The 69417-nt window shown below is 47.6% G+C and overlaps 3 protein-coding genes across 7 annotated transcripts in view; 2 read left to right on the top strand and 1 right to left on the bottom strand.

Moving 5' to 3' along the window:
- The window catches only part of ZXDC (ZXD family zinc finger C), an 11538-nt gene extending 4605 nt beyond the window's left edge, over positions 1-6933 (top strand). The window contains exons 6-10 of the mRNA XM_064156833.1: positions 425-1110; positions 1974-2058; positions 3762-3934; positions 4631-4732; positions 5723-6933. Coding sequence (XP_064012903.1) covers positions 425-1110; positions 1974-2058; positions 3762-3934; positions 4631-4732; positions 5723-5809 — 1133 coding nt within the window. The 3' untranslated portion in view covers positions 5810-6933. The remainder of the gene's footprint in view (positions 1-424; positions 1111-1973; positions 2059-3761; positions 3935-4630; positions 4733-5722) is intronic.
- Positions 6934-10334: 3401 nt separating this feature from the next.
- On the bottom strand, positions 10335-24262 carry CFAP100 (cilia and flagella associated protein 100). Its single transcript, XM_064156065.1, has 14 exons — positions 24099-24262; positions 23602-23688; positions 23253-23359; positions 21553-21745; positions 20762-20829; positions 19875-20038; positions 19205-19285; positions 17802-17951; positions 16211-16259; positions 15500-15639; positions 14246-14372; positions 13635-13837; positions 11576-11665; positions 10335-10579 (listed from the first exon to the last, which is right to left on the bottom strand). The coding sequence occupies exons 1-14, from the start codon at positions 24163-24165 to the stop codon at positions 10519-10521; spliced, it is 1587 nt and encodes a 528-aa protein (XP_064012135.1). The 5' UTR covers positions 24166-24262; the 3' UTR covers positions 10335-10518.
- A 9419-nt stretch (positions 24263-33681) lies between these two features.
- Positions 33682-65790, top strand: KLF15 (KLF transcription factor 15). 5 transcript variants are annotated; one of them, XM_064156828.1, is made up of 4 exons: positions 33682-33974; positions 41325-41460; positions 56245-57352; positions 63654-65790. In XM_064156828.1, the coding sequence occupies exons 2-4, from the start codon at positions 41457-41459 to the stop codon at positions 63820-63822; spliced, it is 1281 nt and encodes a 426-aa protein (XP_064012898.1). In that variant the 5' UTR covers positions 33682-33974; positions 41325-41456; the 3' UTR covers positions 63823-65790. The 5 variants fall into 5 exon arrangements, with proteins under 5 accessions (XP_064012898.1, XP_064012902.1, XP_064012899.1 ...); XM_064156832.1 differs by lacking the exon at positions 63654-65790 and having other exon boundaries at positions 33686-33974; positions 56245-57562; XM_064156829.1 differs by lacking the exon at positions 33682-33974 and having other exon boundaries at positions 40800-41460.
- The last annotated feature ends 3627 nt before the right edge of the window (positions 65791-69417 follow it).

Raw genomic sequence — 69417 nt, 5'->3', positions numbered from 1 at the left:
ATCTCAGCAAGCTTATGAGTGAATTAGACATCAGCACTCTTTTTCTTCCATAGTCTGCAATCTTAGCTCTTCTTACCAAAACATTCTAGCTAGCTTCAGAGTAGCACAGAAATGCAGCTTCTTTTCGAAGTAGAGCTTGTCTTTCTTCTCTCTGAACTATGAGCAAGGGCTAGAAGCACTTCTGCACTCCTTTCTCCATTGCTATACTTTAGTGTTTCCTTTTGGCAAGTGCATGTGTAACTGAGATTTCTCAGTAGTGAACTTAATTCAGTAAGCCTTCTTAAGTCTGCTATGAGGGAACTTGGGAAGTGTTTTAGTAGGTTGAGAATCTAGAGTTTTAACCTTCCACCTGTGATCACTTGTATTTTTTCCTCCCCTTTATATGATGAAGCATCTGTCTTACAACCACACTCATCTCTTGCAGATCTTCTAACTCAGCTCGAAGCAACCAGCTCCCTCACACCTAGCAGTGAACTCACTAGCCCGGGACAGAGTGATCTCAGCAATATAGACCTCGTATCTCTGTTCTCCAATGTGCCCAGTCACAATTCTGGAATTGCAACAGACATGACACTGGTGAACTCTGGAATTGTCACCATCGATGTTGCTTCTGTGGGCTCAACGCTTGGAGGAAACCTGCCTGTCAGTAGCAGTTCTTTAAGTCAGGCAGTCGATCCCTTGATACTGGTGGCTAGCAGTGATATGCCGCAGAGCTTGGACAGTTCTCTCTTGCTGGGAACCAGTGCAACGGTTCTGCAGCAAAGCACTTTAAACTTGGATGATGTACAGACTGTCAGTGCAGAAGCCTTGGGTTCATTGGCGTCGCTGTCGGTGAGGAACTCCGGTCAAGACGTGCACGGTTTGATGTCCAGCAATAACTTAACAATTGACACAGCCACTTTGACTCCTTCTAGTAGCCTTGGTGCTACCAGTGTGCCTGAGTTACTAACACCAAGTAAAGTTGAACGGAATTTGCTTCCTAGCTCAGAAGTTGTTGGTCAACAAGAGGGCAGCAAAGTAGTGACGCAGTTTGTCTTCTCCAATCCTCCAGGGAGCTACAGTGCACAGAAAGAAATGGATCTTGGCACAGTGACTGGCAACTCGTTTTTGGTATGCAGTAACTATTGATTTTACCCCTAGATAACTGAAATGCCCTGACATTGAGGATATCCATTGCTGTTTATACCATCTAGAGAGACCTTTCTCTCAAATTTTGTGCATCATGCAGTCTGGCTCTTTGATGAAGTATGTAGAGTGTTACATTGCATGGTGTGTTGTCAGAAGTAGATTCAGTGGAATGGTTTCTCTTAAGTGCAACTGAGATGCCCTGACTTTGAGGTTATCCATTGCTGCTTATACCATCTAGAGAGACCTTTCTCTTGAATTTTGCACATCATGCAGTCTGGCTTCTTTTTTGATGAAATAAGTAGAATGTTCTGTTGCATGGTGTGTTGTCAGAAGTAGATTCAGTGTAATGGTTTCTCGTAAGAAGTGCTGGAAGTGTTAAGGGAGAACCTTTCAGAATAAGGGATTAAAAAACAGCCATCTATCAGGATGAAATGGAAATTACAAGAATACCCAAGATTATGTGGCATGTTTTGTGCATTTTGCTCCAGGAAAATATTTGGGCTGAGAGAATAACTGAAACATTTTAATCTCAGTCTCAGTTTGCATTTGAAGTACTCTTCCCTATCTGCTTTACTATGTTACTACTTTACAAAGGAAATATTTAAGCTGTGGAAAGCTGTAAACTTAGAAATGTGGAGCTAACTTCTTTTTGTGTTGAACTCCAGTTACTAAGTGCATACAAGACATTTGTCAAAACACCAGAAGAGCATGAGAAACTAGAGTCCTGTGTTTGCAGTGCAAAAGATAACTGCAACCAAGAACTCACTAGTCTCTGTTCATTGCCTTGCTTTGTTGTTGTTGCATTCAAAACACTTTGCATCTCTTGGCTGTTTTTAATATACCAGGAGAGCAGTGGGTCTGCGAGAACAGATTACAGAGCCATTCAGCTAGCCAAGAAAAGAAAACAAAAAGGGAATGGGAGCAGCACAGGTGAGAAGCCATTCACTTTGTTTAATTTATTAACTACAGTTATGCAGGGGGATTGACAATGCCATAGGAGCAGGTATCCAAGTACATTCTTCAACATCCCATCTGGTTTATTGCTAGTTAAAACACTTTTGCATGTGGTGTACCATCTGTTACTTGGGACAATCATATTCTGTGGAATATCAGATTCACAGTAAGTTTACATAGGAATCAGCACCATGCATTGCATGTTTTTTAACAAGACACTGGCCCTTACATCTCTTCTGCTTTTTATTTTCTTATTAAACAACAAAATGTGAGGTCACTTTGCTTTTGTTGGTTTTATTGCTTTTGATCTTGTCTTTCACTCTGTACAGATGATGAAAACATGGTTGGTTTTGCTTTAGTGTTTCATTTGCTAACAGTGTTAAGAAATAAGTTTATGTCATAGTTACCTGGAAATTCTCAAGTCTCTCTCTTAGTTCGTAGCTTTGTAGTGAGTTCTTGTGTAGGGTGAGTTGTAGGCTGTGGTTTGAGGTGTGTCCTAAAAACTGTAGCTTGACCCAAAGCTCTCTGATGTGAATTACACAGTCTGTCAGATCAAACGTCCATGGCTCACTAGACTTGCATGAGCTCAGGCAGCTGAGTTGTGTCTACTCTTGGGACTGGGGTGGAGTATAAAATACACATACAGCACAGAACTAAAATATGTATGTGTACATGCACGTGTATATATATCTATCTTAAACCTTCTGCCTCTGAAAATGAAGCTGTCTTGTTTCTGTATCTGTGAAAGGCACACCTGCATAAACTGTCTGGTTTGATATCACATGGAAGGGTAGCTGCTCAATGAAGCTAGTTTAGCGTGTGCTTCTGTTGCCAAACATATGCATACATCAACAAACAGGTCTTTTTGACATCAGTTTAAAAAGACAGTTGCACTTAATCTGCACATCACCTAAAATGACCTTGGAAAATTCCTTTTTCTGTTCCCACTCAAGGCTCTTAGTAGTCTGCCTTTCACCACCTTTGGCCTTAGTGCTAATTTGTGCTTTCAAAGTGATCTGTACAGTCTTGTATTTCTAATTGGCTTAACTACTTGACTGAAAGCTTTAGAGGGAGGTTCAGTGTTTACAAACAAGTTATCCAAGCCTTTTATGTGCTGTAGATGTAAAAAGCCTCCACAACACAGAAAAACCCCAAACCAAATCTGAAACATCTGTGACAAGATTGTATCCTTACATTTATTCTGTTTAGATTCTTTTCGAGCTAAAGTTCTGGTAGTGACACTTCCATAGCTTCTTCTAACAGTCCTCAAAACCTTTCTGGGAATAGCTGAGCATCACTGTGCTCCTTTCATAATTTGGGAAAAGGATGTAGGTGATTTCTCAGGAAATGGGTTGCAAAATTGAAACAAGAAAATGCATTTCTACTTTCTAATTCTTTTCTGTAACTCCACAAATATGCTGATATTTCTCTGCTACCCTAAGCTAAGCAGTTTGTGATGTGGTTTTAATGACATTCTTCTAAAATGATGCTCAGTCAGCAGTTGGAGCTCATCAGCTGATTGCTGTCTGGTATTTTAGCAGTTATCAGATGGTGCTTAATTATATTGCACTGTTCCAGGCTTTTGCTGTATAAATAGCTGCATAAAATTGAAAAATATTAGTGGCAAACTTTGCAAACTGCTTCTGACCACCTAAGTATTAAAATGATTCTTTTTTTAGGGGCATCTGGCTCTGGTCAGAGGAAAAGCAAAGGTGGTAAGGTAAGCCCTACCACCTTTTCATCATCTGCTCCTGGCAGTCGACTTGGTGGCAACATAGTTCTGCCAAATGGAGGGCTGACAATAAGGGACCCTGCCACTGGAGCCCAGTATGTGCAAATTCAGCTTCTTCAGGTAAGAGCTGAGGAGAGACAAACATGCTCATCTCCTCTGTTACACATACTCAGCTTTGTTAACAGAGTTCTTGCATTAGCCCACATCTCTCACGTTTACATGGTCAGTAAGAGTAACGTGAAAAGATGAGCTGCAAAATGAGTTTTCAGCTTAAACTCTGGTTTTTCAGAATTGTTGGAATAAAGCTTCATGGTTTTTTCCTAACGCCTGTTAACCAGTGTGGGCTGGTGAGTGGAGCATGGCAGGTGTTAGGTTTTTGCCCAGGTGTGTATCTGTATAGGATTCAGAGCAAGGGTAATCTCCTTCTGCTTTATTGCTAATGGGATATGGTGTGGCAGAAGCTGTGGGCAGAGTTCTCCCTCTATCAGGTTTTCTGATGGGTGTGAATGTTTTGTACCTTTCATGTTCAGACCACATGATGAGAATCCTTGCATCTTTCTGAGTGTTAGGTTTATTGGAAGAGGAACCATTCCTTCCTTTGCAGGTCTTGCCAATTTTTCCAAGTTGATTGTGATAAGTAATAAGTTATACACTAGCCCCAGTTCAGATTTAAGTGGTAGTTACCTTTCCATCTACCTTTGTGGATCTACATAGCTTTATCAGATGTTTTTGAGATGGTGAAGCCTAGAGAAATTGGCCAGGTTGTGCTGAGTTGTTTGTGGGTCTCATAATTGCATCTTGCTTCTGCATTCACAGGATGATTCCCCAGGAGAGGGAGATTTGCCCTTTCAGCTGAGCTCTCAGTCCTCCTCGTCACACTCTCAGCTTACAGTGGATTTACCTGTTCACATACTTCAGGTATGGCATGACACAGACATTGGCCTTTATTGCACTGACTTCATTTAAAGCTTCTATTGCTTTGAAAGTGAAGAGAGTTTACTGTGAACACTGTGGTGTTCTGCCATGTTTTCCATTGGGAGTTTGAGTTCACTTGCAAGAAGTAGTAAGCAGAGAGGTGCACTGCCAGATCTCCTCTGTGTGTTTCCAGCTTTGACATGTGGTTGTTTTTCCTTCCTGTTAGTGAGTAATGAATAACCATGCATTACTCATTGATTACATGAGTGCTTCATCCTTGTTTACCTCACCCCCTGCTGCAGATAGCGAGTGGGTCAAGAAAGAGAATCAGAATTGTACGTAACTGGCTACAGGAAGGATGGAAGTGGGAAATAGGATCAACCCTGGATCTCAGAGCCATGTCTGTGTGGAAATGGCAGATTAAAAAGCCTGCTCACCTCTGCAGTCTGAGGTTTCACTGCTTACCCTTGCTGCCTACGGAGTGTCAGTGTTACGTGGAGCTTTCTGTGTTCAAACAGCTTGCATAAATGCTTTTATCTACTGTGCTGGAGAACTGCATGCTAGTGAGTAGGAGCAACTGACAGCTGAGCAGCAGTGAATGATTGGCATGTGGATAGATCACATTTTCTACCTGACCATTTGGGATTTTGATAGTGGTGAGCTCTGCAGTGTAGTTGTTCTTACTAAGAGAGCTTCAAATACAGCTTTTGTATTTAGCAGGACCACTTAACTGTGATAAACCTAGAAATACCTGACTTGTCAGTCAGTAAGAGAGGAAAAAGCAGTCAGTCACTGATTATCTCCATTAGTAAGGCTCATCTGAAGTGTTCCAAGAAAAACTGTACTAGCACTGAGAGAGTCTCCAAAGTAGGAGGGCTTTGGGTTTCTGTTAAACCATTCAAAGCATTTCTCTGGTGTTGGGTAAATGTCAAGGTAAGCTTACTGATAAGCATTAAAGAGATTCTGAACTCTCTGGGCTGTTTGCTTTGACAGGAAGCACACAACTCCACTGAAGATGATGCAGGTTCTGATAACTCTCAGTTCACTGGAAGCACAATCAACTTGCAGGATCTGGAGTGACCTGTACTAAGAACAGTTACTTGAAAGCAAACTGGGCAATCGTGTCTTGACAGAGTGAGATCACTGCCTGGGCCTTTTTCCAAGGAAAATAGGAAAACTGAGAGTGCCAGGTCGTGGCATGCAGTTTGCTAAGGACAGTTGCAACTGAAAGGCTTCCTTCAAAAGTGTAAATCCCACTTGACGTGCCTGTGTAAGATGCCCTGTCTGCCTGTCTGGTTGAAGAGACCCGAGGCAGACTGCTGTACAGTGTTGTTTCAGGGAGAAGTACTGTATGAAACTTCAAACTGAGGTAATAGTTCCTGTTTTCACAGAAAGCAAGTATTCTACAGCTAACGACTACAGATTGACAGTCCTGCCTCTGAAAGTCAAAACTCCCCTCTGTTGCTCTGCTGCCAGAGCCAGTAACACCGAGGAATTAACAGCTAAAGTTTGCAAGTGCTTTCCACACACAGAGAGAATGATTTTGGTCCCCTGGTTTTGGCAGACATTTGGAATGAAGTGTCCCATGGAACGAGATGAATTTCCTATGCCATGAAAATGAGATGCTCTAGAATCTTTGTTTTAGGAAGCTAGATTCTAAATGTTAACTTAGCTGTGAATCAGTTTGTAGCTCATGTTGAGTTTCTCCCGTCCCTCGCTCCTGCATCCCAAATACTTTGCTGAATTCTTCCAGCAAAACTTGAAAACTGCAATACTCACTGTAAGTGATTAGCTGAGAGTCCAACAGCATCTGAGAGAGGTTTGTTTTATTCTTTGTGCTCCCTGTTTTGGGAGCAATGTTGAGTGTCACGTAAATTTTAAGCACCTTGATTTTGGTTGGTTGTTTTTTTTAATCTCATCTATAAACTGCTGCCAAGTTAGCTGTAAACTGGCCACTACTTGTTCATTTTTGGGTTGGTTTGGGTGTTTGGTTCAAATGGACACTGTTACCACTTGTTCTTTAGTGCTGTCCAAGAGTGGACACTGCTACCACTTGTCCAAGAGTGTCACATGCTCGTGGAGCTTCCAGCTGGTTTACAGAAGCTGCAGTTGTGAGATTAGTTTGTGGGGAGATAAGAAAATTGTTACCTAGGAAGATTTGCCCCACTGAAAAAAACAAACCCCACAGTTTCTCCTGGGGGTGGGGAAGGGGTAGGGGGTGGGGGAGAAGTTGTATGTACTGTATTTAACCTGGATTGCAGACACCTAAATAAGTATAGGGTTGTATAGGGGAAAGAAAAAGCCCCAACGAAACCAACAAAACCCCTTTGGTTACATTTTAAAGTAGTAATTTAAATGTTTCTTATGGTGATGTACTGAATGCCTATAAAAAATGATGTATAGGAGTTTGATAAAAGGGTGTATGTACTGGTTTTTATTCTCCATGAGGTATGTCTGTATGCACCTATGTGTATTTTTGTTGTGGGTTTGTTTTTGTTACAGAGTAAGGTTTGTCACACAGGAGAACATTGTGATCTTTCTGATCTTGCACATACTTATTTATTTCACAGTTTCACTGATGTTGAATTCACACGAGGTCATTCAGAAAGGCTTTTACTTCCTGTGCCTTTTGAACTATGTATGTGTCCAGGCAAATGCTTTCTTTGCTTAATGACTTAGGGAGGAAGAGCGAGTCTGCAGGCTATCTGCAAACCAGGTCCTGATTTGTAGGCAGCATTATATCCTCTGGTTGAGCCAGGTTTGTTTTTCTATCTTCAGTTAACCTGAGCACTGAGGTCTCTTGGTTTGTGTCATCCTGAGTTTACAGCACGCATCCAGGGAATCTTCTTAACCCACTCAGGTTGGGTTTTCAAACCAAACTAATTGGTGACATCTTCTGCCTGGTGGCTGTGACTGCAGCATGGAGCCACTCCTGAGAGATGGAATGGCTGGGGAGGAATTGTGCAGAAGAGGCTACTGGGTCTTGCTCTAGTGGTCACCATAGTCTCCCTGGAAGCTAGGACACCTCAAGCTCCAAATGCCTGCATTTTTCTGTCTTCAAGGACCATACCAGTTCTTAAATCTATTAAAATGGCCAAGGAACACTCCATCTTTTTATGGGACTTGCAACCAAATCTTTCTACTTCTGAAAATGTACCTCACTCAGCTTTGTAAGTGAATGTAAAGTGCTAACCTCTTGGGGCCGAAAATTGGATCACTTGGCTTGAACTCCATTGCTGGCAATGGATACCTGAAGAACTTCTGGTGCAAAAGGGTTAATAAAGCTTTTTTTTTTTTATGGTCACTTTGTCACTGAGTATTGTTCTTTGGATGGATGCATCTGGCATAAAGCTAATCGTTGCCAGCTCGATTTCTACAGAGCTTATGTTTAACTTTGCTTGTGTCTTCACAGTAGCAGGACAGGCTCTATAATGAGAGCCATCCTATGAATTAAGTCGTAGAATCAACCAGATTGGAAGAGACCTCCAAGATCATCCAGGCCAACCTAGCACCCAGCCCTAGCCAGTCAACTAGACCATGGCACTAAGTGCCTCAGCCAGGCTTTTCTTGAACACCTCCAGGGATGGTGACTCCACCACCTCCCTGGGAAGCCCATTCCAATGCCAATCACTCTCTCTGCCAACAACTTCCTCCTAACATCCAGCCTAGACCTCCCCTGGCACAACTTGAGACTGTGTCCCCTTCTTCTGCTGCTGGTTGCTGGGGAGAAGACACCAACCCCCACCTGGCTACAACCTCCCTTCAGGTAGTTGTAGACAGCAATGAGGTTCAGATGCAAAACAGGCACTCCTTCAGTTCTATCTAGGCCTGCTTGGCTCTCTGCTCCTAACTTTTCTGTGCAGAAGGGAGGCCAAACAAACTCCTCTATATCTATTTTACTCTCTAATCAACTTGTGTGTGAAGGAAGCCTACACTGTCCTGTCCTCCGTGCTTCAGTTTGTCTCACATAAGTGTGTTTTATTTCAGGAGGAAAATCCACACCCCATGCTTACTTTGTTACAGTGCATTACTGCTGGCACCATTCACATCCAAATGGGTAAGTAGTTCATGCTTTTCCCTTAAACAGCAGCAACTAACACTAAAGATTTAGATTTTCTGGAGGTTTCCATCCATGTATCACAGTATCACAGTATCACAGTATCACCAAGGTTGGAAGAGACCTCACAGATCATCAAGTCCAACCCTTTACCACAGTGCCCAAGGCTAGACCATGGCACCATGTAGAAGTTGATCAAGTGCAAAAACAAGCATCATGAAGAGGCAAAGCAGCACACAAATTAGATTGAGCAGAATTTGGCTCACAGAAGTTGTTCCATACTTTCTACTCTTTCTGTAAGATGTTTGGAGATGGTCTAATACTGCCCCCAAGGTTTTCCACCCCCTTACCTGGCACTGCATTCCGTTCCTGACTGTGGTGCAAGTTTTGGGTGAACATTTCAGCCCATGCAGTCTGTGCCTTACCATTCACAGTTTTTTTGTCGCTTTCTACTGCCATCAGCAAAGGCTTTTATGGCAATATAGAAAAGCTTGAGTTTAGCACATGTGCTATCAGTACATCCACCACTAAGTGAAGAATAAGTTTGGCATCTACATGTTTGGCTACTGGGTTTCATGGCTGTTTGCTGATAGCAGCAGACTGAATTAGGATGAAGAGTTCCAATCTCCATTTCACATTTGATCTACCAGACTTCAGAATCTCCTTGGTATATGAATTGTCAGGAATAAGTTTACATTCACTTCTCATGGACAAAATTCCATATCACAGGCTCTCAGGATATTAGGGGTTGGAAGAAACCCTCAAGGAGATCATCCAGTCCAACCCCCCTGCCAGAGCAGGACAAAACTATCTAACACAGATCACAGAGGAACACATCCAGACAGGCCTGGAAAGTCTCCAAAGAAGGAGACCCCACAGCCTCTCTGGGGAGCCTGTGCCAGTGCTCTGTGACCCTTACAGTAAAGTAGTTCCCCCTTGTGTGAGGCAGAACCTCTTTTACTGCAATTTACACTCATTGCTCCTTGTCCTATCCCAGGGCACAAGTGAGCAGAGCCTGTCCCCCCTTCCTGATCAGCCCTCAGGTGTTAATAAACATTTATTAAATCCCCTCCAAGTCTTTTCCAGCCTAAACAGCCCCAGGTCCCTCAGCCTCTCCTCATAAGCCATGCCCTCCAGTCCTCTAATCATCCTTGTAGCCCTCCACTGGACCCACTCTGGCAGATCCCTGTTTCTCTTAAACTAGGGACCCCAAAACTGAATGCAGTTGTCAAGATGAGGTCTCACCAGAGCAAAGTAGAGAGGAAGAAGAACCTCCCTTGATCTGCTGGACACACTCTTCCTAATACACCCCAGGATCCCATTGGCCTTCTTGGCCACAAGGGCACATTGCTATCCCATCGTTAGCTTATTATCCACTAGCACTCCCAGGTCCCTCTCCACAGATGCCTCCACATCCTTGCCTTATAATGAATAGCTCCTCACTGTGAATGTTGTTAGTGAAAAGATTATTCCTACCACACATCCACCCAGCTCCAGTTTTGCCCCACTAACAAGCCAGAGGGAAAAACCACAGCTCACAGGGACCAGACATTTGCAAGGCATTTATCATCTGAGCAGACAGCAAAATAGGATATTCAAGGAAGCAACTTTAAAATGCATCTGCAAGGACAACATTGCACTTCGGAATACCACTACTGCTTCACAGCTTGTTCTAAGATGCTCTCGTCCACCACCTTGTGCGGGAGGGTCACCTTCAACGCCTCATTCTCTTTCATTGCTCGGCAGATCGTTTCGTAAGCATAGTCGTTCCCCGACCAGCAGCGTCTGGCGACCTGTCAGGCAAGACAATCGAGGGGTGTGAAAATGCCACCTTTCTCTTGCCACATCCATCTTACACAACATCTGTGCAAGCACTGGCACGCAGTTTCCTGGCCATAAATCTTTCAGCCCTCTGCCAGTTGTTATAGTGCTTCATTTCTATGCAGAGCATTTGCATGGACTTGCTAGATTGCCATGCAGAGACAGAACCCTGGGCAGCGAACATTGGTGGAGCCAGGCACCTTATAGGAGTTACCAATCCCTCACTAACAATGCTTGTGCTTTCTACCCCAGCTGTGTAAAGCCAGCACTTGCTTTAGAGAACAGCATCCTTTCAGTGCTTTTTGTACTGGGATGAACACTTAAAAGCTAAAATGCCACTCAATGCATTTTAAACTATGAAACCAGAGAATCAACCAGGTTGGAAGAGACCTCCAAGATCATCCAGACCAACCTAGCACCCAGCCCTGGCCAATCAAATAGACCATGGCACTAAGTGCCTCACCCAGTCTTTCCTTGAACACCTCTTTATAGTCCTGAAGGAGACTTGTGATCATACTAAACACCTGGCAGGTGTCTGTCTTAGTGCCTTAGGTGCCTTAACAGTGCTTATTTTACTCTTGCTAGTCAGGTGTGTGGGGGTGGTGCTCTTGGCTGTTTTTAATATACCAGGAGAGCAGTGGGTCTGCGAGAACAGATTACAGAGCCATTCAGCTAGCCAAGAAAAGAAAACAAAAAGGGAATGGGAGCAGCACAGGTGAGAAGCCATTCACTTTGTTTAATTTATTAACTACAGTTATGCAGGGGGATTGACAGTGCCATAGGAGCAGGTATCCAAGTACATTCTTCAACATCCCATCTGGTTTATTGCTAGTTAAAACACTTTTGCATGTGGTGTACCATCTGTTACTCAGGACAATCATATCCTGTGGAATATCAGATTCACAGTAAGTTTACATAGGAATCAGCACCATGCATTGCATGTTTTTTAAGAAGACACTGGTCCTTACATTTTTGCATCTGACAGTGGTTTTTTCAGCATCCTTTTCAGTCTTTCCTCCTCCTGCTGCTTCTCTTGTCTTCGCTTTTCCTCTCTGAGCCTTTTGAAGGGAGTAAATAAAGGATGGGTTAAAGGCAGTGTGCAGCTATGCCAAGTATGCATCAACATCTAACACCTACCCAGTGACAGAACAAGAGGACACAGTCTCAAACTGTGCCAGGGCACGTTTAGGCTGGATGTTAGGAAGAAATTCTTCAGGGAAAGAGTGATTGGCATTGGAATGGGCTGCCCAGGGAGGTGGTGGAGTCACCGTCCCTGGTGGTATTCAAGAGGAGACTGGATGGGGCACTTAGTGCCATGGGTTAGTTGATTGGACAGGGCTGAGTGCTAGGTTGGACTCGGTGGTGCTAGAGGTCTTTTCCAATGCGGTTACTTCTGTGAGGCTTGACAGGGCTCTGGCAAGCTGGTCCAAGCGGAGGATGCCCCTGCTTGCTGCAGGAGGGGTTGGACTAGATGACTTATGGAGGTTCCTTCCAACCCAAACCATGCTATGATTCCTCCATCCCCAGAGTGGAATGAACCTGTGTCTTTCCTCTTTTGCTAGGAGTGCAAAACCATTCACAGGCCACCAGGGAGAAGCATCCAACTCTTTCTGCTATGAAAGTGAAGAAAGATGCAGAGAAGGAGAGCAAGTATGGGGGACATGCCACAGTTCTGCCTTTAAATCCTTTTTATCTGCTGGATCTGATCTGAGGATGGCCAGATACAATCAGCTGCCCTGTCACAGCTGTGTCATTTTAGGGGAGATTTCATGTGTATAACTGAGTCAAAAGTAGGTGCCTTCTCTTAGCACCCAAATTTAATGTGTTGATTAGCTGCTATTTAGTGATACAAGTTAAACTTAGGAGTCCTGTGGAAGTAACATGTGAAAGCTGGCACTGCTGACAAGTGCCCTTGTGCACCTGTTGAAACCTGGCAAAATATCAAGGGCACATCAGACTTTGAGTGTGTTAAAATATTACTCCCCTGTAGTTATCTATTTAATCAGCTGAAGTATTGTTACACAATCACAGAATTTGTCGGGTTGGAGAAGACCTCCAAGCTCACAGAGTCCAATCATTAGTTTCACACTGACAGGTCCTTGGCTAAACCAAATCCCTCAGCACAATATCTAAACACTGTGAATCACTATGGTTGGAAAGGACTACCAGGATCATCCAGTCCAACCTTCATCCCAGCATCCTTCATCACTAGACCATAGCCTCAAGCACCACAGCCACTCTCCTTTTAAACACCTCCAGGGATGGTGAGTCCACCACCTCCCTGGGCAGCCTGTTCCAGTGCCTGACCACCTGCTCAGTAAAGAACTTCCTCCCAACATCCAACCTAAACCTCCCCTGATGCAACTTGAGTCTGTTTCGTCTTGTCCTACCCTTAGTAATTCAGGGGAAGAGACCAGCTCCAGCCTCACTGCAACCTCCTTTTAGGTAGTTGTAGAGGGCAATAAGGTCCCCTCTCAGCCTCCTCTTCTCCAGACTAAACACCCCCAGCTCCCTCAGCTGCTCCTCACAGGTCAGGTTTGCCAGACCTCTCCCCAGCCTCTTTGCCCTTCTCTGCACCTGCTCCAGCACCTCAATGTCCCTCCTGTACTGTGGTGACCAAAACTGGACACAGCACTCGAGCTGTGGTCTCATGAGTGCTGAGCACAGGGGCATGATCAGCTCCCTACTCCTGCAACTTGCCTACTTAAAATGCTGATTCCATTAAGTAAATCTGGGTTGGTTTGTTTGCTGCTTTGTTTTTTTGATGCTTCCAGATTTTGCCCTTTTCTGATGTAGCTTCCATCTGTTTCCTAAGGTAGCTGTGGGCTGCTGCTCCCTAAATGGGAGGTAGAAGCACTATGACTGTGAAGCCCTTACAGAAGTAAAATGGTCACATGGGTTTTCAGATTGCTGATAGAGTTTCCTGGGCTGAGCTGACAAATTTGGCTTTACCAGTGGCTTTGATTTTGGGCTCTCAACATTCAAAACCAGCAGGCCCCTTTCCAGAAGAGAGTTCTTTTGTCTTACCTTAACCTCCATTCCTTCTGCTTGGCTTTCACAATCGGATTTAATGTTTCTGGTGGAATTGTCTCCAGTTCATCCAGTAAATCATGGACCTGTTTTTCTATCCTTATTAGCATCTGCTCTGTCTGCAGGTTTGCTCCACTTTCTCCTGTGTAGTGTCTATAAACCTCCTGCACCTTCTTCTTCAGGCTTTCCAGCATTTTGTCCTAGAGAGGAACTATGATGAGAGCCACAGCTGTGCCTGCCCAGTAACCACTTGTTTCCCAGTTTGCTCAGCACCAGTGTCTGGGGTAGATGGCTGAGACGGACAGAACTGAGCCATTTTTCTCTTGGTCTCCACAGCTTTGCTGTGGCAGGAGACAGTTTGCAGCTACCTGGTTGCCTCTGCAAGCCCTGCTCCCAGCCTGCAGAAGCTGCATGGAGCAGACACATTTGTCCCAGTTCACTGCCCCAGCTGTGGCTGCCTTGCTGGAAAACGATGCTGATCCCTCCCCAGTGCCACCCACTGCCTACCTCTTTTTTTTATTTATTTTTTTTTTTTTTTTTCCAGATGGATGTGCCTGGAGGACACATTTATGTGTGCTAAACCCCCTTGCCTTCATCTCAGCATGTACCTGCTCCTCAGCTTCAGAGAAGCAGAGGTGAACTTTAAGCTTCAGATCTGCTTTTTTCTCTTCTTCCTTGGCAGTGGCGGATTTGAGGGTGGCTACCTGCTGTTTCAGCTCTGCTAACTTCTTCTCCCTAAGCCAGAAGAGAATGGAGATGTTTAGAAAGGGCACCTCTGAAAGCCAGGACTCCACTGCTTGCTCTCCGGGCTGGGACCGTCTCTGCTGCTGCCGGCAGATGGAGGTAACACTTCATGCCATTCCTGGGGAACTTGGCCCCGCAGCTCTGAGAGCAGAGGGAACTTGGGGTTCTTCTGGAATAACAGTTGTTATGCTGCCGTGGGGGAGGGAGAAAGTAGCACAGCTAAACCTGCAAGGCTTTTTAATGAGTCAACGAGGGAGGTGGGCTACCTCTGAAAACTTTCATAAGGGGCTAAGCTACCCTACAAATGGGAACGTGTTGTCTACCTGCCATGGAAACACACTGCACTTACACTTGGAGTCCCTGCTGGCTGCTTCTAGAGGTTGCAGTGAGTCTGCACTTGGTGCTGGTTTGGATCACTTCAGCACATGCCTTGTTTCTTCCTTTGGTCTTTCTTGATGAGAATTACACAATACTTCTGCTTTATGTCCACTCCAACAAGTTAAATGAACCAGTTCCTCAGCCTGTGCCTGGAGGACTAAGGAGCTAGTCCCAAACTCCAGCCTGACCTCCCAAATGATAGATGGGTTTCTTTCCTAGCAGCTCACAAACTGGTGAGCTGAATGCACTGTAGCTGGGCTCTGAGGCATGAGAAAGAGACTCTTTCTGTGTGCTGCATGACAAGCATCACAAGTGAACTGTAGCATGCAGCCTGATGTTGAGGTGCTAGTAGGAGGAAGAGAATCATAGAATCAACCAGGCTGGAAGAGACCTCCAAGATCATCCAGTCCAACCTAGCACCCATCCCTAGCCAGTCAACTAGACCATGGCACTAAGTGCCCCATCCAGTCTTTTCTTGAACACCTTCAGGGACAGTGACTCCAGCACCTCCCTGGGCAGCCCATTCCAATGGCAATCACTCTCTCTGCCAACAACTTCCTCCTAACATCCAGCCTAGACCTGCCCTGGCACAACTTGAGACTGTGTCCCCTTGTTCTCTTGCTGGTTGCCTGGCAGGAGAGACCAACCCCACCTGGCTACAACCTCCCTTCAGGTAGTCACCCGTGTTTGAAAGCTGGCCCACAGGGACCCCTTCCCAGGATTTCCAGGGTCATACTTACTTGCTTACACATTCGGTGATGAGCTTGTCCACTGTTGTGTTGGTATCCTTGGGATTCTGGATGAGGGACAAGATATCTTCCTCCATCTTTGTTAAAACAGACAGCACTTGTTGGGGATCAGTAAAATACAACTCAGGCTCCTGGAGTGGGGAAACAGATGGCAATGAGCTTTTGCTCTCCTCTGGCTTGCTTTCTGTTGCACTACATGGAGGCTGGTCTGCACCAGCCCTGGCTGCTCAAGTACTCTCCCACTCAGAGAGGTCTGTGCCTGCCCCAGGTATATTATGCCTCCTATTTTCCTGCTTAGTGCATGGCTATATGCTGCCCCAGCAGCTCATCCCCAAACCAAGCTGCATTTTGAGGAGTAAAAAGTGTTGCAAACATCTGTGAATGGGAAAATTTCCATTTTAGACAGAAACCAATGGCTTCACTCATTTCAGAATCTCTCATTACATGATGTGAGGGCATGTGGAGGGGCTGGCAGGCTTTGAGATGAGGGGTTTTGGAAAGTGGAGGCTGAAAATGGCACTGAGGTGTTTATCATATGTGTTGCTGAAAGATGAACACTTAGGGGTGTATAAATACATAGTTACAGTAGCTCCTCAATACCATAGTGGATGGTTAGAAGGTGAGAGAACTGAGTGAATACAAAGTCAACAAGTTGCATAGGACAAACAGAAAGTGCAAATATTTCAATACAAGGCTTCTGACCTCATCCTCATCCGAGCTGGTTTCGCTTTCTACATCCGCCAGTGAAGAGCTGTAAAAAAAACCCAGTTTGCATATCAAGCCCTTAAAGAAACAACAGCTGGAAGGAGGCCTTGCTAGTGAGTCCCAAACACAGTTGTTTGCTGGTGCTCTTTGCTCCTGAACAGTCCTTTCTTTGCACAGCCGCACGTTTGGTCCCCTGTGGCTGCGAGCTGTGTGGGGGTCATAGGAGCCAGAGGTCGCACAAACAGGCGGCGCAGGAGCTGCGTCTGTCCCAAGCAAGCTGCCGTTTGAGCTGCTGCAGGCACTGCTGGCCAGCAGGGTCGGGACGTGACGCATGAGCCTGAACTTGGAGCGTTGATCCAAATGCCTTTAAACTCGACGGGAGGCTTTGGCTCTTGGGCAATGAGAAAGCTTAGGTAAGAGCCTTACTGAAAAGGCTCAGGAGGCAGCACAGTGAGCGCAGAGGATGCCTTGCGCTTGGCGCCGGCTGCGGTACCGCTCCCGAGCTACATGCTGTAGCCGCCACGGGACGCTAGAGGGCGACTCTGAGTCGCTCCCTTTGCGCAGCTGAGCGCCGCTGACCAGCAGCGCAGCCTCTCGCTTCTCTGCTCAGCCCCGGGATCGAGCAGCGCAGAGAGCGAGGCAAAAGGTGCCTGACTGCTCTTGGCAGCAGTCTGCTCATCACCTTTACTTGTACTTGTCATGCTGTGCCGTGGAAGGGTGAAAAACCTTCATTTGTGTTCCCCTTGTACCAGCCTCACCTGCGTCTTCATCACCACTGTCATGTGGCAGCAGCTCAGCAATTGCAGAGGCTTCACAACGTGTGGCGTGTGGCAGCCCTGGCACTTACAGCGTTCTGAATAGAGGCAGAGGAAATGGCCCTGCAAGCAGTGACTTCAGTCTCTACTGCTAGGCAGGGGTTTGGCCTTAGGAGAGCCACTGGCTGCTCACACTTTGCTTTCCAAGGCAATTGCTTGCTTTGCCTCAAGAAGCCTGGCCCTGCCTATTACTGCAGTTACTCTGCCTGCATCCCACCACACACTGTCTGAAAGCTCTTACTAAAAGTAGACAGTCAATGCAATGTGGATCTACAGTGATGTTGGACCTGCATTAGAGAACCACAGAATCAGTCAGGGTTGGAAGGGACCACAAGGATCATCTAGTTCCAACCTCCCTGCCATGGGCAGGAGCACTCTACACTAAATCAGGCTGGCCACAGCCTCATCCAGCCTGGCCTTAACTCCCATGCTGGCTGTGATCAACAGTGGGAACCAGTAACAGCCACAAAGCCACAGAGAAGCTTTGCTCCAGGACAAATGCCTGAGGTAACCCTCCTGGGGTTACCTCCACACCCAAATTCTTTTGTTAAGGTTCTCAGCCGTGGGCTGGAGGAGGGAGCCCTGTTGGAGTAGGTACATAGGTACTGAATTGCACACCTGATGCCTTTCTAGTGTTGATTTGTTCCAAAGAGACCCAGATGTCAGCCAGCTCACAGCGAAGGTGAGGAGCGTGTTCCCTTTGTGCTGACTCCCAGTCAGTTGAGTGTTCTGTACAGCACTGAGGTCTGCTGTTTGCTTTGGCTAATACTTACAGTTCTCCTGTTGATAGAAATGCTTTCAAGTATTTCCCCTTCGTGCCCTTTTTCCCATGTTTCTCCTGCCACTCTTTCGGAGATAGTTTGTAGAAGAAGTCCCTGTAGAGCTTGTACTCCTGCAGGGTGTTCTTCATTTTCACTATATCACTGCGTTAAGAGAGGTGGACAGGGTTTGCTGGGGGCAGGAAAGGCCCTGCTTGAATAGGTTTTCTAACTCCTGATGCTCAGCTTCACCCAGAGAAAGGACACGAGGCCACACATCTTCACGTGTGTGCAGGGGCAAGGGGAGCCTGCCCTGACTGCTGTGCTTCCTCATCTGGAAGACATCTGGTCACATAGAATCATGGAATGTCAGGGGCTGGAAGGAATCTCAAATGATCATCTTGTGCAGCCCCCCTGCCAGAGCAAGATCACCTAGAGCAGATCACACAGGAATGCATCCAGATGGTTCTTGAATATCTCCAGAGAGGGAGACTCCACAACCCCCCTGGGCAGCCTGTTCCAGTGCTCTGTCACTCTCACAGGGCAAAAATCCTCCTCAGGTTCACATGGTTCAACTTCCACCCATTGCCCCTTGTCCTGTCCCTGGGCATCACCCAGCAGATCCTGGCTCCTGCCTCCTGGCACTCACCCCTTACATATTTATAAGCATGAATGAGGTCACCCCTTAGTCTCCTCCTCTCCAAGCTCAGAAGCCCCAGCTCCCTCAGGCTCTCCTTGCAAGGAAGATGTTCAACTTCCTTAATCATCTTTGTGGCTCTGTGCTGGACTCTCTCAAGCAGTTCTATGTCCTTCTTGAGCTGGGGGGCCCAGAACTGGACACAATACTGCAGATGAATCCTCACCAGGGCAGAGTAGAGGGGAAGGAGAACCTCCCTTGACCCACCAACCACAGCCCTTCTGATACACCCCAGAATGGCATTGGCCTTCCTGGCCACAAGAGCACACTGCTGGCTCACAGCCATCCTTCCATCCACCAGGACTCCCAAGTCTTTCTCTTTGCTGCTCTCACATCTTTGTGGTCAGATTCTTGCTGTGGCACTGGGCTTGCTAATTTCTACTTTAAATGAATGAGAACTCTTGCCAGCTCACCTCATACTGGCAATTCTAATTGATTTAGTTTGCCCTTTCCCCAGGTCACCACTGAAATGCTTGGCTTAGTGTTGGCTGGGTTTTAATCTGAGGCTAGGCATTTAGTTTTGAGTTTGGAATACTTATACTTAAAAATCATTAAAGTACTAGCTGAGGTGTTCCAGAAACAAAGCCAGCATCTGGAAAATCAGAGCTGAAACCTTCTGAGTCTTAACATTGACCATGCCTGCCTTTTATCCTGAGGGCTGTGAGGGTACAAGGCTGCAGGAGCTGTTGAAAGCTGGGCAGGAGTAGTGAGCAGCTCTTACCTTTTGACATCCTCTATTTGGGAGTTGATTTCCTGGATCTCTCTTGTTTTCTCTTCCTGTGCTGCAACTTCTTTTCTGACACTAGGAAAGAATACATAAACATAAGCAAACAGTAAGTGGGTAGTGAGTCAAAGTGTGCCTAAAACAGAGAAGATGATGTGGGGAGAGCGCTAGAAATCTCTCACAGGTGTATTCCAGGTGGTGCTTGCCTCCTGCCCGAAGGCCCTGCTTGTCTTGGCAAAGAGAGCACAGGGTCCCAGTGAAGCTGCCAAGTGAAGACCTTCTTAATTTGGCTGCTGCTGAGCATCAGTTGCTGCTCTGCCTTTGCAATGGGACAAAGTGCTCAGTTTGCTTCAGGTAGGGAACTGTTCCTGCTCTGAAGGGCTGGGCAGAAGCATGTCCTGCTGGTAAGGAGGTGTGGGAAGAATGGAAGAGGGAAGGTCAGCAGTTCCCTGCTGCAGGCAAATCAGGGGCATTTGCAATGAGGGCGTTTCTCAGCTATTGTCTCCTTCCTTGTTTTCATTGAAAGCGTGGAGAGGAAGTGCCACCAAGACTGTAACTCTGAGCAAAATCAGACCCTTTGCTAGCCAAACCCTGCAGGAAGGCCGAGCAAAGATCTCTCCTGCCCGCCACAAAAGAGCCCACGAATAGCTCCCTCTACTTCCATCACCTTTCTAAGGCTTGAGAGTACTGTTTCTGCCTCTCCTTCTGGGCCTCATAAAACGCGGCAGCATCCTTCTTCATCTTTCTTTCTGCCTCTTCCAGCTTTCTTTCCTCTCTCTCTGCTGTGCTGTCCATCTTTTGCATCTCCTCTCGCATTACTGCCATGGCATACTGAAACGAGCCCCAGAACAACACAGTCACGTTGCCTGGTTGCTTTTAAATGATGCATCTGTTTAGCTTTGTTCTTGGTTACTTTACTACCATAAGAGAAGGAGGAGGAGAGGGCAAGGATTTCAAACAACAGTGTGTGTCTTGGTGCAAAATAGGCACATCTTTTCCAGGAGACCTTTCAGAAGTAACATACAAAGTGAAATGAAAAGCAGACTCCAGAAGTCCCCACACTGTATGAACTCCTGGCTGACAGAGACTGATTCAGTTGTGCTACAGCACAGTTACAGAGGTGAATAATCATAGAGCCATGAATAATATAGTTGCACTGGATGTGTATTGTTTGGACTGGATGAGCTGGGAGGTTTCTTCCAACCTGGTTGATTCTATGATTCACAACTGCCTTATTTTGTGTTCAGAATGGTCCTGGCTATGGTCTGTGTGTAGGACAGCAGGAGCAAGGTGGTTGGTGTGTCTGTGCAGCTCAGCTTACAAATGGAATAGCTGCATGGATGCTGCAAATCACCTGTGTTCCTTTCTTTCTTGCTTGGGCTGTGGACTCTGAGTGTTTTTAACACAGGACTTGGACAGTTAGTTCATGATGTGTGCCTCCTTGGGATGGTCTCTAAGCAATGGATCTTGGGGCTGGGAGGGGAAATACAAACCAAAACAACACAGGGAGGAATAATTAAATGAACAGAAAGTAACACTCTTAAAGCCAAGCACCTCGAGGTAGAATATCTCTCTTAGGTCATTTATCTCGTCATGGAGGCTCCTCTTTTGTAATGGGTAATCTGAAATTAGGATAGAAAGATGATCAGAGTAGAGGGGAAATATGGGCAGGGGAAAACACAGTAGATATGTAGGCTGCTGTGAGCATGTGCTTGGCATTAGAGGCAGCTATACTGATTACTGCAGCTCAGACCTCGATTAGGATCAGTTTTGTGTGGGCTTTCATTGAGCAAAACTAAACAACATGGAGTGGTCTTTACAGTGGTTGATGTCCTCTAGACAGAAATGGCAAAGTTACTTCTTCAAGCAAAGCCTGGATGAGGCACTTAGTGCCATGGTCTGGTTGACTGGATAGGGCTGGGGGATAGGTTTGACTGGATGATCTTGGAGGTCTCTTCCAACCTGGTTGATTCTATGATTCTCCTGCCAGAGGCAGAAGATTTATGTCCACAGCCACTAAAACATACTTTCAAGTCAGTTTAGTAGTAGTGTCTCTGTGACACAAAATCTTGCAACCTCTCAGCTGGTTCCCAGATGATTCCAAGAGCTCCCAGCTCTTGTGAAGGCCACTTGGGACGATGGAACCCAGGCTGCTGCAGCGAGGGTGAGCCATGCCTCATCCATGAGTGCACACAGAGGCTGGCAAAAGGCAGACTATAACTTCTGTGACTACCAGAGCACAGCAAAGATAGAGCTAACTGCTATTCCCATTCCCTCTCTGATTCCTGCTGTAGGCTGTTACTCAGCTGAGCAGCACCACTACACAGATAGTCACTGTTTCCTACCGGTTTTAATGGGTAGCTTCCCTGAAAGAGTCTTTTGAAGTGTTTTCAGACTTTCATTGTTTGTTTCCTGTTTTCTGGCCTCCTCTTCCTCCTCCTTTTGCAGACCCTTCATCAACTCAGTTTGCTTTGCTTTTGCTTTAGTGCAGTAAGTCATTTTCTCATGGATTTTCATGGTCTTCATTCTTTCACGTTCCTATGAGAAGAAATCAGTTATGGGGAGAGTTTGATAAGTTGCTTTGTTTGCTGTGGCTTTTAAAGACATGAGTGCTTATCAGCAGGCTTGAAATTTGCAGGCTGCTAACACTGATGGATGTCTGCCTTGTTTACCTGATCCCAATGATATTCTGCCTTAAGGCAACTGAAACAATTGCTGAGCTTTTCTTCTCATTAATTTCATAGAATGGTTTGGGTTGAGAGGGACCTCTAAAGCTCATCTGGTCTAACCCCCTCTGCAGTAAGCAGGGGCATCCTCAGCTAGATCGTGTTGCCCAGAGCCTTGTCAAGCCTCACCCTGAATATGTCCAAGGATGGGGCCTCAGGTACCCCCCTGGGTAATCTGTTCCAGTGTTCCACTGCCCTCATGGTGAAGAACTTGTTCCTAACACGATTTGTATTCTGCATCCAGCCACCAGCTGTACCAGCTTGTACCTACTCAGTGTCCTAATTTTTCCTTCCTGGATTATTCCTGGGAGAGAATGGAAATTTTCAGAACTTCATCCTTCAAGTCTCCTAGTGAAAGGAAACAACAGGGCAGCCCACGCTCGATGCCAGCTCAGTCCAGCCTTCACAAAGCCATGGGAAACATTCAAGGGCACATTGAGAGGATCTATTCAAACCTACTCCAGAACTTGCTGGGGGAGAAAAGGTAGTTCATGCTCAGTGCTTTCACACCAGCTGAAGTGTAGCTCAGTGCTGTCTGCACAGTCTGGGCACGAGTTAGGCTGAGGGCATCTCTCAGCAGATATCCTTAATGCACTTCTTCCTAAGCTCTTCCCTATATGTATGTGTGTGTATGTACCAGGTTCCAACCAGGTTGGAAGAGACCTCCAAGATCATCCAGGCCAACCTAGCACCCAGCCCTAGGCAGTCAACTAGACCATGGCACCAAGTGCCTCATCCTGACTTTTCTTCAACACCTCCATGGACAGTGACTCCACCACCTCCCTGGGCAGCCCATTCCAATGCCAATCACTCTCTCTGACAACAACTTCCTCCTAACATCCAGCCTAGACCTGCCCTGGCACAACCTGAGACTGTGTCCCCTTGTTCTGTTGCTGGTTGTCTGGGAGAAGAGACCAACTCCACCTGGCTGCAGCCTCCCTTTAGGTAATTGTAGACAGCAATGAGGTCCCCCCTGAGCCTCCTCTTCTGCAGGCTGCACACCCCCAGCTCCCTCAACCTCTCCTCATTGATTTGGAAAGCAAAATGTCTTCCACCAAAGCTTCATGCAGAAATCAGTGCTAACAGCACTGGCAGTCGTCTTCTCCAGGAAGGGGGATGAGTGGTAAATCTACCTTGTTGTAAGCAGCAAAGTGCCAATATCCAGATCTTTCAGTGGCAACCAACTGCCTGTGCTCAGATCTACTGCTGTAATTTCACTGTGGACTTCAGTGGTTCTTGAAGTTGACCTGGGAGAATTCTCCACTGAATTTGGCAGCTATTATTTCTCTTGGGCACTAAGTGTTTGCATGTATACATACCATCTTAGCCTTTCTTCTCTCCTTGTCCCTCATTGAGAAAATATTGGCATCTGGAGGAATTGTAAATGGATTTTCCTCTGGCTTTTCTTCATCCTCTTTTGGGCTTTCTGCAAGAAGTGAAGGAAGGTGTAGAAGATATGTGGTGGTATATCCAGATCCAGTGCAAAGGGATCGGTGATATAAAACTGAGACCTCTGTATTGATTATGTCACTTGACCATATCTGCTGATTAACTCAGGGTTTTGGATAGGGAGTTTTGTAAGCATGGGGCTATTTTACCCCTCTCATCTATTCAGGGGCAGAAGAGTATTGAATGCAGACCTCTCCTGCAAGAGCATCATGAGCTTACCTGACAGTGAAAGCTGAGTTTCCATCCCAGATTTGGAAGAGAACCCTTCAGATGCTGGTTCTGTATGTAGAGATGGCATCTTTGACCCTGGCCCAAGAAGAATCATAAACAAGTCAATCAGCTGCCCTGCCCTAACTGGTGTAGTAGAGTTTTACAGCAGTGCTGGGCTTAGGGGCTCTCTGCATCTGAACCACTGAGCTTTTTGTGTCTGCAGGAATTAAAGCTTCCCTAAACTGGAAAGTATTTGTGTTCTGACCCTTCCACACCCCCCTCCCCTGAAAATGTTCATCCCTTGCTTATACACAAGCTGTGTAAAGCACAGTCCTCCTTACACACACACTGATGGTAAAGCAAAGACAAAACAATTTGGAGATAAGAAGCCCCTCAAATCCCTTGCCTGCTGTTCCACCAGCATCTGAGCTGCGATCCACACCCTTAGGTTTTCACCCTCCTATCACAGGCTCACAAGCAACATTTTAACTCCCTAAAGCTCTTACCACTAATTGCTTTGGCATCGTGGGTTTCTTGAGATAAGGCTGAACGATTGTTGGGCAGCACAGACATGCTGCTGAGAACTCTGTTGTGTTTAATTTTAGGCTGGCAAAATGTTGAAGGTTACTTGGTGGTTGTTCTGTTCAGTTTTTTTTCCTTCTCCTGAATCCAGTCTTTGCTGTAGGTCCTAGGGGAAGAGGCATAATTGTAACGATCTCACTTACAAAGAACAGATAGACCATTGTTAAAGCTATCCTTTAATCAACAAAGGCAGCACCTCCAGTGAGGTAGTAGTTCAATTGATGCCATTCTGCTGCTGGGACCATTCCTGATCTGCGCTGCTATAATCAGCAGAAAATATCCCCTTCCGCTTGCACTACTTTTAAGGCTATTTTAGAGCATCATTTTTTTTTTGCTCTGAATTGCCTCCAGTTTTTATGCATTTTTGAGCTAAAGTCATCTGGCCTCATTTCCATCGACGTCCTTGGTGCGTTGTGTTTCCTATTGGCTGCGTTTCTGCAGCTGCCCAATTAGTATCTTATTCTTTGGAGGTGTCAGAGTTTTACTGTTGCTGAGACAGAGAGGCTGAGGTAGAATTCAGGCTGTTTGAATTCACCCCAGATGCTTTCCTTCTTCTTTTCGAAGCCCCTCTTCTAAAAACCTCCTTGGCCGACTGCTTAGGTTTTAACTCTCTCCAAGCTGTGCATAACTTCTGTATCAAGTATTGGAATCTGTTTCTAGGACTAACTTATAAACACTAATTTTATCAAGGTATTTTAATCAATTTTATCAATACAAATACTAATTTTGTCTGGTTTTGTTTTTGTGGTTGTTGTTGTTGAGTTTCTTAGGGGTTTGTTGTTTGTTTTGGGCACGATGCTAAAAGCTCCAGAAGTGCTACTTGTGCTAGCTGCAATGATTAGCTCCATAATGCAAATGAATTACTTTGCTGCTGGAATCATTTGGCAATATATATTTCACTGCCTCTGACGTTTTTATGTTTCAGTAGCTACACACCAAGGGCCAGCAGTGTGTGAACCGACAGATAAGGCGTTCATGGGTCTACTTTACTGAAGCGTTTATGTGGTGTTTTCCCCTAGCATCAAGCACTCAAGTGATTTGGATGATCCCAGCGCCTTCAGGGAACGCTTGTTGCGCTCGCCTGGGGGAACCAGGCTAAGTTCTGAGCTACAGAGCAACTCTGTGTCCCATTTCCCACTGCAGCCTCCCCACCACTCACCCTCAGCGCAGGAGATGCTTAGCGTGTGCGACACATGCCAGCATCCCCCTTGAGCCGGACGCTGTCTCCGATGTCGCAAACAGAAAACAAACTGCAGCGCTTGCCCTCACCTCTTTGGGTTTGGCTTTCTCGACGAAAAGAAAGCTACTCCGGGCTCCTCTGCACGGCGGGGCCCTGATCTGAAGCGGATCTGGATGTGGACGTGGCTGCCCTGCAGCTCGGCTCCGCACTGGGCTTTCGGCTGCCTCTTGTTTGCGTTGCCATGGGAACCAGTTGCCAGGCAGCACCCGAGCGGCACCCCTTGGAGCCTTGCCCGGCCGTTGCCCCTGGGTCTGCTGCAGCCGGGACAAGTGTCCCTACCCCAGCGGAGCGGGGCTGAGCCTGCTGGGTCCTCTGGGAGCCCAGCAGCCACGGCAGGCTTTGCAAACCCACCTGCCTGCCCGGCTGCCGCAGAGGCACGTTGGTAGCTACTTAAATCCCCATTTTCGCTGCATTCTCTTTCTGAAAAGACCAAACCGGTTTCGAGTGGATCGTGTTCTTCTCTAGGCTCTTTAAATGCAATTTCAGCTTTCTGGAACAGCATTTCCTTTCCTTTACCAAGAGGTTTCCAAAGTCCTTTCTCCATTTGAGTAACCCGTGCAATAAATAGCACAATTTTCTCTAAGTGCAAGCTCCCATTTGATTGTTACAGCTCTTTTCTGTAGTTGCTGATTATCAAGAGCCTGGATTCAGGCAACAGAAGGAAAATGCTTATACAGGAAGAAATTTCTCTTTATTCTGCACATGAATGCTTTGATTTTTAGCAGTGATGCAGAAAACCACAGTGCTATCTTTAGTACGTTTTGGGATGTTTCCCAAATGGATTGGGGAGTGTGTATGAAAAATAGGACTGCAGAATGATTTCCATTAGCCCCCCTCCCCCCCAAAAAAATACCACTCAAGAATAAATTGCCCTTCAGATGCATTTTTCTAAAGGCATGCTATCAGAGGTTATGTTGTCCAGGAAGACCAGTGCCTTACAGAACTGGGAGTTTGCTGCAGCAGTAACACCACAGAAATGGAGGGCAAAAAGAATGCAATTGAACAATTTTGGCTCTGTCTGGAATCATCTCTATACCAGTGAATGCTGCATTTATACAGCCACTGATCTGCTCCGTGCTGTCGTAGAATCATAGGATCAACCAGGTTGGAAGAGACCTCCAAGATCATAGAATCATAGAATCAACCAGGTTGGAAGAGACCTCCAAGATCATCCAGTCCAACCTAGCACCCAGCCCTGTCCAGTCAACTAGACCATGGCACTAAGTGCCTCATTCAGTCTTTTCTTGAAGACCCCCAGGGATGGTGACTCCACCACCTCCCTGGGCAGCCCATTCCAATGGGAAAAGGTCATCCAGTTCAACCTAGCACCCAGCCCTATCCAGTCAACTAGACCATGCTAAATGCTTATTACCCCAAAATGGAACAGAGATGATTTCAAAGCAGGGATGTGTTTTGTGAATTCTGGCAGCTGTCAAGCTCTTCATAGCTCTGGTTCATTGTTTATGTCCCACACATGCCATAAGCCACTTAAGCTTTGCCTTCTCTTTAAGGCAAAGAAGTTTTTTTCAGGCCAGAAGGACATCTGGGGTCTATTCTTAGCCACCATTAACTTGGTTAATGATGGGAATAAATAGCATGTGCAACATCATGGGGAAATCTGCCTGGTGGCAGAGGCTGTGCAGATCATTTGGGGTTTCTGAGTTCTGCCATGCCACATGAAGGAGCCACATTTGGGGAGATTATTAGATGTCTGGACAGTGCTTCCTTGATGCACAGCTGAGAAGGACAGGCAGTTGGCATGGTGAGAATTGCAGGTTGCTGCTTCTGTTTCCTACAGGACATCTGCGATTTGAGGGCTGGAGTCTTCTTGAGGGGGCTCATTTAAGTGTTTAACTTTGGTTTCTGCAACATGAGCCACAAAATGCACCATGCAAAGGAAAAAGCCTGTAAAGAGCCAGCAAACATCACCAAAAGACCAAATGGGTTGGCAGCTGCTTCTTTCTTCTGAACTCTTGATCCTGTATCTCCCGGTGAATTGTGTCTGCAGAACCCGGAGCATCCCAGGAGGGAGAAAGAGACGTTAGAGCCTGTTCCCAGGGTTAGACACAAGGAAGGAGGAGACATCCTCAAGTGTTAGCAGGACATTGCCTGCAAGAGCTCTGCTCCTTCAGTGTGGTCTCTGGTGAACTGTCAAAGAGAACTTTTTCTGCTGATGGGTCTCTCTGGGACACTGTTCTCCTGCCTTTCTTCCGTACGGTGGGGAAGCAGCTGCAAGATGTTTATGGAGATCCCATGGAGAAAATGTCTCTGCTTGTATATTTCTTGCAAAGTCTGTGCATGCTTCCAAGCTCCCTGGAAAGGCTGAAATCACAAGAAAATGACCACGTGGTTCTCCATTTGGGCTTTATTCACAGTACAAAACCCCTGGATCATCACCACAGCTCAGTGAAAGATGCCAAAAGAGACACTACCGGAGACCTATATCCATCCCACCTGAGCCCAGTGTGTCTGTTTCCCTGCACATCTTCTCTCTTTCCAGCACCAGGGGCTGAGTGGCCACACACATTGACTGCTGCACAGCAAATACAGGGCCTCTTGACAGCAGCTGGGATGTCTCCTGTCTTCTTAGGTTAAAGGGCACAAGGAAGCAATGGCACGACAGGAAAGAGATTATTATGTCTTGGAGTGGAGCCATCCCAAACAAGGGTGAGCAGATAGTGCAGGTGGCAATCAGGAGAGCTCCTGTGAACAGCAAAGCTGTGCTACTCAAGTGCTGTGGCCTCATGGGTTCTAACCACTGGCACGGCTATTCCCCCCTGCTGCATCCAGCTGAAGCCCACTCCCAGGAAAGGTCTTCAATGCAACATCTCCACGCAGGAAAAGAACGTCCTGTAACCTTCTCATGAGCAGAGCCGACCACGAGATGGCAGCAACCTTGTACTGACTGGGCTGAGGAGCTGGCTCACTGACCCGCAGCTTCCACTCCTGCTTCTCCACGCCCCTTTCACCTTACAGATGAGGTCTCCAGGCTTGATGAGCACCGAGAAACCATGGCCCATCCCGTGGGTTGAAGGAAAAGTGTCCTCGGCAAGAAAACCTGTGGTCTCTCATCTTTGCAAACAGGCTGATGGAAGAGATTTCACTCAAGTTTTGTGTCCTCCCATTGATCCACAGCCCCCAGTGTATCCCTGAGCTGACTCATCCAAAATGAGTTTGCGGTGCTCTTCCGACTGATGTGATTTCAATCTCGTGGATGAAAGCTGCTAAAGTCTCTGAAGTGCCACGTGGAAATGAGAAGACAGCTCCTGTCATCTGCCCTTTCACAGTGGGTGCACATGGCTGCTGCGTAATGACTTGGACAGAAAGCAGCAAGTGCTCAGTAATGTGGATTTCACAATCGTTCTTGCTGAGAATGCAGGCTCCTTCCTGCTGAAGAGAAAATGTTCTGCAATCTTCACCCCGGGATCCTTGCCAGATCTGGGCGAGTTTCTTCTGCAGTGCAAAGCTTACTCCAGCGTGCGCCGTGGTGGCAAAGAGTCCTTCTTGTAGTGGCTGTCAGAGGTGCACTCCTCAGACAACTGCACACAGACAAGCATTGTGCTCTGCTCTGGCTCTGAGCTAATGCAGCCAACGCCTTGAAGAGTCAGGCTCCCTGACTTCTGGATCACACTTTGGCTACAACAAGCCCAAGCAGTGCTACAGGTTGGGGACAGAGTGGCTGGAGAGCAGCCAGGAAGAAAGGGACCTGGGGGTACTGGTAGATAGTAGCTGAAGATGAGGCAGCAGTGTGCCCAGGTGGCCAAAAGAGCCAATGGCATCCTGGCCTGAATCAGGAACAGTGTGGCCAACAGGGAAAGGGAGCTTGTTCTGCCCCTGTACTCAGCACTGGTCAGGCCACACCTTGAGTCCTGTGTCCAGTGCTGGGCTCCTCAATTCAAGAGAGATGTTGAGGTGCTGGAAGGTGTCCAGAGAAGGGCAACAAAGCTGGTGAGGGGCCTGGAGCACAGCCCTGTGAGGAGAGGCTGAGGGAGCTGGGGGTGTGCAGCCTGCAGAAGAGGAGGCTCAGGGTAGACCTCATTGCTGTCTACAATTACCTGAAGGGAGGCTGTAGCCAGGTGGGGTTGGTCTCTTCTCCCAGGCAAGCAGCAACAGAACAAGGGGACACAGTCTCAAGTTGTGCCAGGGCAGGTCTAGGCTGGATGTTAGGAGGAAGTTGTTGGCAGAGAGAGTGATTGGCATTGGAATGGGCTGCCCAGGGAGGTGGTGGAGGCACCATCCCTAGAGGTGTCCAAGAAGAGCCTGGCTGAGGCACTTAGTGCCATGGTCTGGTTGATTGGCTAGGGCTGGGTGCTAGGTTGGACTGGTTGAGCTTGGAGGTCTCTTCCAACCTGCTTGGTTTTATGATTCTATGATGAGTCAGTGCAGGGACTGCTCGTTGATCACTGAAGTGGTGGTGGTGGAGCAGCAGACCCTGACACAAATACAGCAGAAGATGGTGGAGTCACAGAATAGTACCATTTGGGAGGGACATGTGGAGGGCTGTAGCCCAACCTCCTGCTCTAAACAGACCTAACTTCAAAATCACATCAGGCTGGTATGATTTTACTTTCTCCTTTTTTTTTTTTCCAGCCTTGCTTGGCTGTTTTGAAAATCCCCAAGGAGGGAGGTTTCACAAACTCTCCAGGCAATGGAGAGTGAGATCTGGGAGGCTGATCTTGGGCTTGGTGGGCTGGCCCCACTGATTTTCTCTGGTAAAGATGTAGACAAATTATATGGTTGCAATTTCAATGCCAGTTCTGAATAACCATTTAGACCTGATCCCAAAGTGAAAACTGTAACTGGTTCCAGATTCCTCTCAGAGCTCAGCACTTCTGGGACCTAGAAGTTTGCATTTTGCCCATTGTAAAGAAAGTCACAAAGCTGCAGCCAAGGAGACTTTCCTAACCAGGGCTATAAATCCAGGCTATTTGCAGGGACAAATGTCCCAGGAACCTGAGGTTGCAACTTTATGATTGTGCATTAAGCTCTTAGGGCACAGTTCCAGCCTTTTCCTGGCCCTTGCTTTGTGGCAAAGCTACAGCTGCTGTGACTGTATGGGAACTGATCCAGCTGAAAAATGCTCTGCCTGAAGGAAAAGAGCCTTTGTTTTTATGATGCCTGTGATGGCTTGAGGAAGCAGGACATATGAGCTAGGGGAAGGTGGAATTGCCCCTTTCAGTGACAGCTTGTGCTTTGGTTGGCTTCAGGTGATAACAAAACTGCAGCTTTGTGGTGGTAGAACAGGCTGATCCTGCAAGTCCTGCGCAGGAATTGCCTGCAATAAGCATGTATGGAGCAGACCAGAAAGGATTCATAAAGGTATGGGTCATGCTGGTTTCTAAGTGCTGCAAAAGGGAGCCTGTGACTCCAAACTCTTTCTGCTCATGCAGAATGGATTAAAGATGAAAACAACTCTGTTATTCACTTTGTTCCTGAGCTGCCTCAGTCCTGTCTATCTTCTGCTCCAAAGAGGCTTGTACAGAAACTATTATCTACGAGCCAAAAGTGTGGCTCATATCCCCAGGGTAGCTCATGGGATCCAGCTCCCCTTGCCAGAGAATGAGGCATCACTGAGTACCAGCTGCAATGGGTCAGGAATGTTTGGTGCCAGCCTGGCTGTTTCCTTGCAAGTCCCACCTCTCCATCTCTATTTTAAGCGCTGAGCACTGAGGCATTCTGGTGATGCTGCACCGTGGGTCTTTGGTAAGGCAACCCACAGCTTCTCCTGCCTGTCTAGCTGGAACCACAGGCTGCACGGGCATGCTCCTCATGCAACCACAGCTTTATTACTTGGAAATGCTCTGAAGTTTCCACATCCTGTCCCTATTCCTTTGCCTGCACCTGTGTGAATGCCCACTGTTGTCCCCATCAGCATATCAGCAGATCCTGTAGCTTGTTTTCCATGGAAATATCTCCTCTTAGGTAAACATTACATCTGAGATTGCTTTGCCTGTGGCTTTCCTACCTGGAGTTTGTACAACAGGTCAATGCCCCGCTGGAGATAAGAGAAATACTTGCTGTGAGTGCTGTTTGCTGCTGTGATATGTTACCTTGCTCTTCCCCCAGCAGCTCCTCCTTTAGAGGGGGTTGGGGGTTTTTTGAATGCTGCTTAAGTTGTGGAGTTTTTAGCAAAGTGAGGGAAATTTAAGCCAAGCCATCGAGTGCTTGGACAGAGCAGGACTTGTTGATTGCAACAGCCGAGGCTTGTAAATTATTCATCTGTGTGTAATCGAAACAGATCCTTAAAGGTCTTGTTACAGAGGGTGAGGTGAAGGATCAGCGAGCTTCGAGCAAAACAGGAAGGGTAACAGGTTCTGGGGAACTCTTCTCCATCCACCTGCATCTGCTCTGCGATGAGAGCTCCTTGCAGAGCAAAACCGAGTTGCTGACTAAGCGAAGCAGTGCACAGATCTGTGTCTGTGGAGGGAGAGGACATCTGTAGCACAGCTTTGCGTCGGGTTCCCCTGCGGCAGGGAGCACACATTTGCAGCCATTCGTAGCTAAAAGTGCACACAGCCTGTGGGCACAATCCGGGTATCAATGCACAACAGGCTGTGGCCTCTGGGAAATGGAGAAGATGTTCCTAAAGGCCAGGAGAGATCAGAGGAGCCAGCTAAGCAGAAAAGAAGCCAGCACACTTCTGCTCAGCAGTTCTGTCTCCAGACAACAAAAAAAACCCAAACCAGACTTCGACTAATTAAAAAGAGCAGATGCTAGCTGGAACATTAATTGGAACACTATCCTCCTTTGTGCTTAAATCTGTATTCTAGGCCTAGTGTAGCAGGTTTGAAGAGATAAAGAGCTAACCCTGTAGATGACTCAACTGTTTTTCTGGATGCAGCATGCTCTAAGAAGAGAGCCTAATGAAATGTCTGTGAATAGGTTTGGATCCTTTTCTTTTAGGTGCAAACAACACTCTGTCTAATAATGCAGGGACGTCATCACAGCCAGCATTCTCAATCCTTCCTTCTCATGCTGCTGTTAGTAAAGTGATCTTGCTCAGCTTTCAGAGATCTTGTAAGCAGTGCCGGGCACAGGGCCAGCTGCTGTTCTTCCCCATGTGTATTGTATGCAGAGGACTCATCCTTGTTAACCTGTGCTCACCCATTCCCCCCAGCCTGTGTGTGCCTTCTCATTAGACTTGATGTATGATCTATAGAGAGTGCAAAGAGCTCAGCTGACATCTGATATGCTTATAAATAGCCTGTCTGCCCTGCTAGGGTTCTCTAGCTGTGCTAACATGAGCAAACACTTGACGTGGTGCACTCTTCCTGGAACTGGGATGCTATCGAAGATTTTCCTCTAAAGCATCCAAATTCGGCCTCTGCTGGAAGCCAGGTACTTGACTGCAGGCACCACTGGTCTGTTCCAGATTGGCAGTTCCTCAGTCTTGTCCCAGTCTCCAAACCCTCCCTAAGAGATGAGGCAAAGGCATCATCAGAGCAATGAGGCTCTTCTACTGTTCCCTGCTCTCCCTGCTCCAGTTCCCTGTCTTAGGCAGTCTCCCACTACAAGCCCTGGTCTTTTCCTGCTGCTTCACTCACACACCACCCCCAGGCTCCTGTTACTTCATTCCAGCATCCTCGGTTTCCTCACTCTCCACCAGGTCCAGGTCCTGCTTCCTCAGTGGGTTCACCAAGTCCATCATAAGTCTCATCACTGAGGTTTGTCCTGTGATGCTTTCCTGCCCACCTAAACAAAACATCCTCTGGCTTCTAGTCTACCAGCAGCCCATGGAGTTAACTCCTCTCCATTTCCTTCATACACATCCCTCAACCTCTCTTGCATTTTCTGACCTCCTTGAGTGTAATTACCGTCAGTTCTCACCCCCTGCTTGCACTGAATGAGCCTCACATTTGGTTTCTAAAGAGACTGCCAGAGAGAGAGAGAGGTGAATTTAGGCAGTAGATCTACAGAGGTTTAAGGGGCAGATTTGGATATTTAAGACTTTCCCTGACTCATTTTCTTTCGAATCAGATGCAAGAAGTGAGTCAGATCCCTTCGACACAGTTTGACCTGATGGGTGCAGGCAGCAGACAGCTGAGCAGCAGCATGTGGAGCTCATGTTGTTTTGCAAATGGAATAAAGTTCACTTAACACAGCAGGCAGCTGCCTATACCTGCTGTTAACCCAAAGGCCTCTCACCTGAAGACAACCTGCAGCTCACTTATCCCATCACTGCTTGCAGGTGGGATTAGCTCCTAAGAGCTCTGGATAGTGAAGAAGTTGGGTATTTCTGAAGGTGACCTTCTTTCCCAAGAGAGGGTGAAGTTCCTCCTCCTGGGATGCTGAATTCATCCTGTTTAAAGTGCTCCCAGTCCCTAGCACCTTCTGGGCATCCAGGACCCTGTCCAAAATACTCCCTGGGCTTGCTCTCTCACTGATGCTAATAGTAGTCTTAATAGGATTTTGCTTCTTTTGGCTGCTTTCTCTGCTCAGGTGTGAATGCTGTCATCACCATATGACACCCATTTCCCATGAGTCACTTCAGCCTGCAGGAAAAGCCTTCTTTTCTCTCAGCTGAGTCACAGACAAGTGTCTCCTGAGGTTCATGGCTTAGGTAAGTAGCTCTTTCCAACTTGGTTCTCCTTGCACTAAGCTCTCAATGACTGTCTTCAGTTTGGGTGAGTCTTCTTGGCTACTGACAGCCACCAGGGAATGGCTCACACACTAGGAGAGGTCTGAAATTCAGACATGTAGAGGTTAGGAGATGAAGTTCATGGAAATTTGCCTTCTAATATTTACCCTACATGTTCTACTAGAATCTCCCCTTGCCAGCACCCACCCTAGTTTTGTTGCCCTCCAAGTCTCCATGGTGCTTTGTTTTCCTCTCGTTCAGGTTCTGGTTCAGACTCTACCCATTTTCTTCCAACAGTAGATCAAGCCCTTCTGCAGCCTGCATCTCCAGCTCTGCAGGGCAGCTCTCCCATCTTGGGAAAGGCACTCCTCTGGGACAGCCATTCCTTTGCAATCCCTCAAGAATGGGCTTTGCAGCTGAGATGCCTGAAGAGAGCATCACTGTTGCTGCATTTGGACTGGAGGCAGATTTTATGACTGCTTCTTGGGTTGTTTTCTGTGGTTGCTAACTTTGCCTGTGTGTCTCAGAGATGTAAGGTGTGCCCCAGTCCCAGGCTTCTCCCTGTGGAAAATGGGGGCTGCAGTGCTCAGAGTCTCAGCGAAGTTCCTCTTGGGCACGGCAGCAATCTCACTCTGCTGAGTGCATGTTTGTGCCAGGTTAAGCCATCACCCTTGAATACCTTCTCTGTTCTTGTTCCAGCACAGATTCTAAATTAGAAACCCTCCCACCTGCATATGATACGAGCAGGGCTTTTGCAATACTGGGAAGCTGAGTCAGGCACAGGGACAAGAGCCATGTCTGCTGCTGAAAGGCTCAGTTGCCTTCAGATACCCACTGCAATGGTTTGCCTTCTCACCCCATCTCCCCATGGCTTGTGCAATACTGGCAAAGGCACTGGTCAGTCCAGTGCTGGAGGAGCAGCCTTCCCAGCACTGGCAGTTCTGTGGGGCTCTTGGCATTAAACTGGCTTGGCAGGGACTCTGCTTGCTGCCTGACCATGGCTTTTTCCCCTGTAAGCAACAGCATGTCCCAGGTAAATTACCTTGGTTTGGAATGTCTTTAGTGTGAGCTCAGCTTGGCAGCTTCTGTCTCTCGCTGTGAACCTTCCTGATACAGCAGCAGGACACCCTCTGGGTATGGAAGAGACTGAAAGTGCTTGCTGTGCTGTCCCCCTCTCCAATGGCCCAACACATTTGTGTGTTTTATGCCCAAAAAATTACTGCTCCAAATGTCCTTAGACAGTACACCCTGCAGGGGAAACAATCCAGTGCCTGTCCTTCGGGTCCAGGCCCTTTTGCCTGTTTCCACTTTTTAATCTCCCTAGATAAAATCAACTGGAGCTTGTTAAAGCTGTTCAGAGCAGCAGTGACTTTGGGAAAAAGGAGTGTTTGGTTGTCTGTTATCCACATCTTTAGTTTCCTGTACACCTTTCAGTATTTTCTGAGTCTGGCTGATGGATAAGCCACTCTCAAGGACTGGTTAAAGACTCTTACTGATTTTCTCAATGCTTCTTCTAGCATCCTGTAGGACATCTTCTGCCTTTGGCACTGTTAAATGGTGAATCAAGGAGTTTTACCACTGCAATATATCCATGTCTTGGTACAGCAGAGGAAACAGCACCTAGTTCCTGACTAAAGGTCTCTTAAATTGCTCTCAATTAAACATGTAATGTATGTATTCTAAGTTGGATATACAGTAACCCTTTGAGATAAGCCCAGTGAAACCTCCACCATTTGCCTGATTTACCTTGCACTCCCTGTACAGTTAGATCCAGGATCCTGTGCTGTGCTTATCCTGGGTCACAGCTTGATCTTTTCCCAGAAGGTGAGCCCTGCAGCTCCATTAGTGTGTGGCTGCTCAAGACAGCCCCTTGAAGCAGCCTGTGTAGCTCCTCAGCAGGCACACGGACTTGATGGCAGCCAAAGGCAGCTCCTGGCACATTTTCATCTTGAAAGTGGGGACGAGGGAGGAGGAGGCTTGCAATAACTGAGCTGACAACATTTTTAATCTCCTGTCTGGGTTCTAGTGGGCTCTGAAGAGAGTTGAGAAGTGCCAAGTCCTTGAGCTGGCCCTGTCCCATGCAAAGGCTGCCTTTCAGTGTAGCTCAGGAGCCTCTGTTGAAGGTGATTTTTTGGCATTTCTATTCCATTCTGCACCTCTTTCTCTGTGTTGCTGAAGCTTTTCTGCTGGCTTATATTTTTATGGGGACTTGTCTCACCAATTGAGCTCTGATGACTGGGCCATCTTCCCACCCCTGTTTCCAGAAAAGTTGTGAAGCAGCTGAGCCTCACCCAGGATGCCTGGACATGGTCTGGGCTCTGCCCCAGCAGAGTGAAGCTCCACCAGCAGCTCAGCTCAGGCCTTCTGGGAAACCTTTCAGAGGCTCTCATTCCCTTCTTTCCAAAGCCTTCATCTCTCTCAATTCTTTGGTTTGCTTTTGAGCACAGTTGCTCCCTCTGTAGCTCATTTCCTCTTGACAAATGCTAGCCCTTAGTCTTCTCCTTGGAGGTGACAGCTCATGTGAGTCCAGCATTGAACCATTTGCCCCAGACAGCCAGTGGAGCTGCTGAGATGCTCTCAGAGTTTTCTCTGCTCCTTGATCTGACTGTGTCCAGCTTCTTTGGCTGCTTCAGAGTCTTTTTGCTTCATATGCTCTGATTTATTTCCCTCTCTATCACACTAAAACCCATCAATCTTTAGACTTCCCCATGAACCTCCCTTGATTCTCTTACCCTAGGTAAGACCTAAGCCTCTCCACATATTCTGGCTGACCAAAGGGTCCCTGGCAGTTTTGTAGCCTTTCTTTCTCTTGTCCAAGCCCCTTTGCATTAGGCAGTGCCCAATCAAAACGAAGAAACCCAAATATTATTCAACCTCTCTCCTCTACCCCGTGCAAAGGGCTCTGCTACTGAGGGCAAACTGATGTCTTTTGCCCATCATTTTGCTGCCGTGCAGCGATGTCTCCTCTATCCTAAAACGTCTTTGCCCAAAAGCAAATCATTAAACAGCTTTCAGAGCAGGATTGCAGCAATCTCATTGCCAGACTCTTGCCATTGCTGCAGACTGAAGGCCTGCTGCTGAGCTTGTTTGCTGCAGGGCACGGCTGTACCCGATTCCTCAGTAAACTCTGTGTCGGCATTGCGCAAGCTGTCTGTTCTCTGGGGGGGGGACGACCCTGCGCAATCCCTGATCCGGACAGACGTCTGAGCTTGATCCTGCTGGAATGACGTCAAAGGCTGCAATATCTTGTCTCTTCCCAGTGCTGGCAGAGCCCGGCCTGGCCACGTGCCGCTGCAGAGGCTGCGGCTGCGCTTGAAGCCTTGCGGCTGCTGCTGCTGCTGCTGCTGCTTCCACCTGCGCGGCGCAGTTAATGCGTTACCAATGGCAGCACGGGTGGCCCCGCGTTGCTCTGTGCCGTGGGTGTCTGCTTACATGCCTGGCTCTGCTCTGCAAGGTCCTGCTAGTCCAGAAAGCTCTGACTGAACACAAACAGAAGTTACTTTTAAAGGCAGCATCCTCCAATGTCGACCTGTGGGCAGATGGAACTCCAGCAAAGCCGCAGCCTCTCTTGTGCTCGAGGCTCAGCGTGGCGCAGCCAAATGCCATTTATGGTGAAGCTGCAGCAGGCAGCACAGCAGGGAGTGCCAGTAAACCCCTGGCTGCGATTTGGTGCTCAACTCCATGACAGGCTAGGGTTGGAGTGGCTGGAGAGCAGCCAAACAGAAAGGGATCTGGGGGTGCTGATTGATACCCACCTGAACATGAGCCAGCAGTGTGCCCAGGTGGCCAAGAGAGCCAGTGGCATCCTGGCCTGCATCAGGAATGGTGTGGTCAGCAGGAGCAGGGAGGTCATTCTGCCCCTGTACTCTGCACTGGTTAGACCACACCTTGAGTACTGTGTTCAGTTCTGGGCCCCCCAGTTTAGGAGGGACATTGAGATGCTTGAGTGTGTCCAGAGAAGGGCAATGAGGCTGGGGAGAGGCCTTGAGCACAGCCCTACGAGGAGAGGCTGAGGGAGCTGGGATTGGTTAGCCTGGAGAAGAGGAGGCTCAGGGGTGACCTTATTGCTGTCTACAACTACCTGAAGGGTGGTTGTGGACAGGAGGAGGTTGCTCTCTTCTCACAGGTGGCCAGCACCAGAACGAGAGGACACAGCCTCAGGCTGCACCAGGGGAAATTTAGGCTGGAGGTGAGGAGAAAGTTCTTCACAGAGAGAGTCATTGGACACTGGAATGGGCTGCCCGGGGAGGTGGTGGAGTCGCCGTCCCTGGAGCTGTTCAAGGCAAGGTTGGACGTGGCACTTGGTGCCATGGTCTAGCCTTGAGCTCTGTGGTAAAGGGTTGGACTTGATGATCTGTGAGGTCTCTCCCAACCTTGGTGATACTGTGAAAAGGAGTAGACGATCTGTAAGGTGGCGTGTGCAAGCTGAGGTCTGCTGAAGGAAACAGCCGTGGTTAAAACAGCAGCCTCGGCTTGCACCCAAGCAGCCGCGGTGAAGGCAGGGTGACAGAGGCGCTGCTACACTCGACTGACTGCAACAGGGAAGGTTTGCCGGTGCTGCGGGGAAGGAGCGGAGCGGCACATCCCTGGAGCAGGACAGGCTGATTTCCCCGCACCCGAGACTCCCCAGCCTGCTGCATCCCCAGCGGCTGGAGCAGGGCAGGACTGCTGTGACATGCCCCTGTGCTGCTCAGCAGGACGTGATGCATTGAGCCGCGCTGCCTGCGCCTCACCGGCCCTCTGCCGGACCCACTCGCGGGTAAGGCAGCTGCTGACATTTCACAGCTGCCAGATCCAGCCTGAAGTGGGCTGACTCCGGCCCTAGCTCGGTGAAATGATGTTTCTGGTTCAGTCGGCTGCGTGCTGGACCAGGCTATGGTACATTCTGACAGCTCTGCACATAGTTCAGGGGAAGGAAGGAGTGATTGACGATTCCAGTTTTTCATACGAGTGCCCAAGCAGCTCTGAGTTCTTCTTAAAAAGGTGCTGACAGATTAAGAACAGCTCCCAAGTTTTGATTTTGGAAATACTGGGATTTTCCAAGTCGTAAATCCAAGAGGAGGAGCTCCAGCGTGCCTGTGGCTGTGCACAGCATCCCCTCCTTGAGGCAGCTCAGCGCTGTTTGGTGGTAGCTGCTCCCTGGGCGCTGCCACATGTGGTGGATGCTCAGAGGGCAGTGTGTGTGGGATGAAAAGGCAGTATGTTAAAAGAACATTCTTTTATGCCTTGTCAAGTGGAGAAATTATGAGATGTTAAAATGTGTTTAAAAGTAAATCCTTAGATGTACAGAAATGGGAGAGATTGGGTTTTAACTTGTAGGAGCACTGCTAAAGAATTTGCTACTTGGAGCTGGAAATAGAACTGAGACAAGGCTTTAGAGTAAATATTTAATTACTGGATCGATGTTGAAAAAGAGCTGGAGCCTGCAATTGATTTAGTTTTCTTTTTAAGCCTCAGCTGAGCCCACCAGCACATTCTTGGTTAGTACCAGTGTCAACTGTGGGTCCTAGCAGCAAAGTTCCACTTGTGATTTTTCATTTTTGCCTGCTAAAAGGGCCAAAAAAAAAAAAAAATCACATTGTGGAACCAACAGCTTCTCTAATGGTGCTAACTGCCTAATTTCTGAGTGTAAAAGCAAAATTAGTTTTCTCAGCTGGTTGTGCTAATGAGGTTGTGAGAAGAAGGGCTGGCACGACAATGCTTTGCTCTGTGTGAGGCAGAAATTAGCCAGTATTTACCTTAGGGGCTGTGATACTTAGACAAAAATTCCAAAGAGAATTACAACAGCAAATGTCAGTTAACTGCGTGGGCAATGCTTAGTTGCAATGCTGGAGTTGATACCTGCTGGTGGACAGGAGCTGTAGTGCTACCTGCAAAAGCCCTACAGCCTGCAGGAGTTCACAGTATGACCAAAACCAAAAGCTTAAGCAAAAATAATCTTAATAGAAAGAAAGAGGGAAAGAGAGAGAGAGAGAGAGAGAGAGAGAGAGAGAGAGAGAGAGAGAGAGAGAGAAAGAAAGAAAGATGGAAAGGAGAAAGAAAGAAGGAAGGAAAGAAAGAAAGACAGGGAAAGAAGGAAAGAAAGAACAAAAAGAGGGAAAGAAGGAAAGACAGAAGGAAAGAAAGAAAGAGGGAAAGAAGGAAAGACAGAGGAAAAGAAGGGAAGAAAGAGAAAGAGGGAAAGAAAGAGGGAAAGAAGGAGAGAAGGAGAGAAAGAGAGAAGGAAAGAAGGAAAGAGAAAAGGAAAGAAGGAAGGAAAGAAGGAAAGAAAGAGGGACAGAAGGAAAGAAAAAAGAGAAGGAAATAAAGGGAAGGAAGGAAGGAAGGAAGGAAGGAAGGAAGGAAGGAAGGAAGGAAGGAAGGAAGGAAGGAAGGAAGGAAGGAAGGAAGGAAGGAAGGAAGGAAGGAAGGAAGGAAGGAAGGACAGGGTTTTCTCTCAAGCAGTGTTTTTGGTGGAAAAAATACACCAGCAATCAGAATTCAGCTTCCCATTACTTCTTTTGACACCAATAGGGGTGAATGGTGCTCAGGAGAGTACAATGTCAAGATCATAGAACCACAGAATCAAGCAGGTTGGAGGAGACCTCCAAGCTCATCCAGTCCAACCTAGCACCCAGCCCTATCCACTCAACCAGACCATGGCACTAAGTGCCTCATCCAGTCCATGAGCTCTGTGGTAAAGGGTTGGACTTGATGATCTGTGAGGTATCTTCCAACCCTGATGATACTGTGATACTGTGTGATACCTCCAGGGACAGTGACTCCACCACCTCCCTGGGCAGCCCATTCCAATGCCAATCGCTCTCTCAAATGATTGTCTCTCAGATTATTGTCCTTAGGGAAGTGATGTTAACAATTAAGAGCAAGGAGATGAGGAAAGTCTGTTCTGGCTGTATAGCCAGTTCAATAGAACTGGGAAATGACAGGGTTTCCTCTCAGGCAGTGTTTTTGGTGGGGAAAAAATAGACCAGCAATCAGAATTTAGCTTCCCGTTACTTCTTTTGACACCAATAGGGGTGAATGGTGCTCAGGAGTGCCCGGTGTCAAGATTATTGTCCTTAGGGAAGAGGTGTTAAAAATTAAGAGCAAGGAGGTGAGCTGAGTCTGTTCTGGCTATATAGACAGTTGAATAGAACTGGGAAAAGACAGGGTTTCCTCTCAGGCAGTGTTTTTGGTGGGAAAAAAAATACACCAGCAATCAGAATTTAGCTTCCCATTACTTCTTTGACAGCAATAGGGGTGAATGGTTTGCTCCTAAACACCTACAGAATAAGGAAATGTGCATCTAGCTCACAGGATGGATGACTAAATTTCCCCAAAACTTCTTGACAGGTCCAAGGTTGGTGTGAAAGAAAACACTTACTATGATCACATCTGTCTCTGGAGCAAGAGTAATCCAGGTCTGAATCAGTGTTTTCTTCACTGCTACTAGGGATTCATCAAGTGAGAGAGGATTACATCACAATGGGTAATTTATAAATAAGCAACCCACTTGAGGGTGTGTGTTGGGGGGGGGGGAATTGTTTGTTTATTTGCTTTTAATTGTTCTGCTGAGAATATCTGCCCCTCGACAAGCAAAGCAGTCAGCACTCAACAGCGGCGCAATAAATCTCCATCCAGGGCGAAGCAAATGGGGAAGAAGCTCCAGAGAGTGGTGCTATTTGAAATAAATGGAGGGATTCTTTTGAAAGCTTGTGTGGAAGGACAGAGTTTTGCCAACTATTACAATTAGACTTCAGAGTAACTGCTGAGTGGGTAATTAGTCCCTCAGGAACACAGGAGTCTGGACAAATGTAAGATGGAACAAGGAGGGGGAGGGGGGGGGGGAAGAAATGTGTATGAAGAATTAACTTTAGAAAACAAGCTAGAACATTAGTCACAGGAGGGATATAACTCAGCTTTCACTTATTTCTGTGATGAACAGAAACGTTGTTCTTAACCCCTGCATCACAGCAGGACAAAGCAATCTCTTTTTAAAGCAGCTGGAACTGCTTTATTAAAGTTCATCTCCTTGATAAGAGGGTAAAGGGGAGCATAAAAGAATGCACTGAACCCACTGCAAACCCACCAAATGAGGCTTACAATCAGATGGGGGAGGGAAATAAACCAGTTGTGGGACTGGTCAAGATATTCTGTAGCATCTGTGGTCTTCAGTGATTTCTCTGTCATGAAGACAGAGAAATTAGGCAAGGTTCAAAAGATCACAGAGTCACAGACTTAACCAGATTGGAAAAAACCTCTAGGATCCAGTCCAACCTATCACCTAACCCTTCTAATTAACCAAACCATGGCACTGAGTGCCTCATCCAGCCTCCTTTTAAACACCTCCAGGGATGGTGACTCCACCACCTCACCAGCCAGCCCATTCCAATGCCAATCACTCTTTCCATGAAGAATTTCTTCCTAATGTCCAACCTAAACCTGCCCTGGCACAGTTTGAGACTGTATCCTCTTATTCCATCACCGAGTGCCTGGGAGAAGAGATCAAGCCCTGCCTGGCTACCACCTCCTTTCAGGTAGTTCTAGACAGCAATGAGGTCTCCCCTGAACCTCCTCTTCTGCAGGCTGCACACCCCCAGCTCCCTCAGCTTCTCCTTATAGCCCCCTCACCAGCCTTGTTGCCCTTCTCTGGACACGTTCAAGCACCTCCCTCAAGATAAGACCTCCCCAACATTTGCTCACAGCCTGTCTAGAACTGGCTTCATCTCATTTTCCCATGTGCTGAGCAGCACCTCAACCACAAGGAAGTGATTCACCTACCCATCGTGTTGGAGGATCTTGGCATACCTCTTTGTTGGATTTACCACGACCTGATGAAATACAGCCCCAAACAAAACTCAAAGCATCTGAGATACTTTTGAGGTTATGCAGTGCATATGTGGTTGGTCCTGTCCTTCCAGAGCTCCTGATTCATAGTCCTGCACTGTAAGTATTGAACTGTAGACTTATTTGTAGTTTCTGCACTTGGTTTTGTTTGTTGGTTGGTTTTAGGCTTTTTTTTTTTGTTGTTTGGATTTTTTTGGGTTTTTGCTCTCATAATTATCTTAACAGCAGTAATTTGCTAATCAGTCCTCTTTGTGGAAGAGGGTTAGTGTTGCTTTGGACATTTAGTGCTTAGGAAAGGAAAGGAGGCTGCAATTCACATGGCTCTGGAGAAGAAGGAAGCTTTGCAGAGACACTGAACATATTCAGTTGCATTTTTTTGTGCCTGGGTTGTATTCACTGCACTGTGTCTCTGGAGGTTTAACAGCATCACAGCTGGAAGTTCAGGACCAGACTCCCCCCACACCTGGGTCTGCCCACTTTGGTGTGGTCTCTATTCCATAACCTTCAAAAAAGACTGAACCAGCCTCCTTTCTGAGCTCTCACCATATAATTGGCCAAGTAATGGGGTCTCACTTGCCCATTCTGCACTGCTAGCCCCAGCCTCACTGACTGTCTGTTGGTGCCATTACAGTTGTTGGTTACATTTCTGGCCTGGCAGTTCTCCTCTGTGACCTGAGCGAAGGTTACCAGTGTTTTCGTGCAGGCTTTGTGTTTACTATTAGCAGTTAAGTGAGAAGCTCCAGATTCCATCAGTTGGGTCACCCTCTCTGTTTCCCAATTCAATGCAGATGGCCAGACAGGCAGGCAGCTCTTCCTTGAAAACATTGCAATTCTCTTGAAAGGTGTGCCAGTTTCTGGCAGAGCTGGTGTTAGCAACAACACAGTCATTGTTCATGCATGTTTAAATATTGTCTTCAGAGCCACCATCTCTTCTCACCTCCTTCAGCCACTTTCCCTGGAGTGCTCAGCACAAGGATCCTGCACAAACACACCCAGCTCTGGCATATTCCTTCCAGGAGAGGGCAGGGGAACACAGTTTATTGCAGATCCACTTCTGAACTGGAGCCAACTTTCATCACGTCCCAAATCTTCCAGTCTGTATGTCTTCCAGTCTACTTTGCTTTCTTAAACTTGAATGAACAGAGGTAGGTGCTGAATCTTCTTGAAGTGAGTCAGTGAGTTTTGCCAGATTAACAGACCTGCCTGTCCCTGAGTCATCTTCAGGAGGGATAGCTTGGACTAGGCTGTTCCGTTTGCTCTTGAACCTCTCGCAATGAGCCTCGTGTCGTGCTGAAGGTGTTGGGTTTTGTGCAGCTTCAGGAGCAGAGTTTAAACAGCTGAACCCCAGTTCTTCTGCTTCATCTCACCATGAAGCCAGACGAGGCAGTGATGGGGCAGCTCATCTGTCACACACTCGTATCCCTCCTGAAAGTGTTCTGATTCCCTTGGATGTTCGTAGTGTTAGCAGGTGCAGGACTGCTCGGTAGATTAAAATGCAGGGTCTGTGCATGGCAACCTGAGGTTTCATCTGGACCTGGTTAAAGATGGCCTCAAGGATTATCAGCCAGAAAGTCAGCTGACATTTTCTCTCTCAGTATCTTAATGAACAGAAAGTTCAGGAGAAAATCAAGAAGTCTCCCTAGTTCTTTGCTGTCTTTGTTGGTCCAAAGGCTATTAATGTGAAAAAACTCCTGAAATCAGTTTATCTCAGCTTATCTCCCCCTAGCCCTGTGACTCTGACTTGAAAAGACAACATAATTTCCAAATTAGTGGAGGCAAGAAAAAAACATAACATCAATAACCTGTGGACCCTGCAGCACAGATGCCCTTGCAAAGCCAAAGAAATTAATTTCTGAGACTGCCGTTGCTGTTTCCACCTTGTTCTGCAGAACCACAATCAGGGATAAACACATTCTTTGAGTCAATATTTCTGTAGCACCGAGAGAACCTGCAGTCCTTATCTGCAAGTGTCAAGGACTGCTAAGTTAAAGTGATAATAACATTATTGGACAGTCTGGCAGACTTTTTTGTTCCCTTTGTGTCCCTGCAACTGTTCCGGTGCTGAAAGCTGCAGTCCAGAGAAGCTCAGCCAGACATGGCCATTGGCTTTGTGGCACTGGGAAGGGATCTGTCTGTCTGGAGGCTAATTTAAAAGCAAATAAAACCCAAACCAGAATTTTAACTTCCTTTTCATTTTTTCTTTGCCTGATTATTTTTGCTTCTTTCACCGAAAAAGAGCAGTCTTGGGTTGCAAGTCACAGTAATGTGCAAGTAATCAATTCAGCCTGACTGAGCCTTGTTGCGCCAAGGGGCAGGTCGGCTCCTCGCATTACGGAGAGTTTGCTGCTGCAGTAAACGGGAAACAGCAAGGGCTGGGGCAGAACCACCACGAGTGATCTCTGAAGATAGCAAAACACTTCCCCTGTGCAGCACAGTCTTTTCCTTGGCCCATCCATGACGTTCAAACACTTTCCCTTCCAGTCCCCTGAAAGGCAAGAAGTCATTTGCGGCACAAAGCCGCACAACCAGCGCAGAGCAGGTGGGAGACCCGGGGGCACGCGTGGGAAGACTGAGACAATTCTTAGGTGTACACTGCCTTTTGCTGCCTTTCTCACCTTCCGTGGGGCTGTGCTACGTGGCATAACAACTCGGGAGCAACTTCAGCCCATGGTTTCTTTTTAACTTTCTAATGCAGGGCTATTATTATCTCCAGGGCACTTTGAAAAGGCTTGAACGCTGACGTTTGTTTGCCTTTCCTGACTGGGTCTTTAACACACAGCTATCAGACAAAAGCCAGTGAAAAGGACCTTAACTTTATGTTAACCTCAGTGTTTGACTGGGCTGTGGGAATGCTAGAAAGGTTGCCTGAGCAGGGGAACCAGTTTGACTGAAGTCCTCTCCTGAAAAAGGGGGGAAAGAGAGAATGGAAATTCCCCAGGCAGGATCACAGGACAAAGGTAATGATAGATTTTGAAAGGACTTGGTGAAGAAATGAGCGAAGGGATGGAGGTCTCTGAGGGAAACGAGGATGGGACAGGGGAAAAGATAAATGTATTTTAAGAGCAGAGAGCAGAGGCTCAGCTCTGCTGCAGTACCAGATGAAGGATGCCAGTGTTAGACATTGGTCACAACTGCGCAGAAACTCAGCACCAAAAGGCTATCCCAGCCCAACAGTCATCCCTGGTTCTCACAAAAGGTTGGTAGCCAAATGCCATCAGAAGTCATTATGTTTGGCTGGATCTATGCATTTCTGTTCTTACCAGTGTTTCCAAAGCCTTGAACAAAACTTAGGTGTGTGACTATTTGCTTTTGCTATCATGAGGCTCTGAAGAATTATGTTTCCAAAACCTTGAACAAAACTTAGGTGTACGTCTATTTGCTTTTGCTGTCATGAGGCTCTGAAGAGTTAATCTAAATCAGTTCACAGCTTGAGAAATGCATTCAGATGTCACAGAGGGATAGACAAGTGACTGCATCTCAGCCCTGAAGTTGGTCCCTGCACTGTATCTTGTCATTCTTAGACTCAGGTTTAAGCCCTGGGGTGGATTTGTGGATCCCAAAAGCAGGACTGTGGTTTTAGGCCTTCCTAGCAGACTTGTGGGTAAAACACTGTGATCATCCCAGGAAGGAAAACTTCTAACATAAAATCTCTGCTCCTAAACGATGATGTAGAGGTTGAAGTTGTGAATATGTTTCACCAAGGACAGCCACAAGTTGGGTCTCCAAGTGACAGTGACACGTTTTCTCATCATTCTCTGTTGTACAATGGCAGGTTGCGCGATACCCAAACTTGTGCTGTCGTCTACCCTGTTTGTTTGGTTTTCACATGTCCTTTGTCTAAAAATTTTGTCTGGACAGAGAAAGAGGACTTTGGATGTTTGTCCAGGGTGTCCTGGTGTCCAATAGCCTGGCCAGGGCACTAATTCTACAAGGGTGACAGACAGCCAGAAATGCCCAAGGCACAGGCGATGAACATGTGCGCAAATGTCCCAGTGCAGCTGATCGCTCTGTGCCTGCCAGGGGAGACCTGGACACAAGAAAAAGTTTGCTGCATCCAGAATTTGTCACACAGCACGTGAGGAAGTTCAGGTCAGGTTCATCCTGGATGCTCTGTACTCATTTCCCAGGCACTGTGCACTGCCTGCCTCTATTTTACATACTTTTTTCCCCCCTCACGTAGATCTGAGGAAGAAATACAGAAGCCTTAGTTATGCTTCCCTGATTATCTCCACTCATTTCACCTCACAGTGATCACTGTTGCCTTATATTGAAAGATGAGATGCTCAGTACGGTTCTCCAGGAGTGGAAAAGCATGACAGCCTTCCTCCATCATCATGTATAGCCACACAAGAGCTGGTGCTGGCACCAGCAAGAGTGTCTGGGTGTCTCCTCTGTCAGCAGCTCTGTTTGAGCCCACCACAAACATCTCACCTTCACACTGCTAACTTCGGCAACAGCTGATGGCATAGCTGCACACAGCCTGAGTGGGACTTCTAGGGAAGCAAAATGCTGGTGAAATGGAAGAAATTTGAAAAGCAGTACTGGGATGCACAGTATTTTATTTCCATGTAGGTAAGTACAGGATTTCACTACCTCTCCAGAGAAAGCTGTAACTAAACTATAAAGAAATTATCTTTTGCACATGGAAAAACTTAATTTAGAGATACTTCTAATGTGCTCTGATGCATATGCAGACTGCAATCACAGAATGGTTTAGCTTGGAAGAGACCTCCAACCCCCTGCCATAGGCAGCGATGCCTCCCACTAGAACAGGCTACCCCCAGACCTCATCCAACCTGGCTTTGAGCACCTCCAGGGAGGGAGCATCCACAGCCTCCCTGGGCAACCTGTGCCAGTGCCTCACCACCCTCACTGTAAAGAACCCTTTCCTAACATCTAGTTTGACAGTAACAATGGCAAAGTTAAGATGGTAGCTTTTGGTTCTTTTTACAGTAATAAACATCGTAAGGGAATTTCATACCTGTATAGCAGACAGTTCAAATTCCATGCAAGTCTTGTCTTGAGGGCTTCAGATGTAAAACTCCAGCCCTTTGCATTGCATCAAGCTAAACTTTACCTACTCAGGGAATGAAGGGGTTTTAATTGAGAGAAAACAGTAAGGAGAGGGTTGCCAAAGTTCTATTTTGGGTAAAAATATTTAAGGCCAGCATTTGTAGTAACGTGATGGTTTTGGAATCAGTGAAGTTACACTAATGCAGAATTTGGCTCTGGTGTATTTGTATAAATATAGCATCAAGGGTTTTGGTGAGTGTGTTTGTATGCATTATTCATTGAGAGAACATGCAGAGGAGGAGCGAGATCTGTGCATGAGACCGGAGCCCTGAGCACCCCCAGGTCCTTGGGTGATGCCCATGGGGGTGAGGCAGCAGCTGTGGGGTCAGCTGCGTGCTGTTCTTGGGCCCTGGCTGCCATGACTTTCAAGGCTGAATGTCCTCTTGGGAAGAGATTGGTTTATGTTTGCCAGACTTTAAAACATGTTCCTGGCAGTGCAGGCAGAGGATATTTTTGCCAGTTGAAGCCACTGAGCTGGAGCTGAGAAGAGAAGAAGCTGCATCTTGGTTCTGCCACAGATGCTTGGCTCAATTTTCTGTGCCTCAGTTTCTCCATAATGCCATAAAATGAGGATAACACTTCATTTTCCCCTGCAAGGCCTGCAGTCCCAGAGCAGGAGTAGGGATGGTGCTCTATTCCATGCAGTCACCTCAAAAAGCTGCTGTCTCAAGGGTGTGTTCTGGAATCCTGGATTGTACTTTTCCAAGGAGCTGAAAAATGAAAAACTGAATTTGAAAAGCCTCTGTGTGAGTGGAAAAACTCAGTGCTGATGCAGCTGGCACATGGCAAGATTCCTTACCTCTGCAGGACTTAAACGTGGATCCTGATCTGTGTTGAACACAGCATAACTATAGTGTGTATATTTATGTATATGCATATATATATATATATATATAAAATTAACATCTCTGTGAAAAAGTAGTGATGACTGCAATAACACTGAGGGGGAACCCTTAACCCTTTCTGTTATGCTGGAGATTTTTAGCAGACACTGTTGAACCAGGACAAGGGTTGATGGTTCTAAACTAAAAGAGGGGCAATTTAGGCTACATAGAAGAAAGAATTTTTTTACAATGAGGATGGAGAAACACTGGCACAGGTTGCCCAGAGAGGTGGTAGATGCTCCATCCCTGAAAATACTCAAGGGCAGGTTGGACAGGGCTCTGAGCAACCTGCTCTAGTTAAAGATGTCCCTGCACGCTGCAGGGGATTAGGACTGGATGATGTGTAAAGGACCCTTCCAACCCAAACCATTCATGAGTCTGTGAAATGGCGCTGTCAAGCTCCAGCAGGTGGGCATGAAAGGGGCAGGTGTGAAGGCATGCGGTGGAAAAGTGCTGGGGAGCAGCAGGGAAAGGGCGTAGAGAGGATTTGCATCCCTCCCGGGGCTTGCACCCTTCCTCTCCGAGAGCCTCTACGTGCCCAGGGGCTTGCCCAGGGCCAGGGATTCCCTTCCAACCCAAACCATTCTATGACTCAGACGCTGCCAGCCACCGCAGCCCCACGCTCCCGCACAGCACCGGGGGCTCGCCCATGTGCAGAACCTCCCGCGCCCCGCCCCAGGGGCCGGACCGTGCATGGCCGGGCGGTGCCGCGGTTCCCATTGAGGCCGGTGGCGGGCCGGCCCCCGGCACGGCGGGGCCAATGGGGAGGGCGAACGCGGTCGAGCCTCTCCCCGGCCTCCCCCGCCGTCGCCGAGCGCCCGTCATGTGAGGGGGATATAGTACTACGGGAAGGGGGCCGCGCTCCGCAGCCGCGCACCCGCCTCCCGGGGGAGCTGCGCCCGCTTGCCGCTGCTCCGTCCGCGCCGCTCCGCTCCGCCTCGCCTCTGGCGCTGGGCGTCTGTTGCGGGGGGCTTCGTCGTTTCGCTGTGTTCTACGTTTTGCCTTTTGAGATCTTTTGTTGGGGTTGTTTTTGTTTGCCCGTTACAGGTTTTTTTTTTCCTACTATCTATTTCTAGAATTAATTTTGCTTTTCCAGCTCCTTCTCCTGGTTCGGTTTTGCTGTTGGCTTCCCCCCCACACCTCCTCCAATTTTCATTGTTGTTTTTGCGTTCTTCTGGTGGTCGTTCTGGGTATTTAACCTCCTGTCCTCGGCTTTGCAGAGGAGTTCAGGTAAGAGCGTGCGCTGGGTGCGGAGGTTTGCGCGGGGCCGCGTCCCGCCAGCGGAGCCCCTGCGCCCCGTTGCCGCAGTACCAGCAGCCCGGGACCGGGGCGGGGGGGCAGCGGACAAGGCCGGGGCCGGGGGGGGGGGGTCGTTTGTGCCGCTGTTGCCCCGTCACGGTGAGGTGGGAAGGTTAAATCTTCCGCTCCGCGGGGCTGCTGGGTTTGGGGGGGGGGGGGCTGTTTTCGGGTTGCAGCCGTGCTGTGCCATGGTGTGACAGGCGGGGGGGGGGGGGGTGTGTGCGGGTTACTCCCGGTCATCGCGACGAGGCGACTCCGCCGGAGTGGTGGTGGTGGTGTGTGCTCGGGCACCCGAAACCTCCTAGAACAGGATGGAGCGAGCAGGAAACCAATTAAAAACAATTATTACCCCCCAAAAAAAAACAAAACAACAACAAAACAACCCCAAACCCCCAAACCAAACCACCGCGAGGGAACCAAACGAGCGAATGCTTTGCAGCCGTGGAAATCTGGTCGTGATTGTGCTGGGGTGAAAACCGCCTGTGTGCGGCGGCGGCGGCGGCGGCGTTGGCGTTGTCGTCCCCCGGCAGCTCGCACCGTCCGGGTGGTCAGCCCGGAGCTGGGCCGGGGGGATGGAAAGTATAAGGTGGCAGCACCCGCTGCGGATCAAGTGCTTCCTCTTTGTGGAACCCTAAGTTTTGTGATGGAGGGAGTTAGCTTGCAGAAAACAAGGCTTTGGGAACGTTGCTGTAGCTTCCCTAAAGGCGATGGGCTTGGAAAAACCCAACAAAAACGACTGGCAGACCATAAATCATCCCCGCTCTTCTCCTCGCCTCCCCCAGCCCAGGTCCAGGGAGCAGCACAGCCACCTTGCAGCATAGATGAGAGCAAATGAGTTTCATCCTGACTCTTGACTTAAAAACAAACCCAAACCCCTTTTATTTTTGGTGGGGGTTTTTTTGTTTTTTTTTTTTTTTTTTGGGGGGGGGGGGGGGGTTCTCCCTTCCCTCTCATACATTTCTACTTTAATTTCTTAGAAAGGCTGCACCTGGTTCACTGCCTGGTTTATGCTTCTGTCCGTGGAGCAGAAATCAGCCTGAACAGATTTAAATCCTTCTAGGGAACAGGAGGAAACCCTGAAGAGATTAGCCCTGAACCAAAAAAAGCTGTGGCAATATGCATCAGGCATGACGGTCAGGGTGTCTAAGCCCATACGCTGCTGCGGGATCAGTTGTGCTGGACTGTAATGACAGGCTGGGAAATAAGTCCCCATGTTCCAGCACTTTCCCAGGTGCTCAGAACTGTTCTCAATCAAAATATACCTTCTTTTTTTTTTTTGGGGGGGGGGGTTTGTTTGTTTGTTGCTGTTTTCTTTGCTGTCTGGGGTTGTTTTTTCCTTTAATTTCTTTTTGTTTATTTATTTTATTGTCAGTTTGTTTGGAGGATTTTTTTTTGTTCGTTTGGTGGGGAGGTTTTGGTTGGGTTGGGGGTTTGTTTGGTTTGGGGTTTTTTTGCTGTTTTGGGGTCATTTAGGTGGAGAGGTTTTTACAGAACAATATGTTTCTGGCAGAAGAGATGTCACAACAACACAGGGAACTCTTGAAAAGTTGGAGGCTGTGGTGCTGCTGAATAGCTGCTCTATTTCACTCCAGAAGTGGCTGCGTTTCAGAGGTTCAGGCACTGAGATCCCTCTCTAGGAGGTTACATTTCTAACGTGTTTTCAGGGCTCCTAAAGATGAAAATGCTTTATGTGAACCACATCATTAGTTTTCAGAGCTTGTGTGAGCTCTGGAGCTTTTTTTCCCCCTCCTTTTTAAAACCTTCTGGTTCTGGCAAAGTGGAGATGTAAGCCTTTTGGTTGTTAGTCTGGCCTTCAGGATAAAATATAGCCCGGGCCTGATCCTGCATTCCAGGCATTCTCCAAAATTTTCTTGGCTGTTCTGCAAGTTCTGAGAGTGCACAGAAAGCAGATCTGGCCTGAATCTACGCAGAGGCAAGCCTGAAGGTCCCCTCTCTTAAAATGTCTCTGCTTTCACTAAGTGACATTGCTCCTTGTCAAAAGTGGTGGGGAAATGAGCGTGCTGGCTGCTTTCTGCCAAGGTAGGTTGCCCACAACAGTGTGCAGGTTCTCTCCCCCCTTCCCTTTAAGCCTTTATTCAAGTTAGGGTTCAGTTGATTTTGAGTTCTGTGTCTGGATATACTTGGCTTATATATATGGATATATATACTATATTATAATACATATATATTATAATATATATATATGTATATTATTTTATTTTATATATATATTACTGTGTCCAGTTCTGGGCCCTCAATTCAAGAGAGATACTGAGGTGCTGCAACATGTCCAGAGAAGGGCAGTGAAGCTGGTGAAAGGCCTGGAGCACAGCCCTGTGAGGAGAGGCTGAGGGAGCTGGGATTGTTTAGCCTGGAGAAGAGAAGGTTGAAGAGTGACCTCATTGCTGTCTACAACTACCTGAAGGGAGGTTGTAGCCAGGTGGGGGTTAGTCTCTTCTGCCAGGCAACCAGCAACAGAACAAGGGGACATAGTCTCAAGTTGTGCCAGGGGAGGTCTAGGCTGGATGTTAGGAGGAAGTTGTTTGCCAGAGAGAGTGACTGTCATTGGAATGGGCTGCCCAGGGAGGTGGTGGAGTTGCTGTCCCTGGAGGTGTTGAAGAAAAGAGTGGATGAGGCACTTAGTGCCATGGTCTAGTTGACTGGCTAGGGCTGGGTGCTAGGTTGGCCTGGATGATCTTGGAGGTCTCTTCCAACCTGGTTGATTCTATGTATATGGATATATATGGGGCTTCCTACTCCTTAAAGGCACTACCTGTGGCTTCCTAATCCCTAAAGGCTTATGAAGAAAACTTGAATTTTGATTTGTATGGGGTTTTTTGTTTGTTTATGTGGTTTTGTTTTTTGGTTGGTAGGTTTGGGTTTTCTTTTTGCTGTTTGTGTGTGTGTTTGTGGGGTGTTTTGGTTTTAAACACCTTTCCCAGCTGGTTGAGGTGCACGCTCTTTCCCTGCACGTGGAGCACACCAGCTTTTCTTAGAAAACAACCACGTTGCCGTCCAGGTTTTGCTCAGAACCATTCTTTAGATGTTGATCCTGGAGCTGTGCGGACATAGGAGGGAGGATGAGAAAGCATCCAAGGGCAAGCGCCCTCCTTTCTGCCCCACACTCCATAAGGCAATGCCCAGTTTCGGCGTGAGATAGCAGCAAGCGGCTGAGGCGAATTCTTCCTGGGAGCCCATACAAGCTTCTCCGAGCGGATTGTGTCTCCTGTTTCAAAGCGGGAACAGGTCCGCTCCGGTTTCTGCTGGGGGAACTTTCTGTCAACACCGAGATTGGAGGGAGAAAAAAAAAAAGACAAGAAAGTCGTGTGTGTCAGAAATAGTTCAGCTCATCTGACTCTTCACTTTTACTACAAGAAACGGTTCTGCGCTAAGGTCACACAGCAGAGCCACTAACCTCTGTTTGAACTTCCTCGTGCTCGGCACATGTGGGTATTTCATTATCAGCTCGGCGGCGGAGCTGACAGGCCACGCGTACCAGGGAGGTGTGCAGTCTCGCTCCTGAGGCTGTCTTCCAGCCTCCCGCTACTTCCTCCGTGTGCGTGTGTGAAGGAGGAAGCTGTAGCTGTAGGAAACATGGGGTATTTCCCCCCCTTCTTCCCTTTGAAGTATCAACAGAAGCTTCCGAGGGGCTGGAGCTCTTGATGAGTGTTGTGTAAGGTATCTCATGCTGCGTTTGCTGCAGCACCGAGCACATAGGTGCCTTCTGATTTTGGTTTTCTCCAGAGAGAGCTAAGGCAGGGCATATAACCCTCATCCAATGGGATGGCGTTCAATAACTCCAAGTGCAGGGTGCTGCACTTTGGCCACAAGAACCCCATGCAGAGATACAGGCTGGGGTCGGAGTGGCTGGAGAGCAGCCAAATAGAAAGAGATCTGGGGATGCTGATTGATACCCACCTGAACATGAGCCAGCAGTGTGCCTAGGTGGCCAAGAGAGCCAGTAGTATCCTGGCCTGCATCAGGAATGGTGTGGTCAGCAGGAGCAGGGAGGTCATTCTGCCCCTGTACTCTGCACTGGTTAGACCACACCTTGAGTACTGTGTTCAGTTCTGGGCCCCCCAGTTTAGGAGGGACATTGAGATGCTTGAGCGTGTCCAGAGAAGGGCGACGAGGCTGGTGAGAGGCCTTGAGCACAGCCCTACGAGGAGAGGCTGAGGGAGCTGGGATTGGTTAGCCTGGAGAAGAGGAGGCTCAGGGGAGACCTTATTGCTGTCTACAACTACCTGAAGGGTGGTTGTGGCCAGGAGGAGGTTGCTCTCTTCTCTCAGGTGGCCAGCACCAGAACAAGAGGACACAGCCTCAGGCCGTGCCAGGGGAAATGTAGGCTGGAGGTGAGGAGAAAGTTCTTCACTGAGAGAGTCATTGGACACTGGAATGGGCTGCCCGGGGAGGTGGTGGAGTCGCCGTCCCTGGAGCTGTTCAAGGCAGGATTGGACGTGGCACTTGGTGCCATGGTCTGGCCTTGAGCTCTGTGGTAAAGGGTTGGACTTGATGATCTGTGAGGTCTCTTCCAACCCTGATGATGCTGTGGTACTGTGATATTTTGGAGCCGAGGCAGCAAGGATGCTCTGCAATGGCAGTGACGACCGTCCCTTCCCTGCACAAAACTGGGAGCTATTGACTATTCATGGCGAAGGCTCCAAAGCGCAGCGGCAGCGCCTGTGGAAAATGACAGCGTGTAACAAGATTGACTGGCATTTCCTTCACGCTGGCTCACATGCCTGCTAATTCACACACACACACACACGGCCTCACAGGCTGATCAAATGACTTCTATCTCTGCAGTCCGCATACCTTCCACAGAAAGAGTTGTTTTATTGTGCACATACACAGCTCTGTTCCCAGGCAGTCACCTTGAGCCGTTTCCTGAGGGCCAGTGTTTGCTCTGCCTGGGAGTCTCTGCATTTGCTCTCTGAGGAGGTCTCCCTCCGCAAGCAATTTATTCATTGATATTTTTTTTTCCCCACTCTTGGAGGAAAAAAAAAGAAACAAATACTCAAGTGCCCCTCCTGCCTTCCCTTCTCCTGAAGCCTTTCTAGGAAGTTTGCTTGGCTTAGCTGGGAAAGCAAAGGGCAGGACCGTTGCCACCATCAGCAAGCTGTCAGTGTTGCAGTCGCTAGGCTGCGCTAAGAAGAATGGATTTTGCCCTGGTGCCTCTGTGGGTTTGCAGTGAGATTATGGCTTGCATGAGTGGGGGCTTTGCGGGGTGCTGCCTGCTCGCTGGCTCGACACAGTGGGGAACCTGGCGGCACGGCTGCCTACCATGGCTCACGGTGGATTGAGAAGCCAGGGGAGGGCTGTATGAGCCCTCCCAGTATAGCAACTGCCACAAGGGTCAGATCACCTCAACCTCCTTATCCTGAGAGAGGGGGAATGTGGAGTGATAGGGTGAAACCATCCACCAGCTGGCTTGCCAGGACATGGTAATCAGCTCAGTGCAGTGCCAGCCTCATTAATAGCAGGTGAGGGTGACGCTGGCACACTGATTCATTACATCTGGAGGGGAAAATCCACCTAGTAAATGCTGAAGCACAGTAAATATTTTTGGCTCCTGACAGCTTGATCCTTGCATTATGCTGATTAGCCTTTATTTGTGGAACCGAGGAAGTTAAAAATAAGGTTGGAGGAAAGCTACAAGATAAGGAGAGGATTTGCATTTTATGGCCACGAGCAATAAACTTTTTTTACTTGTTGGCTTGTGATTTTTTTTTGTTTTCTTTTTTTTTTTTTTTTTTGGTGGGTTGCTTTTATTTTGGTAGCAAAGACTGCAACACTTGACTTTTTTTCCTCACAGTTTCCTCCTTTGGCTGTGGTTTTTCGCTGTTAGGCAAAAGCCCATCATTTATTTTTCTCTTGCCAGTAATGTATACTGTGGAAGGGAGCTGTAAATCTAGAATGCACACAGTTGGGAAATGATTTCTGAAAGAATTCTTTTGCAAATATGTGGTGCAATCCTCTAAAACACTTTGGCCCTGGCAGTCCTCAGGGGGTGGTACAGACGTATCAAAGCGTGTAACAGCATGTGTACTCAGTGAGAATGGATGCTTGGGATTTTCCTGTGAGCAAGAGGGCTTTACAAGCCTTGGTTCCTGGAGATAAATAATTAAACTGACTTCTGACTGTTGCTGTTTTTGCTTTCCTGCACTCAGGCTCTCACCTGAACTTTCACCGCCTGGTATATGCTGTTGGGATATCCATAAGAGATCGCCCAGGAATGGTGGATCACTTGCTGCCTACCGATGAATGCTTTTCATCTACAAGATCTTCACTTGGATACTTTGGGGACATGACAGCGGGGGTGAGGTCCTACCAAATGCTACCCTCTCCCCTGTCAGAAGATGACAGCGACTCCTCCAGCTTTTGTTCTTGTTCTAGCCCTGACTCCCAGGTTCTCAGCTCCAGCTATGGAAGCACGTCTAGTGCAGAAAGCCAGGACAGTATCTTAGACTACTTACTGTCCCAGGCATCTTTGGGGAGCACCACTGCATCATGGTGGGACAAAAGGAGACTTCAGCCGGTAGTGAAAGAGGAGTACTTTAGGTTGCCTGAATTTGCTGTGGATATGGAAGACTCAGGACCATTTCAGCCCACGCTTGAGGAAATTGAGGAATTTCTGGAGGAGAACATGGAGTTGGAGCTCAAAGACAGACCTAAAAGCGAGACCAAGGACTTGAGAGCTTGCAGCCAAGTTTCTGTTTCTTCACTACAGCCAAAAGACCATATGTTACCCAGCACTAGTTTAAAAGAGAGTAAAAACGAGCAGCTGAGCAGCTCGACAGAAGGTGGCCAAGCTTCCAATGGAGGAATGACCCTGGAGAATGGGATACCAGTTATGCTTCAGATTCAGCCTGTACAGGTCAAACAGGAGTCCAACACAAGCCCCAGTTCCCAAGGACCAGCACAAGAGAACATTAAAATTGCACAGCTCCTAGTCAACATCCAAGGACAAACGTTTGCCCTTGTGCCTCAGATAGTTCAGTCGTCCAATTTGAACTTGTCCTCTAAGTTTGTCCGCATTGCTCCTGTCCCCATCGCCGCCAAGCCAATTGGGCCGGGGGGCGTGATCCAGGGTCAGACAGGAATCATCATGGGTCAGAAATTTCAAAAGACCCCTGCAGCAGAACTCATTAAAATGCACAAATGTTCTTTTCCTGGGTGTACCAAGATGTACACAAAAAGCAGCCATTTGAAAGCCCACCTGAGGAGACATACAGGAGAAAAGCCTTTTGCCTGCACGTGGCCAGGTTGCGGATGGAGGTTAGTACCTGGGTGCAGCACTCTCCAATCCTCCTTCCCCCCTTTTTTTTTGCTCACTTGACCTAACTTGCCAAGCAAATAAGTTTGCAGACTGATTTATAAACTCTTTCTGTTTCCCAAACTTGTTGGGTTGGTTTGAGAGCTAAGATCTTTTTCTTCCTGTTAGGTAATCCAGGGGCTTTGGTAAATGGAATAGCAGAGCATCACTTGGTGCCATGGTCTAGCCTTGAGCTCTGTGGTAAAGGGTTGGACTTGATGATCTGTGAGGTCTCTTCCAACCCTGATGATACTGTGATACTGTGATCACCTGCTGGCACCAGCTGTTTAAGTGCCTTAAAAAAATAAAAGTAATCCATGGTAATTTGTATTTCATTCTGAGAGGGTCAGATTAAGCTTATTACCACAGGCACTACCTTGTGTTCACATGGGTCTGGTTGCAACACACCAGCTGCAGCAGATACTCGTCTGGTACCAGCTGAAGGCTAGAAGTGAGCTGGGTGGTTTCGAGCAGAATCGCTGTGCGTGGCTGTGTGGCTTCAGCTGTGTGGGGATAAATGGGATCACTGAAGGGCTGTGCTAAGTGAGTCTGCTGAAGAGCAGCAGCATTCTGTGCAGATTCTTCAAAGCTGCATTCTGTCCCACTCCTCTGGAAGTGCTGGCAGCAACGCTCCAGCATGCTCTAGGTTTTATTCTCTGCCTTGATTCAGGAAAAAAATGCGTGGGTGCCACTCAAACTTGCAAAAAGCTGTCAGATGTAACAGCACAACCAGAAGGCTGAGGTGGAGTGAATGAAAGATTGCAGGTTTGATTGAGCAAAACGTTTCACGGAGAGTGTCTACTAGATGAAAGATTAAATCTTTGAGGGGAAAAAAAATCAACTTTCTTCTAAGGAGATTTTGACAGAAGCCTTCCTCTCCTCTTTCCAAGTAGCTGTATTACTACCCTGCCTGCTGGCAAGCATCACTGTGCAGCACCACAAGTCGTGATGGGAGAAAACAAAATCTTAACCTCCCCTGCATGCAATTAAACCAGGGTTCTTTCAAAGAATATCCTGCAGAGCTTCAGTGAGCAATGTCTAACGAGGAAAGGAGTGGTGATCATAGGGAACAGATGAGCTAAAAAGTAACAGGAGAGAGGTGTATAAAAATGCAAGTATGTGAGACATGCAGCAGTTAGAGATGGCTGGATTGGTTTGAGGGAAAAGGTCAGAATGGAGCTGCTCCCCAGCTGGACCAGTTTGAAGTTTGCCTCTCAGAAGGACCAGGGTTAATGCAATTAATTTCTGTGATGGTTTTCTTTACCATTTCAGTTTATGTTAATTGCAGCTGGTGGTGATTTTGCAATTCTCTTCTCTCCTTTTTGTACTGGTGGTGCTTCTCATGAGCCAGGCTCAGTGGCTCACTGCTTAGGCTGCTCAGAAATTCAAGCCATGCTTTTCAGCTGGTTGGTCCCCTAAACTGCAGTCAGGTTTGCTCCTGACCTGCAGCACAGGCACTTGCTCCTCTGTATTTGGCTACTGCAGTATGGGCACACAGGCAACAGATGTGAACATGCCTTTGAGTGTCAGGTTTGCTTTTCTTGTGCTGGGATGTGAGCAAAACTCTGAGTTTTGTGACAAATGCATGAGGCATTTGTGGGTTTGTCTGATCCATGCTGAGATTTATACCAGTGCTTTCAGTGGCTTCTGTGGCTCAAGATCAGGAGCTTGAGGTGTTGCCTGTGGGTGACTTTCTCCATCTCTGGCTTATTACAGAGCTGGTATTTCACAGGTGTTAAAACAGAGGGGAGCATTTAGGAAAATGTATTTAGTAAGGGATGGAGATGGAGCTGCACTGGGGTGTCTGCCCATCTCCCAGTGTTACAGTGATTGGTGTGGATCAAAAGCAGGATGTAGATGTAAGGTGGGCCAGGAAAAGAGCAGATCTCATAGCTGTGAGCATCCTGAACCTTCACTCTCAGCCAGCCCCATGTTTTTAAAGATGAGTAGCCCAACAGGGATGAGAAATGCCTTAGCTATGAAGAGTGTGTGTCTTGTCCACAAACAGCTGCTGGAAGGAATTTTCAAGCACACTGTTGTTGTTCATCTTATTGCATTTCACAGCCCAGGCTGGTACCCCAGTCCCCAACACCTCCAAACTTTCAGCTCCAAGGGGAGAATCAGCCCTTGAGGAGCTACCTCCTGGCCTCACAGCAGTCCTTAGCACCAGCACAACCCCTACCCGCCGCTCCCACATCAAAGGCCAGACCCAATTGAGCACTAAATTACTCGGTCCCCTTTCATCAATAAAGCATGTTTACCCTTTCCACGAGTTCAGTGCGGGCTGTGATCTCAGATGATTTAAGTCAAACGCATCTGGACTCTCTGTTTGCTCCCAGTTTTATATCATCTCAAAGTAATTCAAGCACTAAACAACTGCTGGGCTCTGGTGTGTGTCCCCCCTCGTTTCTCTGCGTTCTTGTGCTTGCGTATTTATTTTTTCACCAAAGACACTTAAGGTCTGACCTCACTGAAGACAGTCATTTAAAAAACAAACCAGCGTTGCCTAGCACAAAGAGGCTGAACTGTGGGGGGTTAAAGCTTTCCTGGCTCTCTGGGCAGCCATGTTCTGGTGAAGCTCCATGCTTTAAATGTGCCAAGGTAGGGGCATGCACGCAGCAAACCCCTTTTGCCAACCCCTAGGACAGCTGGAGAACCCCAGGCACCTCTTTGGAGGAGGCTGAAACCCTGCTTGTTTGTGTCCTCCCTTGGCACAGGGCAAGAGCTGTTTTCAGCAGGCTGCTTAGAGGTGTTCCTAAGTGGCTGGTGACCCGTTGCGTTCGATAGCTGCTGTACTGGTCAGTGCGCTGATCCGTGCCATACCAGCTTGTACCTTTGGCACATGGCAGCCTCTGGTTACAGCTGCTTCTGAGACAACCCTGACCAAGAAGCTGAGCTGCTGTGTGGGCCAGTCCCCAGTAGCTGTGTTGTGGCATGGAGCAGGAGAAGCTTCTGCTGTCCTTCCCCAGTGCAGCAGTGCACAAAGCTGCAGTCGTGCATTAGGCAGTTGCATTTAAGTGTCTTCACTGTCCCGGGGGCAGTGAGTGCTTCCCAGTGACTGTGTGCAATGCAAAGCTCTGACTGGTGTGGTAGGGAGACTTTAAAGGCTTGTAGTGCAAGTGGCCAGGAGAGTGTATGGACTGGATGAGCACTGCAGCTGACCATGCATGTGGTTGGCATCTTGCAGTCACCTTTTTTGCTGGTGCTTTGCAAAGGTGTTTACAGGTATGTGGGTGTAGTGCCGGTCTACTGTAGTGCTGCTGTGGGGCCAGGTTGCATGAATACAGAGGCTCTCCTCCAGTGCAGAGGAAAGGTACAGCCTGGGTCAGTCTCAGTGGCTGGTGGCTGTGGTAGGGACCATGGAGCACTTGGCTGAAGCTATTGACCTTTCTTGCCCTGCAAACCATATAGTGATGTCCTTGTCTGACCAGGAGATAAAGGACACATTCTATGCATCAGGGAGCTCTGGGATTTGTCTCCAAGGGAGATGCAGTTACAAGCCCTTTGGGATCCCACCAGATTAAAGGGTGAAGGAGACTCTTAGTGTTCGTGTGGGATTGCCCAGATTCCTCCACCTTTCCTTCTGAAGGAGGATTCCTTCTGAAAGTGGTAATGACTTGGGATAGTGAGGTGTTCAACAAGCCTTGGTTTGTTTGAATTTGGCATTCCACTGGAAATTATTTGCGGCTTTCTTGAGGTGATCTTAGAGCTGGAATGTGCTGCAAGTATCATTCCACTGCAGACCCAGGCCACCAGATGCTCCTGGCTTCCTTGTCCTAACCTTTGCGTTGTTTTTTGTAAACACACCAACAGCTTGAGGTTTATTTCTGTGGGCTCTGTAAGTTGATCTTTCCATGGCTGCTGGGGAACAGTATTGCAACATTCCTGCCTCTTCAGCTAAGGACATGGTTATGAGGCAGAGTGTATTTTTATCAGATGAATTCATCCAAGCTCTCCGAGTATGAGCAGAGCTGCTTGTTTCTCCTATGCGCCTCTTTCTCCCCCACCATCCCTGCAATCCCCATCAAAGTGCACTTACAGATCTCTTGTGCAGGATTATCTATGTGCTACTGCGCTTCTGTGGCAGATAATGACCTCAGTGGACAAGGACTGGGCAAGGCTACTCAGTCACATCTGGGTTTACACATTCTCTAAGGCTGTATACAAGCAGATGTCTCTTTGCAAAGCCTTTTCTTCCACTTTTCCCTGGATGTGGTTGCTACCCTTGGTAACAAGTTCCTTCCTGGTCCAGTGCTGACTCCTGCTGAGGTAGTTTGCACAGGCAGCAGCCTGCTGATCTGTAGTTCTACAAGAGTATCTTCCAGGGGTATGGCCCTGGGACTAGCACATGGTGTAGGACTAAAGAGAAATCCTTGGCCTTGCTATTTTCAGGTCCAGGCTGTATTTTTGGGAAGCTATGCTTGGGAATCATAGAATCAACCAAGTTGGAAGAGACCTCCAAGATCATCCAGGCCAACCTAGCACCCAGCCCCATCCAGTCAACTAGACCATGGCACCAAGTTCCTCATCCAGTCTTTTCTTGAACACCCCCAGGGATGGTGACTCCACCACCTCCCTGGGCAGCCCATTCCAATGCCAATCACTCTCTCTGGAAGAACTTCCTCCTAACATCCAGCCTATACTTCCCCCGGCTCAACTTAAGACTGTGTCCCCTTGTTCTGTTGCTGGTTATCTGGAGCAGAGTCAGTAGAGAAAACAAATGTTTAGGTAAAGAGAAATGTTTAGGCAAAGAGAAATCTGCTGCCACATCCATTAGGAAGAATCAGCATCCCAGATGAGGAACAGACTGATGGCTTCATTAGGCCATCTGCCTATTGCTCATAATGGTGAATCTGACACTTTCCCTGTGGGGATACCAAAGCAAACACAAGGCAGAAAACCAAGGGAATGGGTGAAGGAACCTGTCCTAGAAATGCCCTTGGGAGAGATCTCCCCACACTGTATCTTACTCACGGCGAGTGTCTGCATCTGCTTTGCTCTGGCTTCAGAACGTTCTCTGGGTACCATCACCAGACTGAAGAGCTGTGGGAACCGAGAAAACCATTTCCAGCTTTCCCAGTGTGTGCACCCTGTTCCTTGACTGGTGGTGGGAGATCAGAGCTAATGAAAACCTTTATGTGGAAACTTATTTTTCTTGCCTGGAGGACTTATTCATAGCAGCCCAGCAGTCCTGGTTTCCCCCTTTCATAAAAGCAGCGTATTCACTCTGTTGGTGATGTGGTATTTTGCTCCAGAAGGGCACATTTTCCTACACATTCTTTCCTTCATTTATTCAGCCAGTGCCCATGACTTCATGTATTTATTGTAAATAAACAGCTGATACCATTTCTTGCAAGCTCTCTTTCTGTGCTGCTCTGTGTTACTGCTCTGGCAACAAAACACTTAATTGCCCTTTGTCGGGCAGCAAATTGTTTTGCACCCATCTGGGCAGGACTGTTTTAGTGTGACATTATTAATTAACCCTATGGCTCCCAGTCACATTCAAGCTGGAAACAGAGCCAACCTGACTGGTAAGACCAAAGGATTATCTGGTTTGAGTTCAGTGAGTTCTGTGGGATTCATGTTGGCTATTTGGGGATTTTAATATGGAGATAGAGGTGGGAAATATCTAAAATTGAAACAACTCTGGGAGAGAGTTTTGGTAATTAAAGGTTTAGTCTTGATTTCAACCTACCAATGAAGAAATTATGCTGATGGTCATTGGGACCCACCTGGATTTTTACTGTTGCAATGTTGAGATTCTCTGGTACTGAGGTGTTACTATTTAGTCTAAAGAAATAGGTAATGACAATTTGTTGTCTGGACCTGATAAGCTTCTGGGTAGCTACCTGTTATCAGCCATCCCCCTCAAACTAGGTGCAGTTATTGGATATCTGTTGCCTTTGTGTCAGTGGGAGGCTGGACAGACCTCACCTGCAGAGCTCTGTGGTAAAGGGTAGGACTTGATGATCTGTGAGGTCTCTTCCAACCTTGGTGATACTGTGATACTGTGACACCGGTTGCTATCTCTGCTTGAAAGTGGGCTGTGCTTGTATTTACAAGGGAGAGGTTGTGGGACCAGCTTTGAAGGGGACTGGCACAGGGGCCAGAAGGCAGTGCTGGTTTAGTTGACCTGTATTGATGTTATTTGCTTTAGGGCAAGGTAAACTAAACAAATAAAAAGTACAAACCAAGCCAAAACCACCACCACCCCCTCCAGCCATTTAGCTTAAAAGGCTTCTCTTCTCTTCCCTTCTCTTGCAGGTTCTCCAGGTCAGATGAGCTGTCCCGGCACAGGCGCTCCCACTCGGGGGTGAAACCTTATCAGTGTCCTGTCTGTGAGAAGAAGTTTGCTCGGAGCGACCACTTGTCCAAACACGTCAAGGTGCATCGGTTCCCACGAAGCAACCGCTCCGTCCGCTCCGTGAACTGACTGCTCCCACTTTCCCCTTCCTGCCCAGCCACCCTACAACAGCTGACGACAGCACTTTGCTCACTGTGTTTCTAGCGATAATTTATTTGTCTCCACAGAACAGTCAATGCTGTTACTTGATACCACCGTGTCTGAGTGTCCCATGTCCCCTAAAGATGATTTGAGAATGAAGTTCTTTTTGGGTCAAGGGAGGGGGGATGCTTCTTCCTTTTGTCCTTTTGTTTTGTTTTCTTTTTAAGGATGTTGCTTTCCTTTCTTGTCTTTCCCTCCTTTGCTGCTGCTGCTGCTTTTGGAAATTACAGTGTTTTATTTTTAGCTGTTTTCTGCTGCACAGGAAAATGTAAGAGTTGCTTGCTGCTAGTTAATTATAGCCCTGGCATTCCTCAGGGCTTTGCTCATGTACAGGCCATTCATTGTGAGTTTTTATTAAGCTGCTCTATTTGTCCAGTTTGGAAACAGCAAATTCCTTTTGAAATGAAAACAACTCCTTTGTTTTTGGGTTGCCTGAGCCAAGGGTTTGTAGGGGCTGGCCATAGGAGGAGGAACAGTGGGAGTCAGGGACAGGGGGAGGCAAGGCGTGAAGAGTGCTGGAACGTGCCTCTCTGCCTTCTTGGGCTCACGTTTACCTTTTCCTTGGCTAGGGCCATATATAAATATTTATGTATATATATTAATACATACATATATTTTTATATATATGTATTTAAGCAAAGGCATGTCCCAGGCAAACCTGGAAGCTCAGGCTGGATGAAATGGCTTGGAGTGAAGCCTTGCGGTGTGGCTGAGCACATACCATGTGCATGCTTCTCCTGTCCTGTGCTGCCGAGGGGTGAAAGGATGCCCATGCATCGGAGGCAATGCTCCTCTCCTTTGACTCTGATTGGCAGCATCCACTGTCGTTAGCAGGAGAGCTGTTGTCTAGTGCACGCAGCAGCAGAAAGACATTTGTGAGAATTGCTGAGTTCTGTGCCTGTCTCTGCTCCTGTCCTCTTGTGTCATCTTCAGAGAGAAAGCAGAGCACCAGCCCGGGAGGTGCCCGGTGGCGCTGATAAGCACTGGGCATCCCGAGCATCCGCTGCGAGTCAGTGCCTCGCTGGTTGGAGCTAAGCCTCTGTCTGCCCTCTGGTCGGCAGGGTCTTGTAGGATGCACCTGCACCTGGCGGAGGTGGGCAGGGAGGCATCATGGCCTGGTGGGGCAGCGCCGTGAGATCTTCTGTCCAGGGGGACAGCTTCAGTGCTAATCCTCTCCTTACCAACAGCCATGTCAGAGCTCCATGCAGCTGGGGTGGGCGAACGGGTGAGAACAGTAGCCAAAAGAAACAAATTTGTGTGGTAGCTGGCTAAGAAGGGAATTTAAACAAATAATCAGATGGTAGCAGGCAAATGATTCTGTTTGTGTTTCTTTGCTTTGGTTTTTGTTTTTTTTTCTGTTCCTTTTGAACTCTGGCGGTTGTAAGAAGCTTTAGAAGCAAATAGAATTCAGTAATTAGGAACGATTTTATAATGGATGTTGCATTTCCTTCCCATTCACAGGCAGCATCTGTTTGTCCCCTATTTTTGTGTTGGCAGAATGGGAAATAGGAAGCTGCAATTCTAGCACAAGGCAGAGCAGGAGCCTGTGCTGTGCCAGAACAGCAGGTCTAAGCTAAAGCAAATGCATTCCTTTTTTTTTTCCTTTCCTGTCCTCTAGAAATTAATATAAATGAACTATCATCTATTGACTGGTTTATATCACATCCTATGAATGTATGTAAATAAAACTGTACATAGGTGCATATCTATATAAAATATCTTTTAATAACGTAGCAAAATTTGTGTAAATTGGAAACAAAACCAACCAAACAACAACAACAAAAAAAAATACCTATAAAGCCAGTGTACATAAGTTACAATTCTGTATATTTTTCTTTTGTTCTTCATAAAAAAATATATTTACTTTGACAATAAAATGAAAATGGAAATTTTAAATCCCTTCTCGAAAATTATTCTTCCTTAGTTTCCTTTGTGACCAGCTCCGTGAGCAGGACAGTGGCACTTCAGCTTTTGATTCGCCTGGATGTAACTTTTCAGGTGCTGGCTAACAGGGAGGTGATGGAACAGATCTGAAAGTGCCTCCAGAAGTTTTTTTTTCTCAGCTCAGGAAGTTCCTGGGAGGCGCAAGATGGTTCAACTCTGCCTTTGCTGCAGCCCTCACGCCTTGCCTGGCATCTGTACTGGGACCCAAATGCCTTCTGTGGTTTCTGACCCATGTGGAACAGGTCTGCAGCTGCAGTAAAACTGTATTTGATAAACTGGAGCAAGCAGGTTTTGAGGAACTTCCATCTCTAAAGTGAAGGAAGAAAGGCTGCAGAGTTTGATTGAGACTGTGAGAGTGACTCACTTTGTGACCTAGGACAAAGGACTCAATTGCTGCGTGCTGCAGTTCTCTTTCTTGTAAAATGGGAATAATAATGCATCACAGTCATGCCATGGGACTTAGCCCACGTTTGTGTGGACCTTGGGGGGAATGAGCAAGCAATAAGACCAGTCGTCACAGGATTAGATTGTGAAAGAAAGACTTGCCACTGCAGAGGTCTCGGTGTCGAGGTGCTTCAGTTGGTTCTTCTGTAAATCCCATGTGTGAAAGAGTGGTGTGAAGGATCTGTGGTACAAAGCATGCCTCAGGCCTGAGGAGAAGATGCCCTGTGCTGCAACAGCTGTTGCTTCCCAGTCCTAACAGCTTGGGCACGAGCATGACGCTCTTGTGACCTCCGAGGCAGAAGATCTTGTGCTTTTGGTTGCTTGAACTCCACTGGAAGAAGACACTAGCAACATCATTGGTGTTAAAATCATTTCTGAGTCTCCATGGGAGCGATGGTGCTGTGGGTCCAAGTCTTCTCCCCGCAAGAATCACTCTGGCTAATGGGCGCTTAGGAACTGAAGTCTCTGCCTGAAGAAGAGCCACCAGAAAATGCTAGCTGATGAGCCAGGCCTCTCCAGACCCCTGATTATTTTTTCCAGAGAATGCCAGTGAGTCTGACAAGAGGACTTGAGGGATAAGGCAGACATAAGTACTGTTCACTCCAGGTGGTTGTTACGTTCTGAGATCTAGCCTGAAGACCAGAGTCCTAAGAACAGCTGTTTTAGGAGTGCTAGGCACATAGACTCTTTAATTAGCAAGCCTGCACCAAGAGGATCTCGGATTCCCTTCTGTTCTCACCCTATTGACAACATGCATTAAACGAGATGCTTTATTTTAACCAGCATCCCAGCCTCCTCCCCATCTCATCTGGAGTTCTGATATTGCTGTCACTTTGGGCAGTTCACCCTGCAAGACCCTCGGGGTGGAAGTTGTTCTTCCTCAAGAGGCAATACTTAAATCTGGAGTAACATAAAATACCTGCTGTTGGAACACAGCAGTGCAGAGATCTTAACATCTAAGCTATGTTTTAGCCTGGAATATTTTCCATGATGCACTTTTTTCTTTTCCCTTCCCTCCCTTCTCTCCCTCCCTCCCTTCTTTCCCTCCCTCCCTTCTCTCCCTCCCTCCCTTCTCTCCCTCCCTCCCTTCTCTCCCTCCCTCTCTTCTCTCCCTCCCTCCCTTCTCTCCCTCCCTCCCTTCCCTCCCTCCCTTCCCTCCCTCCCTTCCCTCCCTTCCCTCCCTTCCCTCCCTTCCCTCCCTTCCCTTCCCTCCCTTCCCTCCCTTCCCTCCCTTCCCTCCCTCCTCTCCCCTCCCCCCCTCCCTTCTCTCCCTTCCCTCCCTTCCCTCCCTCCCCTCCCTGTTTCAAGTGTGGTTGTGTGGGTTGTGGGGCTTTTCTGGCTAGTGCCTCTAAGGAAATCTGCATTCATGTAGAAGTTGCAGCATTTTGCTGACAAGGGTAGTGCTGCATTTAATGTCAAGTGAGCTCTGCATGAAATGGAATGATACTTTCAGAAGTTTGTCACAAAATCTTAGCAAATTCCAGAAGAGGTTTTCATGTTTCTTTTATGTGGAATTACTGGCCCATGTGGGCCTTAATTCATAAGAAAAGAGTGGCCTTGCCTTAAGCCTGATAGCTTTTTATCCAGTTGAAGATAAATGTGTTTTTAAGTGCTTTGATGGCACAACTGTAGATAAGTTCATTATGCCCCTGCTTCAGCAACTCTGCATGGCAAAGCACAGCATGGTATCATTATGCACATGCCTAAGTCTCACTGACTTCAAACATCTGTCATTTGGTTTCTGAAGTGTGAATGGATGTGTGCAGCCTTAGAGCCTTCACGTGGTGGTCATGATCTGGTTCCTAGCACTTGTGAGACCTGCATGTGTTTCTAAAAGGTTTGACTGGCCAGTTCTGGCTGTTTGTAGTCTCTTTGTCAGAGCTAGTGGTGAAGGAATAGTGTGAGAGGTGAGATGTCAAGTGGGATGGCTGTACTCAAGGTGAGGACTAGGCATACAGAATAAGGGCAAAAGGATATTGCTGTAGGGTGACTTCTGGCACCCATAGCTAAATGAAGAGCAGCATGTCCAAGACCACAGAGCAATGCACAGGGCAAATAGAAACAGAACCTACAAGTCCCAGATCTGCTCTGTACCAGACAGTGGGGCAGATCACACATCACTAAAACAGTGGGTTATAGAAAGCAAAGATAAATAGGGCAGGTAAGACATCAGATAAGCAAAGAAAGGCTAAGATGTTGGATGAAGTCAGGCTGCGCTGACATTTACTTTTGGAAAGGATATCAAGGAGAAAGGAATGAGAGCTTGCTGGATAGTCTGTTGCACTTGGCAGCCACCAAGGTAGAACTCCCTGAGAAGGATCCTACTGTCCTGACCTGTTTCACATGGGCCTTTTTCCTCTGGTGGGTTCAGAGGGAGCTCAGAGAGCAGCACCCCCTTGGAAAGCAAACCAGCCTACTGAGCTGGGTGGCCTAATGAGAGGTGACAAATCTGGCTCCCTGGAGGTGGACTTGCTTTAGACTCTGGGTTTTCATAAGTTCCCAGCTCTCTGCCCTCCCCAGGGGGTTGTTTTCACTTAAATCCTTGCGCAGGCAGCCTTCTCCTTGTCTAAATGGCTGCCACAGGTTTAATCCAAACAACCAGGTGACTCCAGCACAAAGCTAGCAGCAACAAGCAGCGTTAATGATTACTCCAGGTCCTTTGGGTTATGTAAGCCTGGATGTGCTGTGCCATGGGCTTTCATCTCAGATCTGCCCTCCCTCTCTGGGAGAAACACCAAGGACCTGCTAACACACATAGCTGTTTGGAGCTAGCTGGGATTTTCCTTCTCCCTTTTTGACAGCACCTGTGAAACCCATTGTTGGCTCCATGATTGCTGTGCTTTGCGCTTGTTATTCAGAGACATTGCTTTTAAAGAACAAGTCATGCTGAGCTCCCACTGACTCCAGCACAAAGCAAGGACTGTGTCCAGTTCTGGGCCCCTCAATTCGAGAGAGATGTTGAGGTACTGGAAGGTGTCCAGAGAAGGGCAATGAAGCTGGTGAGGAGCCTGGAGCACAGCCCTGTGAGGAGAGGCTGAGGGAGCTGGAGGTGTTCAGCCTGCAGAAGAGGAGGCTTAGGGCAGACCTCATTGCTGTCTACAACTACCTGAAGGGAGGCTGTAGCCAGGTGAGGGT

This window comes from Pogoniulus pusillus, chromosome 16 (genome assembly GCF_015220805.1).
Source record: "Pogoniulus pusillus isolate bPogPus1 chromosome 16, bPogPus1.pri, whole genome shotgun sequence".
Taxonomy (NCBI): Eukaryota; Metazoa; Chordata; class Aves; order Piciformes; family Lybiidae; genus Pogoniulus; species Pogoniulus pusillus.
This window is presented reverse-complemented; position numbering and strand designations above follow the sequence as displayed.

Excerpts from the sequence above, each read along its gene's own strand:
- CFAP100 (XM_064156065.1), bottom strand. The coding sequence starts at position 24,165 with ATGTCTGTGCTGCCCAACAATCGTTCAGCCTTATCTCAAGAAACCCAC. Across the intron at positions 20,830-21,552 it reads GAAGCTACCCATTAAAACCG|ATTACCCATTACAAAAGAGG; the intron begins GTAGGAAACAGT and ends TCCTAATTTCAG. Across the intron at positions 10,580-11,575 it reads CCACTGTCAGATGCAAAAAT|GTCGCCAGACGCTGCTGGTC; the intron begins GTAAGGACCAGT and ends CTTGCCTGACAG.
- KLF15 (XM_064156828.1), top strand. Across the intron at positions 57,353-63,653 it reads TGGCCAGGTTGCGGATGGAG|GTTCTCCAGGTCAGATGAGC; the intron begins GTTAGTACCTGG and ends CTTCTCTTGCAG.